General features: G+C 30.6%; 5 protein-coding genes across 7 annotated transcripts; 1 reads left to right on the top strand and 4 right to left on the bottom strand.

The window, feature by feature from the left end:
- Positions 1–8782: 8782 nt before the first annotated feature.
- On the bottom strand, positions 8783–10439 carry LOC130812917 (non-specific lipid-transfer protein 1-like). The gene is made up of 2 exons (XM_057678561.1): positions 9934–10439; positions 8783–9057 (listed from the first exon to the last, which is right to left on the bottom strand). Exons 1-2 carry the CDS (start codon positions 10287–10289, stop codon positions 9048–9050), a joined length of 366 nt encoding a protein of 121 aa, XP_057534544.1. The 5' UTR covers positions 10290–10439; the 3' UTR covers positions 8783–9047.
- A 6987-nt stretch (positions 10440–17426) lies between these two features.
- Positions 17427–25702, bottom strand: LOC130812810 (MACPF domain-containing protein CAD1-like). 2 transcript variants are annotated; one of them, XM_057678418.1, is made up of 8 exons: positions 25392–25627; positions 24777–24840; positions 20921–21159; positions 20397–20592; positions 20227–20304; positions 19823–20006; positions 19568–19731; positions 17427–18309 (listed from the first exon to the last, which is right to left on the bottom strand). In XM_057678418.1, exons 3-8 carry the CDS (start codon positions 21157–21159, stop codon positions 17680–17682), a joined length of 1491 nt encoding a protein of 496 aa, XP_057534401.1. In that variant the 5' UTR covers positions 24777–24840; positions 25392–25627; the 3' UTR covers positions 17427–17679. The 2 variants fall into 2 exon arrangements, with proteins under 2 accessions (XP_057534401.1, XP_057534400.1); XM_057678417.1 differs by having other exon boundaries at positions 24777–25702.
- Positions 25703–32065: 6363 nt separating this feature from the next.
- On the top strand, positions 32066–41555 carry LOC130812755 (phosphoglucomutase, cytoplasmic-like). Of its 2 annotated transcripts, none has more exons than XM_057678337.1 (19): positions 32066–32378; positions 32502–32591; positions 33913–33994; positions 34596–34651; positions 35397–35510; positions 35591–35653; positions 35758–35877; positions 35964–36064; positions 37305–37364; positions 37454–37553; positions 37640–37794; positions 37865–37960; positions 39426–39489; positions 39648–39729; positions 39815–39990; positions 40351–40427; positions 40794–40926; positions 41045–41161; positions 41250–41555. In XM_057678337.1, exons 2-19 carry the CDS (start codon positions 32511–32513, stop codon positions 41319–41321), a joined length of 1749 nt encoding a protein of 582 aa, XP_057534320.1. In that variant the 5' UTR covers positions 32066–32378; positions 32502–32510; the 3' UTR covers positions 41322–41555. The 2 variants fall into 2 exon arrangements, with proteins under 2 accessions (XP_057534320.1, XP_057534321.1); XM_057678338.1 differs by having other exon boundaries at positions 32066–32403.
- Positions 41556–41917: 362 nt separating this feature from the next.
- Positions 41918–45549, bottom strand: LOC130812756 (uncharacterized). The gene is made up of 3 exons (XM_057678339.1): positions 44773–45549; positions 43272–43404; positions 41918–42581 (listed from the first exon to the last, which is right to left on the bottom strand). The coding sequence occupies exons 1-3, from the start codon at positions 44931–44933 to the stop codon at positions 42417–42419; spliced, it is 459 nt and encodes a 152-aa protein (XP_057534322.1). The 5' UTR covers positions 44934–45549; the 3' UTR covers positions 41918–42416.
- Positions 45550–53197: 7648 nt separating this feature from the next.
- On the bottom strand, positions 53198–61999 carry LOC130813174 (protein DETOXIFICATION 53). The gene is made up of 3 exons (XM_057678933.1): positions 61881–61999; positions 61353–61619; positions 53198–54850 (listed from the first exon to the last, which is right to left on the bottom strand). Exons 2-3 carry the CDS (start codon positions 61500–61502, stop codon positions 53465–53467), a joined length of 1536 nt encoding a protein of 511 aa, XP_057534916.1. The 5' UTR covers positions 61503–61619; positions 61881–61999; the 3' UTR covers positions 53198–53464.
- Positions 62000–72089: the final 10090 nt, after the last annotated feature.

The following is a 72089-nucleotide window of genomic DNA, read 5'->3' as shown; positions in this document are numbered from 1 at the left end:
GGGTGATCGTCATCAGCGAAAATACGATTCTCGTAAGAACGAAATAGGATCAGGGACTCGAGACCGATCCGAATAACCATTACCTATTATCAAGCTATAGGATTTCACAGTAATCTGGATATAAATATCCGTTGCCAATTCACAAAAACGGACATTTTTCAATGTCGAATGTTTTATTATAAAACAAAACAAGAATTAACTTGATTTTCTTTGAAATCAACAATCTTTACTTAAAACATAAATTAATTCATCATCAACCATCAACATATAAGAACTTGAGTTACTATTAATGGAGTTTAACTAATTTTACACCAATCGTAATTTCCAATATCCAGCTTATATCCTATCCAAATAATATCAACTAATCAAACACCCAATTGATACTTATGTTTCCAAATTTAATACTTATGTTCTCAAATACCCAATAAATAACCTTAAACAATTGATTAAAAGAACACCCAATTTATTTCATAACTTCTATTTCCACTTTATAAAACCCGTATTAGTACCATTTCAGGACACCTGTTAGTATTTTGGTCATAACTTTCTCATACCAACTCGTATATAGGCGATTCAAGTGGTAAGCGACCATGAATCATAGCTCTACAACTTTTATGCGGACACTAAAACCAAGAAACAATCAGAATGGCCCCGAAAATGGAAAAAGAAAAAGCTTGTTGTCGATTTCCATGACAGCCTGTTAGTATTTTGGACATAACTCCCTCATAAAAACTTGTTTTGGGGTGATTCAAGTGCCCACGTGACCGAGACTCGGAGCTCTACAAATCTTCTGAAGACACTAGAACTCAAAAACAATCACAATTGACCCGAAAATGGCCAAAACAGAATGCTCAGTTTCTGAACATAAATTTCAATATCCAAAATACTACTAGAAATCAAATAACCTAAACAACCAATACTAATCAACACTAAAAATAACCCAATTTCTAATTGAATTCATATATTCATCTTAAATTTAAGTTGGTACTTAAATTTGAATCAAAAACCCAAATTGAGTCCACAAATACTAAACTACTTTAAAACATTCAATTAATACTTAAATAGAATAATTTGTGGGTTACCTCAATCACCATTGAAGAACACACATGTAAGCTTCAAAAGACATGGGTGAACTAGCTAACTTCAACACAATCTTTAATCACCATTGAAGAACCTTCCACCTTTCAATCTTGAACTTTAATTTGAGTCACAAGATCCCCAATTTGATCTTGATAGATGAATCCTAGTTCTCGTTTCTTCAATTAATCGAAATTTTACACTTGAATTGATATAAACCCTAACCTTACTGATGATTGGAACTAGATGATACTTAACCAATTTGCTTCTAATAACTTAGAGCTTTTGATAATCAAAGTAATTGGAGTTGATTTCTGAATTTTGGTGTGTTTTGGAGTAAAAATCGTGATTTCATAAGATGTTGATGATATCTCTATGAAGTAGGAGTAATTTTAGTTCTCTGCAAGAGGAGGTGAAGGATGATGATTCCTGATGAGTATTGAGGTTTATGAAGAGGTGGATTAGTAAATAGATTGACACATCCTCTAAATGACTCATGCATTATTTTCATCTATTTTCAATTACGTTCAATTTTCTTTGTATTACTTACTTCGATCCCAAATTAAATACAACTGATATTCTTAAGTAATAAAATATTATTCTGAGTCCTAATAAAATAACACACTTAAAATTTAATACCCAAATTAACTGAATAATTACTATTAATTAAACGGCTAATTTAAGGGCTATTTCAGTTTTGAAAGGCAGTTAAAGCGTACAATAAGGCTGATTTTGATGATCGATCCATAGTGGTGTAGGGTCCAGAGGGGGAAGATCCGGACAAGTAGGGTGTAGAGGTGGTAGGACATCCACATCCGAAGTAAGCATCTTATTTTACATAATGAACCATCTTATTTGTATATAATGATGACTTAATTGTATTGAATTGTTTAGGTTGCAGGAACAAGCTCAAGCACTCAAGCATCAACTGAACCAACTCAATCCTCAACTCAACCAACTCAAGCATCAATTAGCTAATGTTGTAATGTAATAGGTCTATTTTGAACTACAATGTACTTCCATTAGTAGTTTTGTTGTAATGTAATGGTAATGGGTCTGTTTTGTTTTGTTGTAATGTAAGGCATCAACTGAACAATATTCTGTTTTGTTGTAATCAACTAATTTACTTCCTACTTTCACAATTCTACTGTCATTGACATGAGGACTGTTAATATATAGCCTTTACATGAGGGTTGTTAGATTGGCACAAGGAAATGAAAAGCATAAAACTAATTTTATTATCTTGCTAATTCAAATATTACAACATCATTAGGCTGTTAATATATAGCCTTTACATAAGGGACAAAGCAGCAACTAACAAACTCTTAGTTTGTTATAACAACCCACAAAGTTGTTGTATTTGACAAATAATGTTCATCTAGACAAAAGTATAACTACAAACTTCCTACTTTCACAATTCCCCTATGATATGTACAATACTGAAACGATATGACAAACATTGCCCATGAAAAACCAACAATGCAAAAAAAAAAAAAATTGTTTTTCTCTAACACTAGCTTTTAGTAAACTCATCTTCAAGTCATCATTTTCTTTCTTCAAACCAGCTATTGCACTCTTTATATCATCTTTTTTTTGCATCAAATTTTCTCATCTTTCCATCCAATATACCACATTGTGCCTCTAGATCTGCCAATTTTCCAAACATAACATCTGCATCATCTTAAAATTTGACTTCTTTTTCCCGCTCAAAGAAGGAACAATCACCATTCTACATAACAAAATAACAACAAAATTAACACGTTATACAAGAACAACAACTAAGAATACAAATATAATTAATTAACTTACTGGCCAATTTGGGCAAGCATAGAAGTTCTCTCCTGCGTTTGGTCCCTTACGAACAGTTTTCAATTTAGTTTCCAATTTGTGATAACATTTAACATTACCTGAGTTTGCACTGTGTTCACGAGAAGAAGAACCACATCTACTCAGTTGAGCTTCAAGGAATAGGGAGATTGAAGAGAGAGAGAGAGAGAAGTAAGGAAAGAGATTGAATGAAGATTACAGGGAAGATGGAGAATTTATTAGGTTAAGAAATTCATTTCTTTTTTTTAAAATTACTCGAGTTAACCGGTCACTGTAGGTTTGCTTTACCTGAAATCTCTTTATTTGCAAAAATGAGACAAAAGTTGTAAATTTATTGAATAAATAAAACATTGATCCTTTAATTGCAGATGATCAAAAGATTGACTTTTTAAAAACAATTTTTCCTTCAATAAAAGGATAGATTTATCCATCGTAAAATAAAAGCAGCAAATGCCTTTTATATACAAGTGCATATGTCATGTACTCTAGACGATCTCGAGTCTTTGAGCCAAATTTAAGGTCCCAACTCCCATGCAATGTGTGAAATCCCATGCAAGCACGTAAACTGATATAGTAGGGCAAAGACAACGTTCAATGAACTTTGCATCTTAGAATTTGACACCAGTGTAGCAAAATAGGACTACATTTTTACAGAGTTCTTATTATGTTTTGACACTACCTAAATTAATTATGATTATGTATTATACTAGTATAGAAACTCGAATACATTATATATATAATTATCATGATTAAATTCATCAAATACATTATTTTTTTAAAGCAAAATTAAATACTAATTTTTAAAAAAATTATTTATCGAATACATCGCTTTTTCATTTAATTAAATATATCAAATTCTAAGTTAGGTATATAAAATTTCTATAAATAAATTATATAAATACTTTACCTAATTTAGCTCCAATTAAAAAAATCAAATTCTAAAAAGTAAATATTGTCATGTAATCAACTATCATCCACTAAAATAATTAATTCCATTTCTCAAGGATTCCCTAAGGATGACATTTGTCATTTTTCAACAATTTTATTAATATGTATAAGTTGTCATTTTCCAACAATTTTATTAATATGTATAATTGTCAACAAGGATTCCTAAGGATGACATTCGTCATTTTCCAACAATTTTATTAATATGTATAAAATGCATAATTTTAGATAGATATATAGAATTGTTATAAATAAATTATATAAATATTATCTAATTTAGCTCCAATTAAAATTTATTTATATATTTTTTACAAAAATTAAAGATAAAAAGTAAATTGTTTAAAAACATTATTGAGTCGACTGAACCCGAATCAAACTAGAAATTAATTCAACTCAAAAATAATCCAATTTAAAATTAATCCGACCGAAAATTTACCGACCTGAAATTCATCTACCGCAAAGATAAATTAAATGGAAGTATAAGAATTCAAAAGAACATTGCGAATAATCATGGTGTTTGTATTTAACTAGAACCGGAAAGACATAATGAAAAGTAAACACGTACTACTCCCTTCTGAAAAAAAATTCAATTTTGTGGAATGTTTTACATGTTATTCTCATAAGAAATTTTTTCAGTTATATTACAAATTTTTGACAAAAATAACCTTACTTATATTTTAATATTTTAATAGTGCTTATAGTCCCTACATATTTTTCACTAACTTTATTTTAACATTTTTATATTCCTTAAGGTCCTCACATGTTTCCCACTAACTTTATAAAAATATTTTTTTGTTAGTTGTGGTCTCCATATTTTTTCCAATAACATTTTTTTAATATTCTTTAATATATTTATGGTTTCCACTTTTCCTCCCTCAAATTTATTATTCAATAAAATAATATCTCCATTATCAAAAAAAATTCTATTTTTCTTAATTTCGTCAACATTCTTATGAAAAGAGTATTATTTTTTTTGATATTCAAACTCTTTCTTTGTTATTCATGTTATACAGATTTTTTTGTCTAATCTCAAAATTCTCAACCATCTAATAAATTATCCAGTGCACATTATTATTGTTCCAACAAATTCAAATTAACAAAATTAAAGAAACTTTTTTATTATCTTCAAATCAAATGGAGCATTATTTTATAATTATTTATTCAACAATTTATTATTGTTCGAGTATATATATATTGATAATTTTTTTAATATTTTATGAAAATACAAATTAAGACGTATCACGTGTCAAACAAGATCTCGTTTGACTATGTTTTACATCATGCATGGAAAAATTTATACCAAATAAGATTAATTGATAAACAGTAATTGTTACAGAAATAATAACAACTAATAAAATTCAAAAAAAATAAAAAATAATCATGGTCTTAAGTCCAAATTTATTTTCCCTTTTAAGAAAAAGGCATGTAGTTGAAGACTAGGAAGGCCAATAAATTCCATTAAAAATTGACAAGATATGTGGAGAGCGAACGGCAGTGTCGGAGTCATACCTAATAAATGGTTGAAGAAGAAGGCTCAACTGTATTATTACCCATGCATTAGGCCATTAATAACGTCGCAGATCTAGAACCATCTTGTGGGGACACCCAATCACATCTCACTCATCACTATTATTACTCCTACTAAATTTAAATTTGAGGTTTCCATCAAATTACAACACAATGCGTGTAATTTCTCATTAAGTATCAATGTTTATTTACCAGTATTTTCTGCAAGTTTCGATGCTGACAATACAATGCCCCAAGTTATGGTTGAATCTTTGTTGACAAACTTTGGCAACTTTGGAAATCATCTATGCATTGTCTTGTCCTAGCTAGATAGAGTCTTTGTTTGAGTTTTTAGTTCCTTTGATCAGTTAAAAATATAGATTGATTTGCTATTTGATAAGCTATTTGTTTAAGTCGGAAAACAAATGTCGACTCTTAATGAGATGTTTGGTGATAGAGTAGATGATAAATGTTGGGCCTCAACCATTACATAATTAACCTTTTGGTTGTGATGGTTTATAGACTTAATATCAAAGTCCAAGTCAACTGTTCGAATCTCATTCAACCCTCCTTTTTAGTGAAATTATTAGCGTAAAATATGAAAGAGACTGATTGTTTGACATTTGATGAAATAAGTTGTTTAGTCCACATATTTAGTCTAAAAGACATGTGAAGAACGTGATATAACACATAACATATGTTAAGGCACCAAATATTATCTTAAATGTTTTATTAAGTTGATTCCTTGACATTTGATGAAATAAGTTGTTTAGCTTCGCACATACTTTTTGCTTTTTACAAGTCAATTCCCAACTAACTTACAAGTTATTTATTACCTAATTAACCATTTATCCAATAAAAAAATCAAACTTTAGTAGATATTTTTTAAAAGTGATTTATCAAAAATACACTTTTTTTATATAGCAAATACAAACATAATACTCCCTCCGTTTCCTAATTTTCTTCCCATTTACTTTTTACATAGTTTTCAAAGTAAACTTTGAGTCTTAATATCTCTAAATACGCATCATAAAAAATTATAAAAAATACATAATAAAAAAGTATACTTTAAGACAAATCTAACAAGATCTCACATGGATATATTTTATCATCTATATATGTCTTAAAAATTTTTATGAAATTTTTATTTCTAAAATAAATTATTCTAAATAAAAAAAACATTAAAAAACGGAGGAAGTACTAATAATAAACTAAAAAAATTATATATGCTGACACTAAAAGAAGAAAAGAAAGAAAATTTCGATGGTGACTATACAATGCCCAAGTATGGTCAGATTTTTGTTGAAAAACATTTCTGCATTGTCTTGTTAAGTTGTTGATCTAATTGCATTAAATCAAGTGTTGTGAAATACACAATTTATACGCCTATATTCAAGTAATTCAACAATTATTCGAATTCTTTATTTTTTTTAAATAATTTATGTTGAATATCAATATGTTCATATAAAATAAAGAATAAGCAAATAAATTTTGATTATTTGTGAAGGTAATTATAAGTGAGTAACATAAAGTAGTATTTTAACTTTATTGAACAATAAACAACTATTCAAGAAAATTTGAAATATATAAGACAATTTATCAAAAAAATGAATAAAATAGTATAAGTTTCAACTTTATTCCAAAAGTAAGCGTGAAATTTCTAAACCTGAGGTTTGGGGTTGTTCGCAGTTAGTAACTGCGAACAGGTCAAAAGACAAAAATACCTGTTAGCAGTTAGTTCACAGTTAGTTACTACGAACAGCATGCTCCACAAAAACAGGTCAAATAGTTGTTCACAGTTAGTAACTGGTATCAACTATTTTTGTCTTTTTTGACCTGTTCGCAATTACTAACTGCGAACAACCCCAAACCTCAGGTTTGAAAATTTCTCGCTTACTTTTAGAATAAAGTTCAAACTTATACTATTTTATTCATTTTTTTGATAAATTGTCTTATATATTTCAAATTTTCACTATTAATTGGTATGTTGAATAGGCACATAAGCCAACTATTGTTCCACAGGTTCACATTACCTAACTTTAAAAGTATTGTAAACTATATTTTAAGATAAATCAAAAATATATTGCTTTTATTGGTAATATTATTTGTATGTAAACATCAGTAAAAAGAAAATAAAAAGAATAATAAGTTTAAATTTAGAGCTGTGAATAATAAAAGGTGAAATAATTTCTAATATTAAAAAAATAATTTGGAATTATTAAAAATAACCTATAAGCCAATTTTTTTGAAAAAATAGACAATGTTGCATAAATTAATTTGTTTTTGCTTTTCTGTTTAGATCGGATGTTTTGATTTGAATCATGAAATAATCTTTAGTAAATTAAATAAAGAATATTTTTATGGGATAAAATTGTATGTAAGCGAATATAAAAAGGGGGGGGGGGGGTGTTAAAACGCTACTTCTAATATCAGTTGGGTGATGAGAAAAACATGTAAAGTAACTGAGAAACAAATGAGACCATTTTATTGTAAAACACATCCCTATATACGAGGGGCCTAAATTCAAAAAATAATTGATTTAAAATCCACATAAATATTTTAAGAAATTTAATTAGATTTTTTAATCCAATTTAAGATTGTCATACAGTAAGACTGTCAAAAATAAAATTAACAAAAGAGGATCCCCAATTCTTGTGAGAGACGATTTGTTTGAAAGACGATCCCTAATTTAGTTAGCCTATCATCATCTTTTAGTTTAATCAAATTTTAATGGACCGAGTTTAAAAAACATTAGTCAAAAGACGGTTTCTCTGAAGACTGACTAAAAGAGGATATACTTTTATGTGAATGCAAGCAAGGTATTGAGAAGTATGACAAATAGGAGCCCATCTTTCAAATATTTGGGCCACATTATGGGCTGGGCTAAATTGTAACCTTTTGAAATTGCATTTCCTCCTTTTTGGACTTGATAAGAAACAGTCAACACCATAAAGGTATAAGTATCACAAAGTTTATACCTAACTAATTCCTTCACTTTTCACTTTTTCTTATTCCTCATTTTTTTTTATGTAATTTAATGTGTTATTTTGATCATTTATATATTAATTATACTCATCTAAAATTATAAAAAAAACTTAATTTTATGAAAGTATGCGATTAGACGATACAAACAAGATTCTTTTTCACTATATTTTTTCTTACACACTAACCGCAATTTATAAAATAAGCTTGAACGATAAATAGTGTCAAAAATCCTTATGTAGAGGGTATTTCAAAACGGAGGAAGTATGTACAAGCATCAACTATTTAATTTATTGCCTTAAATTACATATATTGAAAATTTATTTCTAAATTTTGATGTCAATCAATATTATTAATATTTATATTTTCATTTTATCTTTTTATATATAATATATAATCATTTATTCATTCTTAGAGTTAGAATTAATTTTAAAATTCGTATAAATGAGAAAATAAATAAGATAAGTGGTTAAGAATAATAGAAGTTACATTGAAAAAGAGCTTTCGTACATTAATTAAAATAAAAGAGGTTCTTATATAAATATATGTCAGCACATATATTATGTGAACCTTTTTCAAAACAAACTACAACAAAAAATATTAAAAAGCAGTGGGAAATTGGACTTTCGATCAGAAATCCACCCTTATTATCTCTCCACACAAATACGCCGTTTTCCATAGTAACTGGCAACGAGCACAAGAAAACTCTCTTAGTGAACCCTGCATGGCATTTATGTACCCACAAAACTTAATTAATAGAAAATTAATTAAATTAACATTTAGATATTAAATATAAATGACTAACCATGATTATGAAAAAATATACATTTAAAATGCCCTCAAAAAATAAATACTGACAATCATGTAATAATTAATTGAAAATGCTAATACAGTTCTTGAATTATATTTTACATGATGATATTATTGTCGCGGTAATTCCAACAAATAATGCACACAAGTAAAAACATTCTTTGTTATGTTATTATTGTTATTTTGGTCTAGATTTATAGTTAATCACATGTTTAGACTGTAAACTTGAGTTAATGTTAAATTTCATTATAAAAATATTAACTTTATTACTAAATCAATAATTTTATATACTCCCTCTTATTCACCTTAAGAGTCTCATTTGACTTTTCACGGATTTTAAGAAGAGTTAAAAGTGGGACCCTAAGGGTAGGAAAGAGAATGATACTATAGGTTTTTAATGTAAGGGAGAAAAATTATTATAGGTAATGGAGGGTATAATTAAAAATAGGATAAAGTTACTAAGGGCATAAAAGTCAAAAATCCACACCTAAAATGAAAATAGGACAATTAAGGTGACTTGACCATAAAAGAAAATGGGACACATAAGCTGAATAGGAGGGAGTATTATAGAAGTATTACAAAAAATTTGACATATAATGAATAATAATATTTATTTATTATAATCCATGAAGTAATTTTTATTTTGATGAGAAATGCCGGCTGAAAAAAATTAAAGTGAAAAACTCAAAAATAAACAAACAAATAAATCAAGCAAATTAAATGTAAAAGAACAGTGATATAAATTAAAGGAGAATTATTGAAGTTGGGCGAGGGAGAGAAAATTACGAGGAGCAATCAGTAGAAGGGTCAAGTTTGTAAGGAATGTGGACCCCACACTTGGAAGGAACAGTAGAAGCCAATCCTACATTGACACCTGGCATAGCTTTAGCAGCAGTTTTGAGGCATTGACAAACAGTTTGACGATCAGGAGTGCTTTGGGCAGCATTATTAAGAGACTTAATCCCTGTGCAACAACCTAAAGGGACGGTGCCAGTCGCTCCACCCTCTAGGTAATTGAGACACGGAGCTAAGCTAGAGGCCACAGTCCCACAACTCACTGTGGCCCTAGCTTGTGGTGTGATCACCACTAGAGCCATTATTATGATACTAATACAAACAACAACATGGTTATACTTCATCATATTTTTTATGGCTAAGAAACTAATTAAACTTAATTGATTTATTCAATTTTTTTAAATTTTTTGGTCTGGGAGTGTAAAGGATATCACTTTCAATGAAATAATGAGTGATTTTTGGTGATTTGAGATGTGGGGTTTGAAGGGGTCCAAGGGTTTTATAGGCAAATAGTTATGAGGTAAAGAGTTATATGTAGTACTATAGCGGTAGTTGATCACAATGAACGCTAGTGTTTGTTTTAGGCTAAAGTTAATATAGATTTGGAAATTACATTAAAAAAAATGTAGGTGGTAAAGAAAATTAGCTACAATCAAGAAGTGATGACCGACAATGCAGTTGTTTTTGAAGTTTAGCATAATTCCTTCCAACCCTTTTGTTTGGTTTGAAAATCAGAGAAAAATCTATTAAGCTTAGCTTGTATAAAACTTGTTTAATTCGTAATTAATTATTGATATGTTAAAAATAATAGTCTAAAAAATCTAAACCCACATACTAGAATAGTCTAAGATCATGACAAATTTAGATTAGCTAATTTCCTACAACTTTGCCAATGTAACAGATATTCAACTTATATAAATATGAGTTAGATAGCAAGATGAAATAAACAACAAAATACAAATAATGGGTTAAGCCCCATAAAGGCCATCCTACAATATTACAATATAAGTTTTTACTATTAAAGTTTGTAAGTTATGGGAGATAAGTAAGACACAAACTCACATAAAAAAATAAGTGAGGAGTATGTTGGTGCGGAATAAGAGTCCCACCAAAATTATTGGTGTACAAATCATGATGTAATAAAATATTTGTCTTTAATAATTGTAATATAATATTTATTTGGGTTTAACTCTAAATTGTAATAAAAACTTCTATTAAGATAGTATAGATTACGTGGATTATCATAATCTCATCAAAGTCATAATTATAAAAAAAACGGATACAAGTAAAAAATTCCAAAAAGTATAAAAAAGAGCGATTATTGATTCAGTTTGAACAAATCTTAAAGAAAAAGAAAATTTAGAACTTTTATTTAGTCAGTTCAATAATGAATTCAATTTGAAACTGTTATGGTAATATTTATTCTTTTATTAATTTATTTAATAATTAACATCATATTACTAAACTACCCCTTGACCTTTCGGGTTGACTTTGACTTTCGATCAATGGGCTTTTTCTGGGATTACTATTTTCCTTGAATGGCCCATGGTCCGGTTACCTCTAAAAAACCCTAACTCCCCACTTTCCCACAGTGTATGGCTCTCCTTGTTTCAAGATGAATGACTGTCCATCTTTCCCATGACTAGTCCACCTCCCATTACTCCCACTACTCCCATGATAGTTCACTTCTTAGATGCAACTTCCCTTCAGCAATATTATAAATAGTGGCTACCACCAAGGAGGGAGGATCATCTGAAAAAGATATAGCTTTCCTAGTATCCTTGCTTACATCACATCCTTAGCCTACCCAAACACTAACACTAGCAATCTCAATCCCGACATTTCCTCTTGCATTAATTCTGCAATCGTTCATTCATTAATTTCCGATTTACGTTCTAACTTGAGCGTCGGAGGGGTTTTCCGGGAGATCACCCCCCGGACAAGGCTAACGTGTTGTGTTGCAGGAATTCAGGTCGCTTCCTCCTACGAATCGCTGCTCCCGATAACACTTCCACCTGTGGTATCTTAAGTGTCTTCCACTTCCTCGTTTCATTACCGAAACAGAAACAAAAAAATTATGTGGATAAATGGCATCATTATATTAAATGAAATGTTTCTAAAATGGAGTAAAAATTAGACATTTTAATTTATATCACCCATATTTGAACTAATGCTTTCCAGATTAAGTGAAAATAAATAAGAGATTCACAAGCTTAAATTCCCTTATTTTAAATCACATTTCACTCTTATACTATCTAAACTTAATAAACTTATTTATTGTAAATAAATGTATGATTTGATAGTGTACCAATTTTAAGAAGGAAAGGAAAATTACATTAGATTACATGAAACCACGTAAGAGGAATAAGTAAAGAAAAAAATAAGAAAAAAAATAATAATTTAATTGTAATTATGTAAATAGGTTGATCTCAGGAGGGTATACGTAACGGAAGACGATTGCATAACAAGTAAATAAAACATTCAATGTGAAAATAACAAAAGAGAAAATAAGACATTTAATTAAAATAAAAAAATATTTCAAAATCGTAATAACAATAACCTACTTACTATTGCCTACTGGAAAAGTTTTCTAATAGTTAGAAATATATAACCAAATAAATTTGCAATAGCGTAAATCACCTAATTCACACGCATTTCCCCCTTTATGATACATTTACATAGAATTAAATACTTATATATAACTAAAATTTTAATGAATTTTTGATGGCCAAAAGCTTTGAATGTGTAGGAAGTGATTGTTTTGGTCTAAATGATCAGAGAAGTACAACTGCAACTGCCTCTTGCGTGCCTAATAAATTCAATTTTTGACTAAAATGGGTGATCTGAATCAAGTATTAGGTGTATCCTATGTAAAGTAATATATTATTTTGTATCATAATACTTTCTTCGTACCATTATACTTTTACATGAAAGTGATATTTTTCCATCTAATATATCACAACTTACAATCAATTAAAAGTATTTTGGGATGAAAATAATATTATTCCACGTTAATTTGTAAAGTTGCTAGAATTTACAAAGTAAATCTGATCTCTTGTTGATCAAAATTATGAGATGAATGACTTTTGCCTTATATTTGCAAATTGCAACAAAAGAGGGATATATACTTTAGAAAGTAATCAAATTAGTGAATTGATAAAAAATTGGGTAAATTTTATTTAATGAAAAATAGCTAATTTTAAAATGATAATGAACAAAAGGATGACCTATGTTGTCATGACAAAGAGGTTTCTATATTGGGAAAAATATTAATTTTAATAATAAAAAGATAATGATAACTTTAATGATAAACATAACTAGATTTGAGCATTACCTATTTTTCACTTCAAAAAAATTACCTATTTTTCATCAAATAATTATTTTGATAGAAAAAGATCATTTTAAAATCTATTTATGTTTATTTCATATATGGAGTTAAGTCTACAACATACATATTATTACACATAAGTTTTTTTTTTATATATATATGTACTCATTAGTAACGATTTTAGTTCATGATGTATTTTTGGTGGTGCCTCTTTGGCCCATTTGGATCGTGAGTAATATTTAAGAAGTAAGTAAAAGTTAAAATAGAAAAAATAAAGTTTAGATAGATTTTTAAAGAAATTTGATTATTAGAGAGGTGCAAGAATTGATTAAAAGTAATAAAAAAAATAAAATAACAATTTAACTCCCTCATTTTGATACAAACTCACCCTAGGGTAGGATGAGGGAATTCTTTTCCTCTAAATGAGCAAAATCATCCTCCTTTTTTATTTATTTTTAGTTTATTCCCAATCTACCTCTTTTACAATTATTTCAATTATTCCATTTGTATATGATTTCTATTTACTTTATTCCATTAATTTAATTTTTTACCCTTAACTCAATCCTTACATTAATATATATTCAATACAATTTGTTCTACAACTTACACTATATTATGAATGTCACAACTTAATGTCATAGCTCTATTCGCATTTTGTAGTTGGATACAAAGACTTGTATAATAAGTATTTTGTTTTGAAGGAAGTTTTTTTATTCGAAAATAAGACTAAAGATTTTATAAAAAAAGAGGGAGAGCAAAATAATTAATTACAAGATTAACTGTACTCATGATTCTTTGTTAAGATACATCTTAATTTGCTTTACTTATCATTTATTATCTTAAAAAAAAATTGATAGTAATATTATATTATTGACCCAACTAAAATAGTCATTATAAAAAATTAGTCTGTTACTACGGAAATAAAATTAAGGGTTACCTAGTTGGAAATACGTGTGTGTAGGCATGTAGCTGAGTATGATTAATATTTTAATCAAGAAAATTAACATAAAAGACCAAGATCAGGCAACGTATTGGAGCACTAATTAAAAAGAAGAAACTAATTATACAATTCATTAAAAAGATGATAATGAAGGCAAGCAAATATGCAGTGATTTCCTTGTTGATCCTTGCCATCATTATGATGAATATGATTTATATCTTGGGTCCAATTGATACTGTTTCATCGGAGTGCTCCGGACCCGGAGGATCTTGCGGATTATTTGATAAGTCGTGTTGTGGCGACTTCTCGTGTATTAACTTCATTTCTATCTTGCGAATTATTTGATAAGTCGTGTTGTGGCGACTTCTCGTGTATTAACTTCATTTCTATCTTGCGAATTATTTAATAAGTCGTGTTGTGGTGATTTCTCGTGTATTAACTTCATTTCTGGTACATGTCAGTAGACGCGTTAATTTATTTTAATTCATGTAATATGTTTTATGCTTTATATGGTTTGTATTAAGGTTCTTTATTATTGTGTTGACATATTGTATTTGAGTGCACTATGGTAGTAATATTAGGTCTTGTATAATGCCTTGTGTTGTTTGGTTTGATCAATACAAGTAATTTGCATATTAATTTCCTTTGTTTTCTTGTCTTAAGAGTTATGAATTGACTTGAAGACATTTTCTTGAGATTTCTTTAATTTGTTGCTTAGTTTTGTATGATATAATTAAGATATTTATGTTTAATAGTTAATAAGGTGTAATATTGCTTTATTACATGATCACTTATAAGGTGCATAAATAAATCACAAACTAGAGTATAATTAAGATCATATATAGTTTACTTTCTAAAACAAAAGATCATAGAAGTATATAGTTTGACGAGATCTTAGTAAATAGCGGTGATTTATGAAATTAATAAATCATTTTTATGTGATAAGAATTGATAGGATGAGAGTTTTATGATTTTAATTTACTTTTTTTTAGTTTTGTTTATTTTATTGTTATTATTTTTGACTAAATCACGGTTATTGATTATGAATTATTGTATATAGTTTAGGTATTTAAATCACTTAAGTTACATAATTAAGGTATTTCATTTGTTAATCACAAAAACTTGGACGAGAAGGTCTCATTATGAGACCATCAATTTGGGTTCAATTTGCGCGTGTAACTACATTTTAATTTTTTGGGCATTTATCAATTTTGACCTTAAAGGTATCATTTTGAAAATTGATACCTTTAAGGTCAAATTGATACCTTTAAGATCAAAATTGAAAAATGCTTAGAAAATGAAACCAAATTATTACACGCGTGAATTGGGCCGGCTCAAATTGACGGTCTCATTATGAGGCTGTTCATCCAAGACCAGTTGTTTGTTAATTACTTTAATTTTCATTCATGACTAAGCTTTAATTAGGTCATTTTGGTTCATATATAAAAGATAGCCTATTTGATTATTTAAGGTACATAAATCACAAATTAGTGTAATTCAACTCTTATTAATTAAGTTGTAGCTTGGGGTCAGCCAAGAAATTTCAGTATAAGTTGTAATCCAATTTACCGAAATACAATTATTTCTTGAGTACACCCTTTAGTCATTATCGTATAGAAGTATATCATTTTCCTTGACATTTTAGTACACAATCAATTAAATAAAATATTCGACTTGCAAGAAAATAGATTGTTAATGTACTATAATTATAGATGACAATGGGTATAAGACCCGACCCGGATTCGCGGATCCGCATCCGTTTTCACGGATCTGAATTAAAAATGGACCTGCCGGATTCGGATCCGTTTAAATTTCATGTGTGCGGATCCGAATCTGAGAAAAATACCCAGATCAACCCCCGAATCTGGAGGACTCGTTTTATATTTTTATATATATAATGTTGCTAAGTTGTTATTCCCATTTCCTTAACACAGTGAGTTATTGACTTACTGTACTACTGCTGTTCTTAAAAACGAATCTAAATTCAGATCCATCTAAACTCAAAACCCATTGCCATCCCAAAATACATCTCTATTGTCTACATATCAATTCATTGTTAAGGTCGGTCACTTAATATACTCAATACACTACTTATCCATTCTCATCATTTATTGTAAAGTTGACCCAACTTTATATAGTTGACCCAATTAACAACTGCATCACAAGCCTCAATTTATAATTTTATAGTTTTTTTAGATTATAATAGAACACCGTAGAATGATAATTCAAATTTGGTATATGCATTTCTATTTTATATAAAATTTTACAGATGGTTTTTTAAATCTAAGATTAATTGGAAACAATCTCTTATTTTAAATTATAAAATTGAATGATTTTCACAATTTTTAAATTCGCCTAAGTGACATAAGTGAAAGTCACTTAATAATATTGAGGTGAATCGATGTCAACATTCAAACAGATTTACATTGTAACCGATAATCAATTCAAATTGAACATGACCAACCAATCAAGTCAACATATCCCCCAAACCTAACCGAATAATAATCAAACCGAGTAACACCCGAGCAAAAACGAAATCAATATCTAATTAAACACCTCTAGAAGTAATGAAAAGTTGTAAACTGGTAAATTATATAGTTAACCCAACAATAAATTCATTAATTTAAAGTAATTATTCAAATTCTTACAGAAATAAAAAATTAGGAAGAGTTTTCAAGTAATATCCCAAATTAGTAATAAATACATAGATGTAGCTGATTTTGATTAACATTATAATTTTTAATCAGAGAAGTCAATTTAAAAGACCAGGAGCCAACAAATTGGAGCACCAAAGAAGATAAAATTTGTCGTTATCATAATTATCGACACGAGTAATAATACATGTTCATTTCCATATAAATTTTACAGGTTCGCATTAGAGATAGTTTATTCGATCTTTAAACGCATACAAGCATGAATAATAAGACTAGTGAGCTTAGGTTCTTTTCAGTACAGAGAAATAAGAAGTAATTAATGGTTATACACTACCCAGCTTTGAAGTCAGCTTCGAGCCTACATGGATCGTCTGGTGGGACATTTTGGTCAAACTATGGCAAGGTCAACAGAAAAACATTCAATTACTAAGTCAATCCATGATTCTAATGATGTGATATTTGTAAATCTGTTACTGATAGAAACTATCAGTTGTAGTAATGCATTCTAAGAGGGTTTTATCTTGCAAAAGAAAGAAAAACATTCGACCATTAAGTCAACTCATGATTCATAATTGGCTTGGTGTAGTCCTTTGGGAGATTTGGAACATTTATCAAAGTCAATAGTTATACAAGCAAAAATCAGCATTATCTACAAATTTTACAATGATAATTATGAAGACTAGCACCAAAATTGAAAAAAAAAAATATAAAATGCACATCCATCCCCAGAGAGAAAATTATACTACTACTTAAACCAATTCACTGAGTTAAAACATCAAACTAGATGCACAAAACCATGAAACTTACACCTTCCATTAATAATTTAACAATGAATACTTCACTCTCAAAATAATCTTCCCTTTCTCTATCCCCAATTTTCCGCCTGTTACCAACCAATGACCCGGAAGATCTTCAGGCCCTTTCTTCATTTCCGACATGTCAACAAATTTCACCAATTTGTTACCACTGACGGTTCCTGACGAGCCAGAACTTGAGTCACCAGAACTGCATTCAGCACCGCCAGATTTGTTGGGTTTTTCTACTGGTGTATGATCCCACAATGACCTCCTTATAGTGCATCCTGGAAGCCTCGAATAAAGGAGCTTCATGTATAAAACGTTTCTTGACCCGAAATCCCACACTCCAAGCTGAGCTCCCGTGACAATGTGGACCCCAGAAACCTCCCCGGCAAAGGTTTCGTGGCTCTCAATCGGGGCGGTGCTCACATGTGAGAAGTTCTTCCATTTCACAGGTTCGAACCAACGGCTATCTTGCTCCTCAGGTCCTAACCATTTGGGTGCACCAATTGCCACATGAGTGTCCCAATATGGAATCAGGATTTTTGGGAGGGATACTAAGTGCTGAAGATGTATACTTAATCGATTCTGCTTCACTCCTTCTAAAAATAATCTTAGTCCAGTTACAGGTTTACGTCCAACAGAAACCTGTATATATGTGAGAGACAAACATCATAAGCTTATACAAATATAGAGAGATTATCCTTGTTTTCGAATACACTTCTAAGTCCCATCCCCTTGACGCGTTTCTATTTGTGTTAATTGATACTGTATAAAGTATATGATATGCCCATCACCTATGTTATTTCCATTGAAGAACTCACATTTCAGGCAGGTCCGTGTACGAGTGACTAAGCGTATTATAAATCATTTCCATGTTTTTGGTCAAAAATGCAGTGCCAAAGGTCATACCCTTGTCGAAGTGCCACAGATCTGACAGGGTACTTGAAGTAGAAAGAAAAAAGAGTCAAGTAACATAATCTAACACCCATAGTTGGAAAGAAACCACTATGTTTATGAGGGAAAAATATTTCCAACTTACAAAAGGAATGCAACATATTTTCCCTGTCTTTACCTTCCTCTCTAAAATCTTCGCAAGAAAACCAAAGGAAAACAAAGTTTGAAACTTCATTTCCTTGAAAAAAATTAAATTCAACATGTTCCTTTGAACCAAATCCAGCCCGTGGAAAAAACATTTCCCTAATAAATGCAAACACCATTCATTTAGTGAAATTCATCTTCCCTCACTCTAAATATCAGCTTTGTTCAATATTTATGCGGCATTACTCCCTTACACACTTTTGCAACAATTAAATTCCCAAATGCATAAGCAAATGCATGTAAATATATTTACCTAACCCATCACAAATTACTGAAATATTTCCACCCTGAAAGATGTGTAGAAAAATCAACTCAAAACTATGGCTAAGTCCTAAATCCAGGAATGGAGATGTGGGCACAAGGTTTTAACATGATGAGCGACTACCAAGCCTTAAGAGCGCTCACATTGATCCCTAACAATTTGGGCACTTAATTTCTCTTTCCTACTTTCCCTTCCACCTCATATTTCTCTAACTCATTATAACCCATGTTCTTACCTTTTATATTTTTACCACAATAATGATCATAAGGCATTGTATTCTCTTCTACTTTTTATATTTTTACCTATACCCAAAGACATGTGGCAGTTCATTGCTCTCCTTCCATTGTGCCCCATTTCCCTTAAGGCACCAGTATGCCCTCTACATTTGAAAGTCAAATATGCTTTTAACAAATGTCATAATTGTTAACAAAAACGACAAGGTCATTGATAATGACCCAATAAAAAAAGGCATTGGTGTGCTAAATTCCATCAGGTGGCTTGGCATATGATGATCATTAAACATGCAGGTGATAGGAGAGTTACCTGTTCTTGGCTGATGTAAAGCTTCTGCCCCATTAAACTGAACTGCAAAGATGGACAGACAGGTTCTTTTCGTTGATGGCCAGGATGCCTATTGTGAACAGGAGCCCATACACGGGGAATTTGGAACTCAAGAAAATATCTTAGCTCCTCGATCGGAGGCTTGTCTGCAAATATAGATAGCTTATAAAAAAAACTTTCCCACTGTTACAGCAGTTCATGCTGCAAACAATTCTGATAAATACAATGACAGCTTACATTCCAGATAGAGAGTAATTGCTCGTCTTAAATATTCTTTTCTAGCTGAATCTTTGATTAGATCAGTTATAGGGGCAAAGGTCATATCAATAATGTCTGGAGAAGACTTCACAGTCTTAGCCCATTGTTTGTGACTTTGCTCTAGATCATCCCCTCCCCTCCGCCTAAAAATGACAGTGATGTCCTGCATGGATGAACATTTTTAAAATTTCAATGACTTCTCAAACAAAACCCAGACTATGTTCTTAGCTTATGAGAAAGCGCTACATAATCAAAAAGCATCGATGTTCACAAAGTCAACAAGGAAAGATTAAGTCAAGACATTGCTACTTTCCGACTTAGCTTGCCTGTTTTACACGAACTTGTATAAATTTCATTAAGCAGTGGTCATTTAAAACCCTTACTTCTTTTCCATTGACGGACGGAACACTTGTTGGTTGAGGGTATATTCCTTGGCTGTTAAACAAGCTAGAATCACCAACCTGTTATTAGAATTTGAGTAAATGAGAATTAAGAATACGTCAAATCTAAAACTAATGAAGAGTACCAAGAGACGAGTCATTTGGAAACTAGCCTTGTCCTTTACTCTAATTGGACCTGAACTTGGTTGACTGTCTAGATGCAGAAACCTCTGCTTTCCAATCTCTTGGACATAAATTTTCATCTCTATGGCTGATAAAGGTGATGATTGATGTTGTTTAACATAAAATACATCTTTACCGCCAATAGTGACAGACGTAATAACATGTGTACCATAATTTTCAATAAAACTGCAAAAGGAAACAATAATACAAAGTATTAAATGCGCTCTTCTGCCGCAGATTTTGCTTCATTAGGTGCTCGTCGCTTAAAAAAATGTGAGTAAATGGTGGAGAATGACAAAAAAAATACAAGTGGTTGGAAAGAGTGCATAGTTAAGATGAAGAAAGAGTGACTTTGTGGTGAGAAGTAGTAAATATCGTGGGACCATCTCCCTAAAAATTTGTAGCGTATTGGTTGAAACAACTATTCTTAGAAAATGTAGTAAATTGAGAGCAACATAAGGGTATTCAACAGTCTTCACTTCAAATTCAAAGTTAGTTTTCAGTGAACTCATACCTGGCCAACGAAGGAGGGTCCCAAACAGTTGGGATAGCCTTTATGACATTTTCTTGTAGAACCCATGCAGACTTAGATAGCTGAATTTTGGCGAGTGGGAAGACAAACCCATCCACTGATAAAGATTTGGTGGATGCAGCATCAATGTGCTTTGAGCCAGTAAAATTAAATGCGGCATTGAAGCTACCAAGAGGAATGTTGGCCGATAAATCAGCCTTTTTATTGAAGTGGTTCACCATCTGACATCATATATCAGATTAGATGTGTTAGAATGACACCCCCAAAGAATTAAAACAAAACTATGGCAGCATCCTGTGTAAAATGAAAACTCTGCAGTACGAAAGCAAGACAAACTTTTCAGCATATTGTTAAAGCATTAGTTATTTACGAATAAAGAGAATCATTGACTTCCTTGTCCCATTCATAATGCAAGTTACTGAGAAGGGATAAGGAAAAACAAGTAACTTGAATGCAAGTAAACCAAGATAAACAGAGCGCAGACAATGTAGCATCTTATAATTAAGATTTAAGACCCAAACTTTCCGCTCATATGGTGTTGGATTTCAAGTAGCATTACTCTTGTTTGCATCATCATCATCATCATCATACCTATATCTCATTCATAGAAGCTATGATCAAGAAATGAGATGAGGAGCTGGCAGCCAAAGGTTTAAAGTTATTTGGTTTTGAATTATTATGGACTAAAGTAAAACAGTTCATTGAATCAAATTGCAAATGATGTTTGCTACCAAGGATCAATCGGAAACGACCTCTTTGTTAAGGGTAAGGTTGCGTACATCCGACCCACCTAAACCCCACCCTAGGTGGGAGCCACTCTATGGCATTAGGGTATGGAATGTTGTTCGCTTGTTGCTCTTGTTTGAATGAAATAAACTCTCCCCCCCCCTCTAAAATTGCTTCCAACCATGCAAAATAATTGTGCATACCCTATTGGCAGCTAGTTCTCATATAACAAGCCAAAATCCCAAGCAGTATTGATCTTCAATTGCTTGCACGTTCACGGTTTGTCATTGAGATTCAAGATTTTATCACCAGCAGTCAAACCTTCACTAGAACTAAATAAATTCACCCATTACTACAAATAAACACACAAAACCAACGAGAAGTGATTGGAGAAAACTCAGGCTCCACTCTCCGCTGCAATGCAGATTTCAGAACTCACCGTTTCCAAAATATAAAGCAGGCATGTTGCTCACAACGAAGAGTCATTAAACAATCTCAAAACCAGTAATTCCAAAAAGATCCACATTTGGCTTAGAGTAATAAGATTTATCATCAAAATTACTATGATAAGTAGTAAATTTGTCATTCTCGAACATTATCTTACACTTATCCCGTGACAAAAAAATCAAACTATTCAGAATCAAGAGATCCTTATAGTGACACCCATTTAGACCATCATGATGTCCATATGCTCCACCAAGCAATCTGATCAACAAAAAAACTTCATTTTCTCCACAAAGAATCTAAGATGCATTGATACTTTCTTCTTAAGCTTTAATCAAGGAGTGAAAGTACCCTTATATGATGTAAAACATTCAAGTATTTAAAAGTTGATGAAGTCTGCCCATGTGCCTTGACATCACATTCTTGTTCTTGCCTACAACAATAAAGCATTGATCCCAAAAGATTGGGTCAATCATTTCTAACGTTCATCCACATGAATTCTTCTTCTTTACGCATTTTGATTTTATACCATCTCAATGTGGGTGTTTGGAAAATGAATGTACATGTTGGCTTTTAGTCGGCTTGTTTGACGAACCAAAAGTGTTAACATATTTTTGTTGTCTTTTGATTGGCTTTTAAGTCAAGTTTTTAGGGAGATGTTTGGTATAATATTGGATTGTTTCCTATTTAATATAACAAAAGTGGACCAACAAGTAAAAAAAGGCAACCAAGTTAGCTTTTTAGTTTTGTCTTAAAAGGCAACTTTGAAAAGACATTTATCAAATACTTTTCTTGACTTTATGAACAACCAACTCGCCAAAAGTCAAAAGTCCACCAAAAAGCCAAGTAAAAAGTCATTTGTCAAACACTCCCAAAGTGTATGTTTAAAACCTTCATATCTTTTCCACTCTTGATCGTTTTAGATCTACCTCACCCTTATGTTAGGTATCCAGAGTTCCAATTCTCTATCTTCCTACCCAATTCAGTATTAACTCATCTTTGCACATACACAAACCATTTTGAATGATTTTCTTTCATCTTCTCCTTAATATTTGCGACTCTTAAACCCTTACTTATATTTCATTTCATATTCTAGCCCTCAAGAAATGTCCACTCATCCACTAAAAAATTCTTGGTTTTACCTTTTTTATGAAATTCTAACGTTCATCAGCAACTAAAAAAAATAAACAGTCTCTTCTAAAGTTTCTTAATTGTTAAAATGCTTAGGCATCCCAACAAGCCTAATATTAACCAGTAAATGTTAATATGCAATACTAGTCAACTCACCACACATGGCTTGATGAACTGAGACTACATGAAGATCAAATTTCCTAAAATCCAAAATTTTCACCCTCCAAAAGCTAAGCCTATCTCATTTCTAAATTTCAGCATTTGTTTATTAAAATTTCCATTTTGGAAATGAACCCCAAAGTATGTAGACGTACATTACGAATCAAGTAAAGGAACCATTTAAATTTTAAGGGCTCCGAATGAACCACAAACTCAACATGACGAATGAAAATTAGTAGTAATAATGAGTCTTCTAATTCAATCCTTTATCCATCAAATAGGGGTCTAAAACAATAACAAAGAAAACTAATAGAAAGTCTCCGTGGATGGCATAGCCGCATAGGTTTGAACTTGTGACCTCCTAATTATAAAAATATTAAGGTTACCACTAATCCAACCATTATTTTTACAATATTTATTGGCGTCATTATGGATAGTTACTATATTCTAGAAAAATATCAGGGCCCTTCTATGTTTTGCCATTACTCCTACGGCCATGGTCCGGTTTCGGCCGGTCCCGGTTCCAATTCCAAAAAACTGAAACCTGATTTGCACCATAGGGTTACGGTTTTGGTTTCGATTCCGATTCCAGACGGTTCCTCGGTGGTTTTTAGCGGTTCAACTCTCGGGTTGGACGGGTCGAACCATCGATTCAATTCTTTTTTTCTTTAAATATAAATATAAAAAATCATATAAAGTACTATAATAATATGGACGTACCTTTGTTGATTATTATCGAAATCCATTGTTTGTCAATCATTATTAAAATATTTACTATTATTGTTTAGGTCTAAATTTCATCAAAGGTACATCTGGATGATCTGGTTTGCGGTTTCACAGGCCGGTTCCTACCAACGGTTCCAAGAGTCTATCAGATTTTTTTCAGAACCTTAACGGTTCGGGCCGATTCAGAATGACAGTTCCAGTTTTGAGACGGTTCTTCGGCGGTTCGGGACTGGTTTGGTTCCGGGTAACCCGCCCTGTGGCAATCACTCCTACACATCTAGCCAATAGCCATATGTAGTATGTACCAACAATTTCATTCAAGCTTCTCTAGATCATCACTATAGCTATGTTCAATTCATCAATTCTAATGATCTTGAACAATTACTAAAACCCTAAAACCACAGGTGTAAAAGGCAGCAAAAACTTACCAAGACTCTCTAAAGAAATGAAACAGAACCTCATAATAACTGTTAAACAACATATCATATGAAAGTACACAGCCAAAACCCATAAATCAAACACTAGCTTTACAAGTAAAAGTTAACATCAAAAAGAACCGTCCAAGACATAAAATGTATAACAAATATAAAAAGAACTAGTGAAAAGAGATAGTATATAAAATTGAATGAAGACAAGAGATTTAGAGCATTACCTCATCATATGAGCAAGCCCCAAAACTTTCTCTACCAGACCTGCAAGATTCATAATTGATACTCCTAGGAACATTAGGAACAATCAAATTATCAGACAACCTTAAATCCCAAGTGGGTTCTTCATCAATATGGAATATCCTAGACCCAGCAATCCCTTTGCAGTACAACAACCTAGTATCAAAGTTTACATCAAAACCCCTTCCTAAAGCTTGAATTGCATTAACAGCAGTATACAAAGCTGCTTCATTTCCATCCATTTAAAACTAACCCAAATAGCCAAAGACCAAAATATTGGCAAAATAAATTAAAACTAAATCAAAAATAGCAGAAACCTTCAAAAGTTGAATGATTCTAAGATAACCCACTAAAATCAAAGGGTCAAATTAAATGCCCAAAACCCTAATTCTTGAAAAAATTCGGGTACAACCAAGAATCTCAGTTCAGATCTCTAGATAAAAGTAAAACCCCATAAAAGAAACGAGAAAATTGATTCCAATCACAAAACTTTAGGGGTGTATTTACTGCAGAAATGCATGAAGAAATTCAAACTTAACACCCCAATTTTTTCCCCAAATTGAAATTTTGGTTCCCAAGTAAAAAGCTATATTATTTACCCTCAAAAGTCATTTCCCAAAGGAGATACGGAGCAATTACGATGACAACTTCCTTAATCTCTAGATCTTGAATCCATTGAAGCTTTTTCTCTGTTTCTCTCTCTGAACTTTGAAGTCTGCGGTAGTCTATCTATCTCCAATTCTCTACGATTGCCTGATTGAAAAGTTGTCCATATAAACTTTGACTTGTCGAGTCTACTACAATGACTGACTCAGTAGTACTAGTACTACTCTACATTCATAATCACTTCCCACATTATTTTGGCACTACCTTTGTGAGCAAGTTCATAATTGGATACTTAGTTTTTAAGAACATAGCGGCCCATTAAGTTCGATTACTTTCAAATGTACCTTATTCTTATAAACTATTAAAGTTTTCTGAATGATAGAAAACGATAGACTATATTTTTATTAAAAGAGATAAGAAAGTTGTAGTCAGTTAGACCCTCAACTCGAACAAATTTACAAACGAAAACAAATGACTATAAGCACGTCATAGACATGAAAAAAAGGATAATTTGAATAATCAGATACTTGGGTTAGAAAAACTTTTTTATTATGTGCTCTAGGATAAGTAAAACATTGAGACTTGTACATATTAAAAAGAATTTTTAAAACGTAAGCTAGGGTATAGAGTTGCCTATAAACCAACATCAAAAATCATTCATACATTCAGCTTGAGTTGAGTACAGAATTTATAATGCTCTTGTATATAGGTTCTATTCTCCTTCTTAAAAAATCAATAGCTTTTTCTCATGAACTCTTTTGACCCAAGACTGAGTGGGAAATGCACTTGGGTGTGTCGTGTAAGTAAAGCTTATGGCCTAAGATTTGGTACATCGTGTCCTACGCTTGGACAACATAACCAAACCTAACCTACGCCAACCAAAGTAAATTAAGGGGAGTAGCACAGGGGTGTTCTACGTTCAACACTTTAGGTATCTAGCACTTGGATTAGAAAAATATGTGTTCGATGAAGGTGAAGTGTTGAAAACGACGATGTATTAGAGTTCGAACAATGGGTTTCAAACTCCAATATTGCCAAGATCGAGTGTATGAGGTTTTGTGACAAATAAATTACGCTATCAACGATATCGATGTTTGTAGGAGAAAATAATGCAATAAAACGACACAAAGATTTAACGAGGTTCACCCAACTTAGGCTACGTCCTTCGGTGTGTAGTATCTCTTATATTATCAAAAGGAGTTCAAAGAACTCAAATATGGAGAATTACAATAGAGAAGAGATATAGACTAGTGTTTGGCTTGGGGTGTATTTTGTGGATGTTTTCACCAATTACAATGTGAATAAGAGCTCTCTATTTATAGGAGAGATCACACTAAGTAACATTAAGTATATTAAAGCTATGAATAAATGATAATGAAATATCTCCAAGAACTTGAAGAGTCAAAAAACAGCATCTTAGGAGTATCAGAAACATCGCTCGACCAAAGTAGAGGCTCGCTCGGTCGAGCGGACTACTGGAAGTTTCTGGTTGCATTCTGTCTGCTCGCTCGACCCATCCTGAAGCTCGCTCGGTCGAGCGGCACTTCAGAGGGCTTCTGACAGTATAGCTCGACTTGCATAGTTGAGCATCTTGAATTAAACCTTTTAACTTCTTCATTTAGTCCCATAACTCCCTTGATTAATTCATTAATTCATACCTTAATCATCATCATAAACCACAAATATTAAGACTCATCTTAATACACCCATTCATGACAAATTTATGGGATTCCATCCCAAGAGTCACCACATAAATGCACACACCAAATGTGCACTCAAATTACACCAATGATAACAAGTGTTAAATGTAAGAAAAGCATAAGTAGAGCATAAGGTTTTCGTACATGTGGGTGTGAATATACTTATGGAGTGAGTTACACATAGATAATGTCCTCGTATATATCCAAAAAGTAAATGATATACTTACAAAAATAACACAGGCAGGTCTTTTATGTTTTCAATTTGAGAAATGTGCCAATAAATTACTTTATGTAGTATTTGGGAATAAGTATTTCATTTCAAATTAAGAATTTCAATTATGAAATCATAAATGAAGAATTTGAGAATGACAAGGTTTGAGTAGTCATTTTCAAATTCTCAACTTTAACTACTTTAAAAACAATGGTAGAATTTGATCCAGATTCAAGTTTGAAAATTTTTAATTTGCCAAACAATAAATTTGAGCAAATTCCAAATTTCTAAATAAAATCATGGTTCCCAGACATGATATTAAAGAATTTTCAATTAAGACTCTAAAAAATTGCACAACAACTACATTATCTTCTACATGCGTTACTAAGAGATTTGGAGTTATATAAGAAATTATTTTTACTGTCATAGCATGTTCAATAACTAAGAAATTTTTTTATACATGAGAAGTACCTTTAAGGCTTAAACTATTTCCAAATAAAATTATTCTCATTGTTAATTAAAAGACAAATCGTGAATGCTTTGGTATGATTAACCTCAGCAAAAACAGTATTGGAATAGTATGTTTATAGTATTACAATGGTAAATCTTGCATTATAAATACACTCTCCATGGCAATGTAACGTATCCTTAAGCACACTGATTATCAGTAATACAATACAATATTCACTTCCTACTAGGCTACTACTCTTTCTCCTTGTATTTCCCTTATATAAGAATTGGCTTGTCGGGGTTAAAACAAATACCTCTTTCTTCAAGTAGGATTTATATTGAATTTTTTAACTCTCTTATTTTCTCAGCCTATTATGTATTCAACAAAAATTAGAATCCTTAATTATTTCGTTTAATTTTTGTTATCAAACTTATTTTTCTTATAGGACTTAATTTCATAAAACTAAATTGTATCGAAGAGGCCATATGTTAATATATTTTTAAAAAGGTGATTCATAGTCAATTATTATAACTAGTTTTTTTATGAGAAAATGTCTTTTTATTTATTATATATTTTCTCTTATTTATCTAATGTGTCTCATTTGACTTTTCACCATTTTTTAGGAGGTCAAATGGGACCACATGTAAAAGAAAAAAGTGTAGTGTTTTTTTAATTTTAATAGGGGTAAAATGAGGTTAGTAGGTGTAAAGGTGTGAAAAAGTTAAGTTTCGTAAGGATAAATTGGTAAAGTTAGCATATTCAAAATAAAAATGAGACATTTAAGATGACTTGACCAAATAAGAAAATGAGACATTTAAGATGAATAAGAGAGAGTATTATTTATTATTTTACTATTTCATCGGCTCTATGTTTTGATTGCAAAATTTCATTAGTTAACAAAAATAATAGTTTATTTAAGTAATGGTTGCATCTTGATATTGTTTATACTACGATTCATTACAAAGAATAGTAGTAATATTAATTTTAATTTTAATGGGTCTTAGACTCTTGACAATGAAATTTTATAATTCGACAAACAATTGAATTGACTAATTTATATAGTAAGTTTTAAGCACTCAAATAAAATATTGAACAAATTGTCTAAAAAAAAATTAAGTATAGTATTTTATATAATTTTTCTATTTTCAATCGGAATATTAAATTGATGATGATATATTATTTTTATATAATTAAATTATATAGAAATAGTCTCCAACTCTCCATCAAATATATATAAAAGTATGGTACAATATTACATATGTAGCCATGTTTTCTTCTATGTTGTATGATCTATCTACACAAATACAAGTATGGCATATTTGCATTTTGTTTCGTCTCTGGTATCAATACGTGAACTCTAATTCAAACTACGATGTTCAATATCGCATGGCGGAATGGCACACCCAAATACTTTCTTTTTTTTTTTTTTTTTTTTAATCTATTTGGGTTTACATATAGAAAAAGGTTATCGTAAAATTACTAATTAATTTCTGTCAACAAACATCAACATAATTATTTACAACTTTTGGTTTATAATACTTCAATTCTAATTGAACTCTCAATGGGAAAACTTTCATATTTACTTCATCTTTAAATATGGAGCAAGGATAGTCCCCTACAATCAAAAAGAAAAAAATAATAACAGAATTCATGATATTTTTATTTGTTGTGAAAATCGAACTTCTAATACATAATTTTCATTCTTAATGAAAACTCATCTTACTCTATACTTAATTAAAACTTCATAAAAGCCATCTCTCCCCTAATTATTTTTAATTCTAGAGTTTATGTTAGTATGAATACTTCTCTTTAATTATGAAATTCAGTGTTATTTGTATGTAATTATCTACTTAAGTTTTTATTTTTAGAATTTACGTTGATTATTTTGTGTTTTATATCTCGGTAGATAATGTTCGTACTTGCACGAAATGTATTTGATGAAATACTTTGACCCAAATTTAAGTGTGCTTTTTTTCCTTTTTTTTTTTTTTTTTTTTTGTATAACTCCCATTCCATGTGATGTACAATTAGTTGCTTTGTTTCAAACAATAACATACTAGGTCAAAGGGAACCAATTATATGAACTTTCAAGATATGGCATCCATGTATCATTGACTCATATCACGATTTTTTTAATCAAATAAACATTAAAAGAAATCCCAAAGTGAGCTTCTTCATAAAAATAAATCAAAATAGTGTATACTGGTACGAGTCTAAGGTTAGATTTATTCACTATTACAAACAATGAATAAAGAAATAGGTTGGTCAAAAAAATTCAATAAATTTTGTTCGTTGTTAGTAAAAACAAACAAATAAAAGCTGGTCAAATAAAGTTAGGCCCCTTTACTCGTTGTTAGTAACAATAAATTAAGGTATGGTTGACATTGTTTGACTATGTCAATCATATTCGCTGTGAACAAACACTTGTTGATAACCATCTCTCCTAAGTATTTAAACTAGTCGTTATAACTATTCAAACTAACCGTTAATTGATTGTTTTTACTAACAGCGAACAAATAAGATTCCCTAAATACATTCCATCCGAATTCCAATTTTTCTCTTAAAATCAATTAATCTCAAATATTCTAATACAACTTACGTCTCTCAAGTTTAGCTAAGGTATATATCTCTGATTCCCTTTTTATGATTTAATTATTTTAATAGATATATAATTATGTGTTATTATATGTTTTACAGTTGATTTAGTAAATTAATTAGTGTTAATGATCTTCGTGTTTAGCAGTCCGATGAAAAATTACTATTGTGATTAATAAGTTGAATATGATCGAGATTGAAGCAACTTTGATCTAGGTCTTAGCTTTGTTGCATGCTCATTTTTCCTCGGTGAAGCATTAGGTTGTAATTACAATAGGTGGGTTGATTCCTGTTAGAGTATATAACACATTCAGGGGCCTCTACCATCAGCTTAAGCTTTTTGGTTGAGTTGGTTCCTTAACATGGTAGAGACCCCAAAATATGTTATATACTCAATAAAAATGATAGATATAGATCATAATTAAACTCAATAAAAAGAAAGAAAAGCTTCAAAACAAGTTGGCTGGCTTGAAGTTTTGAATGAAGCTTTTACATCTAACGGGAGGGACGAAACGGAGAGGATCATGAGGATGTTTGAAAAGTGATATTAGATACTAAATTTAGGTTGTGCATAGGTTGTGCATAAGTATCAAGTCAAACAAAGATAACTAAACCTGGTTAATAATTACTAACAACGAATAAAGGGACTGATTTTGTCTGATTAGCTCCCAGCCTTTGGAATAAGTTTGCATGCAAGCTTACTTTGGTTCCTCGTATCAGAATGTCGAGCACAATGAACAAATTTGAAAATATTCAGATCCACGTAGGAAAATGGTTCCTCGTGTCGGGCCGTCCATCATACTTATGTAGGATGGTCATGACTTTACAAGTCTAAGTACATGTTGGACTCATCCCAAATCTGACCTTAATTTTAGAGTTTGAGTGTTTTTAGAACTTATTAGATTTAAGTCTAAAAAATAAAGGAATCTTAATCAATATCTAAGGATTTAGAACTTATTATTGATTTGTAACTATTTTTCACCTGAATTGACAAATAGACTCCTTACAAACCTAATCAGAATTTTAAAATACAAAAGTTATGAAGTAAAAACAATTCAAGGCCGTCTTAAACCTTTTAAAGGCCTTGGTCTAATTTTAAAATTGGACCCCAACAAAATAACGAAATTAAAAAAATTTATTATAAAACTCTTTACATTATTTAAAATAAAATATTAAAATTGAAAAATAAATAAAAGATTACTCAAAAATAATGGTGAAAATGTGATCTTCTACCCGTAGCCCTTAGCAAATTTTGAGAAGTCTTGAATTGGAAAACATTGATCTTCTAAAAACTTTTTTCTTAATTATCTTTTAATTTTTTACTGGATGTAATAATGCATTAGTAAGGAAAATTATTTTGATATTATGATTACTCTCTAGTCTCTATCTTGTCTTTCTCATTCAGAAATAATAGAAAATAATTATTTGCTATTTTAGACTATATATTTATATTTTTTGGGCTCTTAATGTTTTCATAATTTTTGAGCCTTGTGCAAATGACCAGCTTACCCCTATACTTAACCGGCCCGAAAACAATTAAATCAAGACTCATTTATAAATTTAAACCCATCAAACCCAATCAATAGATTTGCATTTGAGTCCACAAAATATCAATTATGGGTTGATTATGAGTCTAGTCTAGTAAACTTAACTAACATCCATCACTTATGTGGTGTTGTGTCGTGCTCCTAAACAGAAAATGAACCGCAAATTCTCGTACATTGTGTGCTTGTGCTTAGCACATATTCATGTCAGGTCAATTTCATGGCATGCTTAGTTTTGGCCGGCCAACGAGCTGACCCGGCCCACAGCCAGCTCTAGGCACATTTACCATTGGTTCCACTTTCCTAGATTTGGTGTAAACGAATATACCGTTAAATGTTGATGCCTCCTTGGACACATTGATTTAAGTATAGCATTATGCCGAATAATTTATGCGGTACTAGAAAGTTGACACCGACCCACCATTTTCAAGCCAAACAATATTCCACAAGAAGCAAATCAGAAATCCTGCATCTCCAAGGTCCAGATCTTCCACAATTTCTCTGGTCTCAATAATTTCTTTCAGATTTTTTTATTTAGGTTTTGTCTTACTTCTTAATTTGATGATTTTATTGTACTCCTATTTGATTTATTTTTCTTACAGTGAACAACAATGTCGACCTTCAAAGTTTCTCGCATTGAAACCAGGCCTTTTGATGGACAGAAACCAGGCACTTCTGGTCTCCGTAAGAAGGTATCGTCATTAATCACATTATCGCCTTTTCGCAATTTCAGTTTTTTTCTTAATCAATGTTTGTTTGCTTGCATTCGCCAGCTTTGATAAATCTAACGCATTTGTTGTCTTTTTTTGTGATGGATCTTGTTAGTATAGGTTTTTGATCTGAATTATATTTGTCCACATTTGAATATTCCATGATTTTAGTTGTTGCTACATTTTCGCATTGATTTCCATGTGAAAGGTGTGTTGGACCTGGATTTTTTTATAGATTAAATTTATATTAATTCAGTGATATAAAAATCACAATTGTGATCACATTATATATCCTCTTCTTTTGATTCAAAACTTATTTCGATTGCCTCTGATGGTGACATTTGAAATTTGTGATGTGATTGCATAAATATGAAGTTTTTGATTTTTCAAATGTGGATCCGTCCATTACCAAGATTTACAAATTATAAACGTTGACGAACTTAATGAAGTTATTGACTTCATGCTATAAATTGTGATTGAGTAAATTTATGCTTTGTTGACGTTGTAAAATAATGGTTCGATTTGCAGCTGATGTGAACTTGTGATAGTTAATGGCTACTGTCACTTTTTCTCTTCTTTTAGTTTGCATAATTTCTTTTACAATCTCTTACAGGTTTGTGGGAAATGTGCAATTAAATTTGAGTGAAGGAAGTGCATAGATTTAACGGAAAATTTTGGAACTTAATTTAATGCAAAGAAATTACCATGCTTCTTTTATTGTACTATCAATTGATTGTTAATTATAGTTTGTGTTTTCCAACTCTTGAAGTTGCTCTACATTTGATGCTAATTCAGATTGTTAGCTCAATCAAGTCAAAGCAAAAGAAAGTAATCGGAAAAAATAAGAATTTGAAACTTGTTTGTGAAACTGATTTTTATTTTTTGTTAATAGTTTCTTGATGCTAGGACCTTTCTTTCCCTTTATGTCATAACTAATGTGAATGCATAATTCAAAGAGCTGTGTAATTGTAGTGTGATATCGAATATTGTAATTGGCCTGTCTACGCCGCGTAGAATAAGAGCTTTTTCAGACGCTTTGATTTCATGTTAATGTTCATGTTTGAAGGACTAGTTAGAGCTGCTAACCCCCTTTTTATGTTTTAAATCTAATCGTAGTGTACAGTAATTGAGCTTGTACTGATTAATATGTTACTTGTAATATTCTCATTGGTTTTATAAATAAATGTATAGTACTTTGGGTTCAAGATTTACTTGATAAATAGTTGGAGTATTTATTTGCAGCTAGTCAGCTACTCATCAGCAATATTAAATGATTAATACTTCATTGTTTTCATTTGTCCAGGTCAAAGTATTTGCACAAACTCATTACTTACAAAATTTTGTTCAAGCCACTTTCAATGCCCTCACATGTGATAAGATAAAAGGTTGGTTAAATGTTTTCTTTATCCTGTATGCAAATTGGCTTGATTTTGTATTGTTTGGGAATTCCCAGTAATACTATTAACATTCAATACAACACTCTAGGTAGATTTTTTTGTTTAAGGAATTGAGGTGTTGTTATGTTTGACCGGAAAGTTCTATGGATGACTACGTCCTTCTTTCCAAAGGTAGCTGGATTAAAGATCAAGTTCTAAGCCTTATTTGTTTCAATTGACTTATTTTAACTTAGTTTCTATCCTTTTTTAGTTTCTCTTTCCCTACAAGTTTCAGCCGAAACTTGAAGCTCTATTGATGACTAAATTAGTAAGTTCCTTTTAATCATGATTTCTATCTCTCCCTCCTCTCTTTGTCAAAAATATTTGAAGTGAAGATATCTTTGGGGATCGAACATTGAAGAGTAATATATAATTTTGGACTTACTACGTAACAGTCTTCTCACAAGGTCTACATAGAGAATCGTCTTTTAATATCTTGAATTTTCTGTTTGTCAAAATCATGAGGTTAGGTTACAGGTTATGACTGCCAAATGCTTGCAGTTAATTTTTAATGGGTAGTTGATTGATTTGGAAGTGTGTGTGAATGTAGGAAACACACTAGTTGTTTCTGGCGATGGGCGTTATTACTCCAAAGATGCTATCCAGGTTTGCTTGTCAACCATACTATGCTGATTTTTCATCGTACAATAATTTTTTTACTCTCACCTGTCTAGATATGTGGAGAATTTGATATAGATATATGATTAGTTGCAAGCCAGATCCTATTTTCCTACCTGCTTTTTCTCTGGTGCATGTGTCTCAGGTTTTTGTGTTCATAGCAATTTGTTATGACAAAATGAGTATGAATCTATGCCAGATTCCATACTCCTTTTCATCTACGTCATCTTTTCTCCATCTGTGTTGTATGATGATTGATTTTGTTTGATATACTCTATTATACTTCTATTTAAATCAGTGGTTAAAAGACAGCCTCAGCTGAAGCCTAAGGCACAGCTTCCTTGGCACTTGAATGGCTTGAGAGAGACACAATTAAGGTGTAAAGAGGTGCACTGAGGCACACTGATTGCATTTTCATGTCTGCAACCTGTTTTTGCAGAGTACTTATTGTTGAGGATTGCACCTCGCTTCAAAGTGGTGAATATCTCACGCCTAGAGCTTTGCGCCTAGGTTATAGGACTCCTATTGCCTTAGTGCATCTTGTGCCTTTTTTAACTTTGTGCAAGATATGTCAACATGTGAGTGATGTTGGGGTGGGCTTGTTTTGGAGCCTAGGTGATGCTATAATATAGCTTCTCTTTGATTCTCTGTGCAAACCCTTCTATGCCTTTTTTCCTGGAAAGCTTGGGTTCTTGTAACTTTTAACTCACATCTGTTTGATAAACAATAACAGATAATTATTAAGATGTCAGCTGCAAATGGAGTGAGACGTGTTTGGGTTGGTCAAAATGGATTGCTTTCGACACCTGCTGTATCAGCTGTCATACGTGAAAGAGTTGGGACTGATGTAAGTTTCTGTATATGCTGGTTATCTCCCTTCTTTAAAACGGTTCACATTACTATAATCCTTTGGACTTCTGATGATAGGGATCCAAGGCTTCTGGAGCATTCATATTAACTGCAAGTCATAATCCTGGAGGCCCTACTGAGGTTTTTGTCATGTTCTACAGTTGTAGCACATTTCCTTGGTATTAAATTATATTGCATGAATTATGCTATAAATATTCTTACTTTATCTTTTTATTATACTGTAGGACTTTGGAATCAAGTATAACATGGAAAATGGAGGACCTGCTCCTGAGGGAGTCACAGACAAGATTTATGAGAACACAACTACCATAAAGGAGTACCTGATTGCTGAAAATTTACCTGATGTATTGTTTTCATTATTGTACATGATGGCTATTAGTTTAATTGCTAGGTATTTTGGCTTATATTAGATTATTGCTATTCTTTCCAGGTTGACATATCTAAAATAGGCTCAACCAACTTTTCTGGGCCTGAAGGAGAGTTTGAGGTTGAAGTTTTCGATTCAACTGATACCTATGTGAATTTGATGAAGTAAGTTTTAATGAGGGCCTACACCATCCACCTGTACATTTTTGTTTTTGCTTAATTTCATGTATGGTCTTAAAAAATTTGATAGTCACTACTGGCTATGTATTGCATTAAGGAGTACTTATTTGTTGAAGATTTTCCATGTATTGTTTTCATTTTTGAGCATGATAGATTGGTAGCCTAGTGCTAGGACTGATTGGAGACACCAATTTTTGTTGGGATTTTAATTTAAGATTGATTTTGAAAGAGGTTGATTTTGTAACTTTTATCTCCATTATTTTTATTTCTAGAGGAGCTGAAGAGTCTTTGGTTTTTATATTGGAATTAAGTGAAATGACTTCTTGAACCTTTTGCATTTCATATATATGCAAAGCATCAAATGATGTTTGCAAATCAAGGGTCAATCAGAATAACATCTTTGTTTTTGGAGGTAAATGGTTGTGTATGCCTTGTGTGGGGCAATGTATTGTTGTTGCTTCTCAAAAATAGTCCCTGGTCTTAGATGCTTAAGAATGAGGCCGGTATATGTTTAAGAATGAGGTTTGGTATGTGCTAAGATAGCGGAATATGCAGCCCATTTACTAAAAATCCAGAATTAAGGGAAATATTAAGAAAGCGTTGTATTGATTTCATCTTGGACCAAGGGAAATACAACAACTAAGCTATTTTTAAGAAGTGATTTCTCTCCCAAAAAAGCTAGCTTGTAATTTCAAATGCTCTCGCCTCACTCAATTGGTCTCTATTTATTGCATGATATCTCTTCTAGCTCTCATATCTACAACAATCTAACTCAATTATTTGTTCTTTTCCTTAAATACCCATTCTAGCACAAATGCACAATCCTTGGCCAACTCTAGGTGCATTTTTCTTAATATCCCCTTTACCTCTAAGGGATATACTCTGAGCTCTTTGCTTTCAGTTTCGCAACAATTTTGGATGAACTAACATGATTGGTTCAAGATCAAATATTGTGGTGTATGCATTTTGGGGCAGATATTGTTTGGTTGATGAAACTATAGTAGGGTCATATCTATTAACAAGGTGACGAAGATATGGAGACTTAAATAGCCAAACTAGAACCCTGTGGGTTTTGAATCCTGCAAATTTAATTCTTGAAAGGTGGAAAATGTAGGTACTATGACATCTGAAGATAGTGTTATTTTGCTGGTTTTTAGATTTGTTATTTTGCTGTGTTATCGCAAGCTATTGATAATAGTGTGTAACTGTTTTGTCGCATAAGCAGGTCAATTTTTGATTTTGAGGCAATTAAAAAGCTGCTTGCTTGTCCGAAATTCACATTCTGGTAATAGTACTCACATTTTGGAAGACTGAGGCGGTAAACTTATGTAATACCTTTGCTAAATCTTTTGCTACCCCCTCTTGAATTTTTAGTTATGATTCTCTTCATGGAGTTGCTGGTGTGTATGCTAAGCGTATATTTATAGAAGAGCTTGGTGCCAACGAGAGCTCACTTTTGAATTGTACTCCAAAGGTCGGTTGGTGGTTATGATTTTTTCATCCCAAGTTATTGTCTAGATTAAAGTAGAATCTTTAGCTTACACGTTTAGACTTTTGTAGGAAGATTTTGGTGGAGGCCATCCTGATCCCAATTTGACTTATGCTAAGGAGTTGGTTCAGCGCATGGGATTGGGTAAAAACTCCGAAGTTGAACCACCTGAATTTGGTGGTGCTGCTGATGGTGATGCTGATCGTAACATGATCCTGGGTAAAAGGTAGATGCTATATTTTCAGGCGGAGGGCATATTTTGCAAAAAGCTTTTGTACTAACGTATCCTCTGATAGGTTTTTTGTGACCCCATCTGATTCTGTTGCTATTATTGCTGCCAATGCGGTAGAAGCAATTCCATACTTTTCTGATGGTCTGAAGGGAGTTGCAAGGTATGGTTAAGGTGACTTTGGTATGGTTAAGGTGACTTTGCTCCTCGTTTCTAGCATTATATGCTGTGCATTCATCTGCTTCTATTAATGTTGATGTAGTTTCCATTTGGATTATTAAATTCTTTACAATAATATTTGGAGAGAATGTAGAATAAACACTTAATAAGTGGAAAGAAAGAGTAGAAGAAACATTTTACTAAAAGAGGAATATTTTAAAATGTAAATGACTAAGGAATGGACTAAAGTGAAAAGTGTAAAGAATAATAAAACACAGATGGATTAGAGTTGCGCCAATTTTATAACTTTGAACATAATTGAAGTTGTACCAAAATTAGTTTTTATCAATAATTTTAATTAGCTAATCTCCCTCTATTTTTGTGCAAAAGAAAAAATTGGAGTCATTGTAATTTTCTTGAAACAATACCTATACTATGCGATAGAGTGGTCCCAATGTCTACTTTAAAGGTAAATATTTGGTAGGAAGGGGTATTTAAACAAAAAAGGTATCAGCATAGTGCATCACCATATTGCGGCTATATTGTATTGTAAAGTCTTAATTCTGAATTCCAATATATGGAATCGTCTATTGAACCGAAAGAAATCAACTAAGAGTTTGTATGTATGCGCCTTTCCATTCATTTCTATTGACACTATATCACACACTCCATCCAAGTCATTTTTTTCTTCTCTGTTTACCTCTTGTCTAGTCATCTTTTTGTTCAACTTCTAGAATTGATTATCATTTATCTTATTAAACACACATAAAATATTGTCATATTTCTTTATGATACCCAATGGGCTCAGGGCTCAGGGCCCAGTTGGGAATGTGCACTGCAACCTTTCTTAATAGCGACAGCCGACGAGGGTGGGAGCCAAGTGGAGTCAAAAAGGGAAAATAGGGGATATGCGTGTGGGGTGCTGGAATTAGAGAAAGATTTTCCTTAATTGACCAATACTTCACAAAGATGTTTTATCGGTATACAACATATTCTTCCAATGAAATGATAGAAGCATAATAATGAGAAAAGAAAGATAAGAGTAAAACTAAAACATAGACATGAAAGACCATTCAAGCAGGATTGACTATAAAGTTGGAATCCAACACCATGACCCCAGCACAGTGTGTGTGCTAGATCATGCCTGCCCTAAGCTCATGCTGGGTTGTACTTTTTTCATGCTATGATGTGAATGCTTTTTGGATGGCTGGAGAAAATCCTACTTATGGCTATTAAATTTAGTAATATAAAAAAGGCAATTTAATCGGCAAATAGTAAGTATAGTTTTGAGTCAAGTAAAAATAAGGTGAAAGAGAATTGGGTTTGATACCTTCTCTCTCTCTTCTCCCTCTTCCTTGAGTAATGACATCCTAATTCAGTGATGGTATGTAGTACATGGTGAGTCAGTGATGTATGTCATTTTAGTTGTAGAATAACATATCTTCTTCTGCTGTGTATTACCTTTGCAGGAGCATGCCTACTTCTGCTGCTCTGGATGTTGTTGCAGAAGCTCTAAACTTGAAGTTCTTTGAGGTAAATGCTGCTCTTTGTATAGTTTCTTTAGAAGATTGCTTGAGCTTTTATTATTCCTTTTCCCTCTTCTCTCTGGACTCTGTCTCTCTCTTCCCCCCAAAAATTGAGATCATTAATACCTTCATAAGGACATGTAAAAATATTCTACTTAATATCAGGTGCCCACCGGCTGGAAATTTTTCGGTAATCTGATGGATGCTGGGCTATGTTCAGTATGTGGCGAAGAGAGTTTTGGAACTGGTACACCTTTATCTTTTGTGTTCTTTGCTCATTAGTGATGTCGAATAGATTTTTCAAGTATTAGCTGACTGAGCTTCTTGAACAGGCTCTGATCATGTACGTGAGAAGGATGGAATTTGGGCTGTATTGGCTTGGCTATCTATTCTTGCTCAAAAGAACAAGGAGAAACTCAATGGAGAAAAGCTTGTGACTGTTGAAGACATTGTCCGTCAACATTGGTCCACCTATGGTCGACATTATTATACTAGATATGATTATGAGGTACTACACTACTACTGCAATCCTAAATGACTTTTAACACTGAACTAAATTTGTCAATTTGTATCATCTCTCACGTGAGCTTTTATTTTCTACAAGGGCCCAGAAATATCTCTATTGAATCACAAACTATCACTCGAAATTTAGTTAAAAATAAACAAAAGAGTAAGAGGCAATCTGAGTGTGCAACTAAAAAAAGAAGTCATTTAAACTTAACATATCATGGAAGATTTTTGTTCGTTGCCAATGCAATAATACTACTAAATTTGAACCAGTGCAAATATGCAATAACAAACATAATTTTGAAACTTGAGCATTATCTTATATCAAATTTATCAATTCTCACGAAATCTTTTACTCTAGAATGTTGATGCAGGTGGTGCGAAAGAACTTATGGCACATTTGGTCAATCTGCAATCTGACCTTCCACAAGTTAACAAGTAAGCTGGTGTTTGCTATATTTGAATTCATGCTATTGTTAAGTGAGTGAATCTAAATCAAGTGACCTTAATCCCTATTGGGTTGAGAGTTAATTGAGTGAAACCTTAAGTCGTACGGCAGTTTATAGAAGTTTGGTCAACTTGTCAATGGGGAAATTGGAGGAGGCTCTTAATTTGATCTGTGCTGAAGGCAGCTTGACTTTGGTGAGGATCAAGAGGTGGATAATATTATGAAATGTTGTCTGCTCCCCATGCCCAAATCCAACAATTAACTCATACTAAGTCAGTTTAAATATTTGTTAGTTTCTTATTCCAAAATAATAGTATATGATTTCTGAAAAGATTTTTAAATTGATGCTGTAACAGAATCGTGAAGGAAGCAAATTCAGCAGTTTCTAATGTGATCAAAGGTGACGAATTTGAATACAAGGATTCTGTTGATGGTTCAGTTTCTAAGCATCAGGGTATTCGCTATTTCTTTGAAGATGGCTCGCGATTGGTAAGGAACTTCTATTACATTGAAATTCGCGTCTGACACATAAGTTGATTGGTTTCTTCTTTCTGTGTGCACTCCCTATATAAGGTTCAATGTGTTGACCATTTCTTAATTAATGTAGGTGTTTCGTCTTTCGGGAACTGGCTCTGAAGGAGCAACAATTCGGGTGTACATTGAACAATATGAAAAAGACTCCTCAAAAACTGGCAGAGATTCTCAGGAAGCACTTAAACCTCTCGTATGACTCCTCCACACTTGATGTGATTCTAGTCTCTGTTACCTTTCCTTTGCCTGGTACTTAACCTTTAAAATGAAACCTATTGCAGGTGGAAGCTGCTCTGAGGCTTTCTAAGATGCAAGAATTCACTGGGAGGTCCGAGCCAACAGTTATCACATAATTCAAGTTTTTCAGAAGGTCCAATTTGAGTCCAAAATTCTACAAATTGTGTGCCGTCTTTCTTTAGAGGCAATACTAATTTTGGGCTATATATTTCGATGTTGTAAGAAAAGAGGGAGCTCATTGTTGAACACCTTTGAGTTCCAGAGTTGGCAATAGGCAACTCCAGTACAGATTATCAGTCCTTTTGCTTGAGTTCTTGAGTTGAGCACTCGATGAAGGATTTAAAATTAAATTTACTTGTACTTCTATATGAAAACTACTTTTACATTTATTTTTTCAATCAAGAGAGTAAAAGCTATTGGTTTATATAAGGAATCATCTTTCAAAACTTCCGCTATAAATTAGGATAATATGCGTGCACAATCCACTTGCCTCGGCCTGGTGTAAACTAAAATGATGTTCTAGTCAAACCTCCATAAATTGGTTGTTAGAGTATAAGGTTATAAATAGGATAATAAGGAACTTTACAAAACGTTTTTAAAAGTATTGCAATTACATGTTTTGGCACGTATCACATGTGATTATAGGGAGTATCTACTAACGCTATATATATTTCGAGCTACTTTTGTAAGAGACTCTATCTAGGTGACACGATTTCAAACAAGGAGTCCATATTCTCATAATATATATGAGATGGGCTATTTAACCCATGTATGAGACACGACTCTCAGTAAGATCGTCTCATACAACAATTTGCAATATCTCAATTGGTCACTGCAATCACGAAATGATTAAGCCATTTACATTTCCTTGTAAAGGAAATGAGCATTGTAGTACTATTGACAACTTGTGCATTTTCTTTTCATTTCAGAGCATGAATACATACATTTTCCCCTAATAACCTGCTATCTCTTTCGACTTTTCTCCTGAACTAATCATCGTATTATCCAACCAAAACGAGAGATATTACACACAAAAAAGAGGAACAAAATCCATCTACTCAAACAAAACATACCCCGTTCTTCATTGCCAGTTCCTCGTCCTTTTGGTAGCAGCAAAAAGTTGTCGAATGAAGGAAAATTTGCCTCTTGCACGCACAGAGAACTCTGTAATAGCGCCATTACTTGTTGAAGCAACCTGATTGACATCGCATTCAGGCATACACAGCAGCGGAGGAGGTGAAAGCATATAGACATTTGTTCAGCAAGTGTATAATTTGACTGAAGCTTGGGTGTAAGTTAGGATCTTCAACCCAACGAGACTGTATAATGAAAGCAAGATCCGGGGCTATATCATCTGGAATCGTTGGCCTCTCTTGCTGTAGACAAATTAAGCCAAGAATATAGATGAGAATTTAACCTTCATTCAAAGATCATTACAAGTTTCATAGAATAAAACAAAAACAAAAATGTGATTGGCTTTATCGTTAAACAATCCGAGGAAAATCAATACCGAACAAAATCCCCTTCATGTATTGATTTGCTCAACATCCAAAACATTAATTGCTACAATAATGCAACAACAATGTTAGAGCCTTAATCCCAAAATATTGAATTGGCTACATGAACCAATAATAGATCAATTTTAGCGGTTATCCACATGAATTCTTTTTTACTCATTTCGTTTCAACCATCTCGACCTGAAAGTCTAAATTCTTTGTATCCTTCTTTACTCTTGCCCTTCAAGCCTCTCTTTTAGTCCCCCGAATTTCAACTTTTTAATTTTTTTAACTGGTTTGCTAATATCCTGTCTTTGCACATGCCACATGTTCTAACTATCTTAAACGACTATCTTTCAACTTATTCATAATGTTAGTAACAATTCTTTAACTATAACAATCAATGGGTCTTTGCATGCTCCAATAAACTGCAAAGAAAAGGAATGTATTTTTTGCTAAATATATGACATGCTTATGTATTGGCATGACCTTTCCGTGGTAGGTATACAGGGACGTTCGAACATTAGAAAGGCGCAAACAACTCAAAACGTTTAATATTAACCGACCTACCTTGACAAGGTTCTCGTGTTTAACTCTAGACATCATGTTAACCTCCCGAATGAAACGTTCTTCAAGCACAGCCCTTCCATCCCAAGTACTCCCCCGGTTTAGCACTTTGATAGCCACAATTCTGTCACCGTATCTGCATTTAAACACACAGGTACAATAGCTTATATAACACATACTCATAAAATAAAATATGCTATAAGGTGTTACACAAATGCCCTAACTTACAATCTTCGCTGGAATTTTTTTTTTCCAAAAACACAATATAGCATTCATTGAGTTCACAATGGACCACAAAGGATTCAATCAGTGCATCACAATGGTTCTAGCTTCTTAAGCGCCAATAAATTAGCCCAATATCCACCTTAGATAGATTAATGCAGTACATACTATTTTTGTTAAGCAGCCAAAATCTCGTTACAATTAGTCAAATATCCAAATATACAACCAAGGTAGTTTTACTCTCCGGTTAGCTATAACGATTTAGTCTTTTCTTAACCTACTCCATCCCAGAGCATCCAAACCACTTCCCCTCAAACCGAAAAAAAAAAATAAAAAAATGCCTACAATTGTACAATTATGCTTTTTTTCATACCGTTAGTCTATATCATAAGCATCCTGAGTCAAATTGTACTAGTAACAAAGCTGCACATAACCTTTCCCAATTTTCATCACCAAGCAGCTAGCTAACTATCTTGCTCAATGTTACACGAAGCAAAATTAAATTCGATACGAGAAACAAGAAACATTAATTTAAGGTGTTTGGCAAACAACTGATAGCTGATTACAGTGATTGACTGATTTTACCCACTACTATGAGCATCTTTGTTCAAAAACAGTTTATTCATATCAATAAGCTGTTTCAACTACTGTTTCAATTAGTTAGTTTACCAAACATTAGAATTGGCCGGTTTAACCGCTCAAACTTCTATTTGCATCAAAATAAGCTAAAATTGCTCAATAAACCATTTTTTCAAACACCTTTAGTGTTTTGAAAAGTTAAGAAACGAAATTTGATCCAATAGAAGCCAAGATGGAGCCATTGTATTGTCCAAATCCATTGATCATAACCGAAAAATATAACCATAATACTAATGATATATCAAAAGTTTTGAATCACTAAAGTGTAACATAATATAAATGTAACACCAGGAAAAAAAGGAAGAAAAAACAAAATTTTCCATATTGATGTAAACACAAATGAGAAACAGTAATTTAGTGCTTCTTGTTTGACAAAGCTCTCCAGTCTACTGTTATATTGGCCAAAGAACAAGTAAATAAAATTGAAATGTTTTAACCTAACTAAAAGAAATTTACTCTCCTAACTAAATGCAAAAAGAAACCAAATTCAATAAACATGTATTGAAATAACAGTATCCTAATCTTGAACATAAAACAATAACATTCTAAATCAAATCAATAAAACATAATCAAAAAAACTGATTACATAAAAGGAAATATAATCCACATAATTAAATTAATAACAAAATTCATTTTTGATTACCTGCCTTCATAAACCTTGCCATGAGCTCCTTCCCCAACCTTGGACCCAACAAACAAAAACTTTGGATCAACAAGAAGACTATGATCAAGTGGCCCATTGATCGACCCGTTTCCTAAATCCGGGTTTGACTCACCATCATATTCTCCACTACCAAAACTCATACTCCTATTTTCTCAAATAATTCCTGAATGTCTGATTTCAATTTTTCTCAAATACCCACAAAAAAAAAGTAAAAACAAAATAAACCCACAAATTTCTATACTAATTGCTTTGGGGTTTATAACCCAAATAAAGAGCCAAATTTTTCACAATAAAAACAAAGAACAAATCAAAGTAAACTTAATCTAACTTATTTTAAAATTTTCTAGAAAATAACATTGAAAAAAAAAACAAAAACAAGCAACAATTTTGTTATAATTCTAGATTTAACCTTCTTCAATTTGAATTTCAAGCTTCTTATAAAACCTTTAATGGATAAAAAGGTAGCCAAAAAGAAACATGAAAGACTTAAACTTGAAGCAAAAAGTATAAAAGATTAAAACTTTGATATAAAGAATGGATTTTTTTGTTGAAACAGTAATTTGAGAAGACAATGGAGGTAAATGGAGCCTGATTTTGCATGTAAAAATAAATGATTTGGGATTTTTGAAAGTTTAAATTCTGTCCTTAGGGACTATTTTATTGTTACTCAATCTAACAAGAAAATGGAGGATCCGGAGAAGGAGATATTCGGAATCGGAGGTATCTATTCCGTTGAGTGTGTATTTTCTGTTTGAGAAAGGTGAGTGGAAAAATATTTAATTTTATTTCTAATAATAATACTCCGTCTCAATCTTGTAATTTTTTTTTCACGCAGTCTAATACACTAATTCAATCATTAATATCTCTAATTATATATAATAAAAAATTATAAAAATTTAATATTAATAATCTTTGCAATGAGACGAATTAAACAAAATCTCATTTGACTATATTTTAAATTAAAAACTAATCACAAATTAAGAATAATAAATAAAATATTACTATTTTTGTCGGTCATGCAACTAACATGGTATTGACTATTGAGGAAGTAATCGAAAGAAAAAAGGTAATATGAAAATACATGTGGCGAATGAGACGAGCACACGTGGAGAGCATTTGGAGCTTTCTTGAAAGGAAAATCTAAATTCTCAATGATGTTTTTGGAACTTCAAATAGGGTCAACTTTTTGGAGTAAATTTTAGATTTTATGATTTTGAATAATTAGGATGAATAATAAATTGAATGGAATTAATTATAATTTATTTAAAATTTTATTTAGTTCATGTTAAAAGTATGTAATAAGTATAAATAAGTTACTATTAATAAAATTAATTTTATTTTTATGTTTTAATTATTGTTATAGTCATCGTGTGTTTGTAAGTTGTAGGCTTTCGGATAGCCGTAGATTTGCACTCTCTTTGAAGATCTATTTTGAGGCGAGAGATTTTTTAACCGCACTCTTTTTAATGGTATCTTCCCTCTCCAAATCCTATTCATAATTTTTTATAAGCGTAATACACTAAATATTATAATGATGATACAAAAGATCAAATATATTATAGGTTTGTGTTGGTCTTATTTTTAAACTATAAATTAATATTACTATTAAAAAAGAATTGCAATTTCATAGTGTCAAAAATATACATATGATTTGAATTTTCATCTTTTTATTTTGCTGCCATTTGATATATTAATTTTCGCAAATTATTTTCATTTTAATTTGAAATTTTGTATAGTGGTTCACTATATAAAGACCATCTAGCCATCATTAAAAGTTACATAAAATAGTAATTTTAATCATATAAAAACTGATTATTTGATATATATGAAAAGAATTATTTTCGCATAATTAGCTCCATAGTTCACTTATTTTCACTATAAACCCTTATCTATCATACTTCTAAGCTCTAGCCACCCTTCTAAACTGGCCTTCCATTCCACCTGCCCCTTCTCTCTTCCAATTGGTTAGGCACGTTGTTCCTCGTCATTCGACCAACAAGTAGTAGAAGTGTTTATTTGGGTCATTTAGTTGATTTCAAATTAGGTGTTTAAGGACGATGTTTGTGTTTATATTAATTTTTACATAATTATAAATCTATTTTTAAATTTAGTCAAATCTTATTCGATTACAAAGTCGAATAAATATTATAGTTGTTTTAAATAACTTTACCATCTGGCTATAAGCTAGTTGAGTAACTATCAAGTGAACAAGCTGGCACGTAGTAGGAAATTTGACATAATTATGAACCAAATCTCTTGTATAATCCATGTAATATTAAACTATGAAGATAATAATAGATTTTTTTTGATCAAATATTAATTAGTGCATTATGTTAATAATCCATAAATACACAAGAGGAAATTAAGTTAATAATATAATCTATAATATAATTACTTTTTCCTAGCAAATTATGGGAGTAGATAAACATGTCGGCAATCGTATATGTCGTTTACTCCATGACCAAGTCTACTAACCCCTTTTGATGTGATATTTTTTAGTCGTTGTTATTTCGCTATAAAAATTGTTAATTCACAATGAAAAAGTATTTATGTATTGTTTAGTTATTTGTATTAAGTTTCTATCACTCATGGGCTCATGGCATTACGCTCTTATTTTTAAATATTTTTTTTTAGATTTTTGTTATCATCCAATATCACCCTTTCTAACGAAAATAGTTGGAAATCAAATTTTCAAGTATGAAATATAAACTCTTTCAAGTAATTTCAAATTATATTACATTTTCATTATCATTTTGTCATTTTATTCTGTTTCCATTTATACTATATAATGTTTACAACTTAAGCTTTGGATCTGTCGTTTTAACGGTTGGAGTATTAGTTAGTTAAAAATTAAACTTAAGCCTTGGAAGAATAAAGTTAAGGCTTTGTAGTAGAGATTTTAAGTCTTAAAATGGACATTTTGAGTCTCAAAATGAATATTTTAAGCATTAAAGTTAGTAATCAAAAAAATTTCTTTATAAGTTAGACTGAAAGTTGCATGGGCGTAGTAGTTTCATTATAGAATTTGTGCGATAACATTTCTCATTAACCCTTGCAAGCCCAATTCTTTAGGCCGAGAGGATTATATACTTACAAGTTGCGAAAATTTTAAAAAAATAAGATCATTTAACAACTTAATTCCAAAAATAAGCTTCGTGAAAACTTAATTCTCAAAATAAGCGTCCGTACATCCAAACATAGGCTCGGGTTAAATCGCTGTTACTAACATCAAAAGAACAAAAAAAAAATAAATAAAAGGCATAAGTCGCTGTTACTAATAGCGACTTAAGGAGTTGACCAGTCAACTCCATAAGTCGTTGTTACTAACAGCGACTTATGCCTTTTATTTTATTTTATTGTTTTGACGAAAATATCACTAAACTGGATATGACTTTAATATTACCATGTAAAGTTTAAATGATTAAAATAAAATCATGTTGATCATGCTTTTATATTATCGAGTAACCATAAATAAATATCACATGACGAGAGAGTTAAAAAAATGTGTACCATTTTCCTCCGAAGGTGGTGCTAAACCAAGTAAGAGAATAATAATAAGAAAATAAGAACTTAAAAGAAATAAGCTCCAAAAGAGAAAGTCTTCAAGGCTCCAAGCTTCAAAGAAGTAGATCTTCAATTACCCAAAAGAAAATGATATCCAACCTCCAAAAGATAATACTTGACTTTTCAAAAGTTGATAATTATTGGCTTAAGAAGTGATAAGATCAAGCTCCATCTTCATGTGATTCTTCAACTAATAAAAATGGTATAAAGTTAGTAAGATATTAATGAAGTGAAGATATAAGAAAGAATGGTAGAAAGATTTCATGATGGGGGTGCAAGTGATCTCATAACTAATGAGATGTATTTATAATGGGTTTTGTGCAACTTATTAGTTCATAATATTGTATGAAAAAGGATGTTAACTTGTGTAAGTGATTTAGAGTGTGTAAGTGAATGTGTAAGAATTGGAGTGTGTAAATGGATGTGTAAGAGTTTGGAGTGTAGAAGAAGGTTAACTTGTGTAAGGAAATGGTGATAGCTTGTGTAAGTGATGTACATTATGGATTGATGTAGAAAGGATTTTGGTTCATCAAATTTTTGTTCTAGTTTATACTAGAAAAATGTTTTAGATTAATGAGAAAGTATGATTATGTTTGATTATGAAAATATGATAGTTTACATAGAAAATTTTGGTTAAAACTATACTTAAAGTTAATAAGAAAATATAGTTAATTTTTAGGTATAAAATAATTAAATCAAAGTTGTAAGGTTAAAATGATAAGTAGTAAAGTTAGTTTAAGGAAACGAAATTGAAACGTAACGTTTTAATAACACTGTAAATATAATATTAAAATTTTACTTTTCGTAGTATAAAATAATAAAATAATATTTTAGTGCTTATAAAGAAATTTAAGAATATATATATATATATATATATATATATATATATATATATATATATATATATATATATATATGTATATATATATATGTATATATATATATATATATATATATATGTATATATATATATATATATATATGTATATATATATATATATATATGTATATATATATATGTGTATATATATATATGTGTATATATATATATGTGTATATATATATATATATATATGTATATATATATATGTATATATATATATATATATATATATGTATATATATATATATGTATATATATATATGTATATATATATATATATATATATATATATATATATATATATGTATATATATATATATATATGTATATATATATATATGTATATACATATATATATATATATATATATATATATATATATATATATATATATATATATATATATATGTATATTAAGTTTAATATTTAGAAGAAATTACAAAATCGGAATAAGGTTTAGGAATTAAAGGTGATTTGAATTAGATAACAAAAGAGTTTGGATTTCGAAAAAAAAATTTCGGAATAATTAATCGAAAGATTAAGATTAAGAAATTTAAGCCTGTTATAAAACGTGAAATTCGATTAATAAATTACGCAATGTGATAGTTACAAAACAAGTTGTAGTGAAGTTGTTACCTGGTCAGCTCGTAGTAGATCGAGTTGATCGCGGTAGAACCCGACGCCCGATCCTGTGTGGGTCTTTATTCGTGTTTCAAAGGACCACCGCGATCCATATGGCACATGTGGGGGTGGAAGAATTGGTGGCGCAAATGCACCACGTCCCACACTTCTCATCAGTTAACCAATGAGAACATGCTCCCACGCCCTTAGCCTCCAACCACACCCTTTCTAACACTTCAAGGTGAGCACGGTTTGATTTGAGGTCTCAGTTCGGTACTCAACGTTCCTACGAATATGATACAATCTAACAACGTCCAATAAGGCATCCTTGTTATCAAACATCATACCCTTTTGAAACTCTCCTTCATCGATGTAAGTTGTATCACAATCCCAAGACCTCCAAGGGTTGTCCTCAATGTGTTCATCTAAAGGGGGAACCATTGCATAGGGTGTAGGAGCAATGATTGTTGGAATGTTGCCTAAGCTCATGTCATTAGCTAGAGCCTCCTCGTCAACACCTACATCGTCCTCAGAAGGAGCTTCTACGAATTCATTACTCTCACTATTAACATCACTCCACGGCTCATTTGTATCTTCTAAGTTAAAAGTATCATCATTTGTGACTTGAAATTGAAGTTGATTGGGTTCATTAGAAGGATAAGAGGAAGATGGCATACAGGGATTTCGGATTTCTTGGGTAGGGAAGGGCGTATGAGAAGGAGCAGAAAAAGTTATATTCATGAATGCATTTATTTCTACAACATTGATATCTTCATTCTCTAGGGATACCTCTTCTACATATAACTCTAAAGAAGGAGTAGGGGTAGACCTTGAATACTCCCACATTGAATCTATAGCCTCCTCATCCTCAACCGAAAAAGCTAACAAATCTCCACTTAGATTGTACTTAAAACTTAAATTAATAGTACTTCTTGTAGTGTCAATGCCAATCTTAGAGCATATAAAATGTTTAAATTCATTCAAATCCATGTATGAGTTGCATGCAAACAGTTTACGTCTTCCCCCAACATACTTAACATTGTTACTAGTTGGTCGAATTGAACCATTCCAAAAGCATACAACAGTCACACGAAATGAATCCATTTCTACAACAATACATACAAAATCAACATCACCATCAAGTTCATAAATATATGACCACTATACATTTTAAATTCAACAACAAATTTACGAACAAACAACCTCATTGTGAAGATCAAGGTAAATAACAACTTCATTCGACATATTCGTAGAGTTCAAGTGTAAATGACCACCATACATGACATACATTTTAAAATCAACACCAAATAAAAAATATTATAATAAAAACGTACCTCAATAAGTTGTAGATCAACAAGAATTAGAAAATTGCAAGTTTATGAATCTACATTAATGTGAAAGTTGATTAAATTTCAGTAAACCCTAATTTTTCAAAAATGGAAAAAAACACAAAAAAATAGTACCTTAAATCGATGTTGGAAGATGACAGAACTAATTAGTGGTACAAACTTAGAATTTAATGAGTTTAGTTGAAGGATTGAAGTTGATTTTAATGGTGGAAAGAAGAGGGAGATTTCTTAGGTTGATAGAGGAAAAAAAATCACGTGAAATAAAGTGAGGGAGAAGAAAACTGGAAAATTATGAAAGACATCACTCGCTGTTACTAACAGCGACTTAAGGAGTTGACTAGTCAACTCCTCAACTCCTTAAGCCGCTGTTAGTAACAGCGACTTATGCCTTTTTTTTTGTTCTTTCGCTGTTAGTAATAGCTATCTAACCCGAGCCTAGGTTTGGATGTATGGACGCTTATTTTGGGAATTAAGTTTTCAGAAAGCTTATTTTTGGAATTAAGTTGTTAAATGATCTTATTTTTTTCAAATTTTCACAAGTTGCAACCCATAAGTTCTCCGATGAGACCGCTATATGTGTGATCATATGATCCAACCCATTACAAAGATTTTGTATTACATACCAGCTTTGAGTATTAAAACACCTATTTCAAAAATTAAAATGTTCATTATAAAACTTAAAACCCCTACTAAGCCTTAACCTTCATACTCCAAAGACTTAACTTTATTTTTTAACTAACTATTACAATCGGTTAAATGTTCATTCCAAGGCTTAAAATTCCTACTCTAAATCTTAATGTCCATGCTCCAAGACTTTTAAAATGTTAATTTCAAAGATTTAATTTGATCAATTCAAGTTTTAAAATGCCTGTTTCAAGATTTACAATACACATTTTAAGTTTTGAATGGAAGCCACAGAAATATTTTTAAAACAAGTTTAAACTTTATTCATTAATTTTTAAATTTGAAATTTAGATAATTAGGCTGTGCTGAAGGAGGTCGCACAAACTGGGTGTACATATGTATAGTTAGAGAACTTTGGACCTTGAACAAGATGTTGGATTACTTTTAGTTGGGCCTTGACTTGATCTATTAACAAGAAATAAATAAATGGGTATAAATTGAAGTTTTTTATCCAATTAAGTAAATAGGTCGATTTGACATGAAATTTTTATTAAAAGAATTATTCTAAAGTCAAAATTTCAAATCTGTAGCAAATAGTCCATTTATTTGAACGATTAAATTTTGAGTTTGGTCATTCAATGTAACCCGAATTTAATTGATCTAATAGTTTCCTACTTTTTGTTGTAAATACAAAATTAAAAACTTATAAAATAAAAATTCAAAATTAATACAAGAAAAATAAAAAGTAGTCAATGTTGAAATCCTAAAATGAAAACTAAAAATTATAAATAGATAAAGTGAGCTAAAATCATAATAATCAGATATGTTAGTTATTGCTTCAATAACACAATTAATAAAAAATGGGATGAAGATAAAAGGGAGAAGCAGAGAAACGGAGAAGACGAAGAAGGAGGAAAAAAAAAAGAAAAAAAAAAAAAAAAAAAAAAATCAGTGAAGAATGGTTACCAACGGGATTGAAGATGAATTGAAGGTGTCTGATACCATGTTGAAGATTGAATTGCAGTCCATTTGGAATATGAACAAAGATGAAGAAAGAAGAAAAACAGTATTATTGAAATTGAAGAAATTGAAAAGTCCACTCTTACAGAAGAATGAAATGATATATATATGTATATCAATGAAAACTAATGAATAGAAATAATAACTTTACAAAAAACTAGAAACATGTATTTATATTTTTGTTATGAAAGCTAATAGGGGTATATGTATTAACATGATCCATTTTTATATATCACAGGTGTTGAGTAGTAGTCCACTTAATAAATAAATGGAACATTATTTTCTTTTAAAAATAGGCAATTCATACAAAAAAAAAAAAAAAAAGGCTTCGAAATGCAAATCTATACTCAATCATAAATGGCAGAGATGGTATAGACTCCCTTCTCTGTTGGAGGAGCAAAATATGATGAATAACGCTGTATTTACATGTACAAAATGTTAGTATTAAATTTGTATAATCAAATCTATAACAGCCATTGTTATTCTTTTTAATTTTTCTGCTTACCGTTCTTTGGTTGATTTCCTCCAAATTAAATAATGTAAAAAAATTCCACCCAAAATTAAGAGAAATTGTCATATATTTACTTCCCATGACTAATAATCAAAACTCTCAAGATAACAAGGCAGTTTCCAAATCCTCAGTTTGGTCAGCATTTTGGGTTAACTCCTCAGACCTTTTAGCCTGATGTTTCCAATCAGTAGTTATCAAGGTGTAAATCATCATACACATACACGCGGCTTGAGCTGCTGCGAGTCCAAACCACAACCCAATAAAGCCCGTCTTAACCCAAAAGGCGAAAGCCACAGCTATAGGCAAACCAACCAAATAGAACGCGATAAAATTAATCTTTGCTCCGAGTTTAGTCCTTGCAGACCCTGTTAATACCCCACAAGCTGCTGTTTGGGGACAATTCCCTATTTCACAGAATCCCAAAACAGGAAGTGCACATGTAATTAAGGACAGTATATCATGATCTGAAGTGTAAATTTTCCCCCAAACTGATTTCACCCCTAGAGTTAACCCAAATGCAGTAACCCCTAAAGTTAAGGCCAATACTAACCCAAGTACAGCCAATCTTTGTGCCTTAATGGGTTGACTTGCCCCGAGTTCATGCCCTATTCGGGTTGATAAGCCCATGCTAAGAGCATGTGGGAACACATACAAAAGCCCGGTTGTTTGTATAAGTATCCCCATTGCTGCTACGCTCGCCTTAGGGTTTTCCAACAACCCACATAAGAATAACATAATTTCGTACCACCACCATTCTAAGCACACTGCTAAAACACTTGGAATCGCTAAGTTTAGAACTGTTTTCCACCCTTGAAACGGGGAGGAAATCGTTAGCCCACTCCATGGTTTTGGCTCCATATTCGAGCATAAAAGGTAGACCAAAATACTCATGTCTAAGTTTATAGTATTGCACGCTGATGCAATTGCTACCCCTTTAACTCCCAATTTGAGATAATTTACGAGTAAGTAATTGATCGGAAGGTGTAGAAATAAGCATAGCATTGTTGCAATTGTCAAAGGTTTTGTTATGCATTGTGATCTAAGGAATGACCTTAAAGGGTGAAGATGAACTTGAGCTATAAGTTCAGGAATCGAAAATTTCAAGTAAAGTTTGGCAACATCTATGATGGCTTTGTCTTGCCCGAGAAATAATAGGATCGGTTCCATGTTTAACCAAAGAATGGAGATTAAAATCGCGGTAAAGAGCAGAATGCAGAGTGTTTTTTGGAAAGTTTGGCTTATAACCGAGAGTTTTTTAGCCCCAAATGCTTGGCAGCAAATGGGTTCCATACCCATACTCATACCTTTTATGACTGAAAAACCAGTAATGTTAGCAAAACTGATTGCCAATGCTCCTCCGGCTAATTGAGCATCGCCTAAATGGCCAAGAAACAACATGGAGATCACTGATTTTGAGTGGAGTAACAGAGTCATTGTTGTTATAGGACAGACTATCTTCCCTAGTGATCTCATATCCTCTGATAACTGCGCACATATGTACATAATTCATGTTATTGTTCACTTTTTAGTGTAAATGCAATCAAATTGTTGTAACTAGAAAGCAAATGTACACAAGAGGTTAATTATAATGTTGTAAACAATAAAGATTAAATTATGTAACATATAACACATAAAAATAATAACTAAATAAGTTTAGTGCATATATATATATATATATATATATATATATATATATATATATATATATATATATATATATATATATATATATATATATATATATATATATATATATATATATATATATATATATTATATAAACATATATATATATATATATATATATGGAAAAATTACCTAGAACAATCTAATATTTTCATGATTTTCTTACAATAATCCCAACTTATGGGGTATTTGCCTAGAGTAAACTTTAGTATCCAGATGACCTGCTATAGTAGGTAATTTATAAAAAGAAGTAAACTGAAAATTAATATAAAACTACAAAAAATATTTGAAAATTTACATAAAAGTTTTTTAGAAAGTTTTAACATTTTTTTTAACATTTTATTCGCATTTATTTCAATGTAAAACTTGCTATAGTAGGTCATTCGATTACCCAAGTTTGCTCTAGGCATATATCCTATAAAGTTAGAATTATTCAAGATTAATCAATAGGTGGGATTATTGTAAGAAAATCATGAAAATTTGCATTATTTTAGGTAATTTTTCCTATATATTATTGTTCAGCCTACCCTATACTAATATTCGGAATTTTTCTGCATGCAAGAGTGTAGAAGAACTCATCCTTTATTTTTATGAGGAAAAATATCATCTATGGTTTTGCATTATGATGGATTGTTTTAAAATGACTCATAAACTATATACATCATATATTTATATAAAGTTGCAGATGATATTTAATACTACGAGTCAATTGAAAACATTCTTTTAATTATCACTTATCACCAAAAAGTTACAAGGGTAAGATTAAGTTCCTTCGACCCCAAATCCCTTATAGAAGAAGTTATTTGATGACATTAAGACACTAAATCGTTGTTATGTTATTTATTGTGGTTGTAATTTAATTCTAATTTTTGAAATCATTTTCATAAGCTTACTAGTTAAAATAAATGACATTCATATTCTCTAGGTTTTAGTTTTAATATTAATTAACTAGTAATAGATCAAATATAAGCTATGCTTGTGATTTTAATGATAATAAAAGATTATACATAGTATTTTATTTAGTAAGTTATTCCTTTGTATTTTTAAATTTGCTATTGTATGAAAGTAACATTTATACTTATAATATGTCATTTTCAATAGTAAATTTAAAGACATATCGGAGTAATATCCATTTAAAAACAAATTTTGACTTTGAAAATGGTTTTCTGCCTTGTTTTGTGGTAAATTATAATATAATGTTTTGGAATGTGTTTCCTTTGAATTTTTAGATGTTGGTGTGAGGTTGGATTAGCTAAGAGTTAACCTTGGAACAGTAATGAGAATTTTAGGTGTTCTAAAGAGTATGCAAGGTATATTAATTTATTAAGTGTATAAAATAATAACAACAAATTTAAAATAAATGCACATTTAATGCAGTTGACTTTGATGTTATTTTTTCTATTCATCACTTAATTGGGTCATAAAGAAAATATTTAAAAAAACATGATGTGATCCTATTTTCTTTTGAGTTGTTTGACAAAATTCATTTTGTATTCTTGATTATTAGATTTTTTATCTTGTTAGAAACAACCAATTAAAATAAATGACAATAATAGCGTATATTACTACAAATACACATGATAACATAGAAATAATATAATTATACAAAATGATCAAACGAGTCAACAATTTGTGTTTCGATAGATAAAATAACATAATTTTAATTCTGATTTTGATTACTAGGCACTTAGTTATCATGGACATTTTTTCAATACTTTTATGTTCCATTGACATCAGTTTGAATAAATTTTTAATTTGAAAAATTTTTTAATTAATTTGATAGGAATTTCAATAAGACATAGGAGTATTAATCCTAATTCAGAGTGACTATATATTAAAAGTACTTGAATTAAAGTAAAAATGCAGTTTGATATGACAATAATACACTATAAAGCAATGGTGAATTGAGGGTCGGTGTATGAACACTCATTTTCAAATGTGTGTTGAACAAACTCAATATACATTCTTTTATATTATATGTTACATAATTCAATATTTACATGTATTTTAGTTATCGATCCAAACTGCTATAATCGTAGCAGATTCAGACCTATATTCTCACCTTTTAAACTTCATGAAAATGGGTGTATGCATGCATGATCAAATGCTAATCAATCATCTCATTGTCATTGACATAAATAAAAATTTAAACAACTTGTAGGATTGATGTGTTCACATGCATGAAATCCTATTTGCCCCACTTTACATTGTTCTTGGCTTAGACGATGTGATGCTTACGTGGATATTAATGGACTTATAATTAACAACATTATTTAGTTATTCATTGAAATAAACAATAAATACTTTACACTAATCCACCTTTTTTCCCCAAAAGTCAAGTGTACAAAAACACTAAGAAGTAAGTTTGTCGATTCTTGCACGTGATTAAGGCTAATTGACATCCCCTTAAAATCATTATCACTATCACTAATTCTTTCATTTTTTGAATTATTATAGTATAAAATATAATAATATATCTTATATATTAAATATTTGAACTCTTGACCACTAACCTAGTTGTCACATCATTTGAACTAATTTTTTTAAATATGTTAGCTTTTAGCAAGATTCTTAACATTACATTTGTCCTAAATATGCTTTCCAATAATATTTTGTATTAATCTAGTACAAGTTTTTAACCAATTATTAATATTATCATTACAGAAAAATTATACGTAGGAAAAATTTTAAGTGCGAAATATGTTGTGTGGAAGTGGCGGCTCTTTTAATTGGCTTTCTAATGCTTGAATTATTGCTATCAATTTTAATTTAATATATAAAATATATAAATAAATGTTTAGTTTTGGAAAATGAAATTTCTTTTATCTTAAAATCAAGTCAAACTAACTAGTCATCTTCAAGTACATGCATTTCATGAGATTCATGCTATGTACTCAATGTGCTTCTCTCGTAATTATACCAAAACCTTAATTAGTTTATTATGAAGTATAATACAATATGGGGTAACTTAATGTTTTTTCATTTTTTTAATTGAAATTAATGTTCCTATTAGGTACTTTAGCTATATTTTTGCATTTATGATCTTTGTAATTATCTTATTTAGATGGGACTTTAAGTCATAATATTGAAATTTAATAAGTCTTGGCTACAAAAATCATATAGGAGTACTATATGGTTAAATGTAGTAATTGTGTGTAATTCAAATGAGTACAAAAGAAGCTGTTTGAAAATCTTAATGGATATTTGACAGACCTATAATAAAAATGTAAATTATATAGAATTCTAAATATTTAATATTTTGATGTATTCAGCAGTTGTATTTAAATAATGGTATTGCACAAAATTCAATTAAAAATTATTACATTTATAATTTTTTATATTTTGTTGAATAACTATTTGTCACATGTAAAGCTTATAGTTTCACATTAATTTTAGTCACTTATTATGTCAGATCCAACGATATAGCAATTGAATATAGTCATCTTATTTATCGATTTCTAAAGTTTAATTTTCATCATAGCCCATAAGTCTTTGAAAGATTGAGTTTGAAGAAGATAGTAATCCCTCAAACAACCATCTAAAATAGACGATTCTTAAAAAAAATCAAACATATACTTAAAAAGATACAATTAATCTCCTTATCAATGATATATGAGTTTCAATGTTTCTAGGTGTACTTATAAAACAATTTTTGGGACAAATTTCTAACCTAATAGGAGTATCAAATACTTGAAATAATTCCATGTGATCTATAGACTACCTTGTAATAGTTTACCCCCACTTATGCTTCAAATGGCCAATACATAAATATCCTCCAAACTCAAATCTTTAACATTATTCTTACTTATTATTAGGAATATGACATGATATTTCTTCATCATATACTTACCCATAGATATATAGATTTTCACTTGAACTTTCGTATTAAAAAATTAATACTTACATCAAGTGAGAAAAATAAAAATAAGATTTAAATCTAAAACTCTAAATTCGAGAATAGAAATCCTTAACCAGTACATTACATCTTACTCTTACATGCAAAACGTGAACGAAAATTAATTTTTTCTTAAGATTCTTATTACGAAAAATACATTTAACAACTAAGTCAACTAATAATGTGATCATAGTAATAAGTTCTAATATGCCCCTGAATAATATGACAAATCTAATTTTAGTTACTAATAAAGCAAAAAGGCCCACTTTGCCACCTCTTTAGAATAAGAACACTAAAAGAGGGGAAATCTGGTCATTTTAGAGAGTAAAGGAAACAGTAATAATAATGTAAACAAATTAAGAGAATCAGTTCCTCAATTTGGACACTTTTGTTTTAAAAAAATTAATGCAAGCTATCAATTGGACTACTATTTTTGCTATTAGGTTGCCTCTTTTTCTGGGTTCAAATCAAATAATTAAAATTGTTTAGTGCAATATTTGTTGGAATATTGTGAAGACTACTCCACTATTAACAATGGCCCATCATTTCACTGTCTACTAAATTTGGTACCCAAATATCAGTTTTTATTATTAGGAAAATAATGTAGCTGTCTCCTACTGTGCAGGATTGATTAGGCCAAATTTTCTAACTTCTACATCAACAAACTTAGCAAAATTACCTTATATTAGCAAAATGCTATGGCCTATGAGGGTTTGTTTCGAAGAGTGGTTACAAGTGTGACTCAAGTTGTTCATTTAGGTCATGTATTTTGGGTCGGTTTAAAATCGGGTCTTGTGACCATGTTGGTTTTACATAATTGTAATTTCATTTAGAAAGTCTGGTCAAATCGACTTCGATTTTACAGATTCAGGTAAATATTAGATCATTAAGTCTGCATTAAACATCTCTAAATATGATGAATAAGGACGTGTGCTGAAAAGAAGCCTAAATACAAGAAAATCTTTTTTTGTTATTCTGAGTAATGATAATCCTCCACAAGCCGGAGAAGAGGGAAAATTGCCCTTTCTGCATGTAGCGAGACTAAATCCATAACAAGGCTGGAAGATAATGTTTTTACTATTATACCAACCTATAATTCTTTGCGTGTTATCGAATTAAATGCATGATCAAACATGGCAAAACCGCTCAATATTAGCATAATGTTATGAGGGTTTGTTCCGAGGAGTGGTTACAAGACGAATATAAGGACTTGTGGAGAAAATAGGTCAGTAACTCAGTAGGTCTAGATACAAGAAAATTACTTTATTGTTGTTTTTTATCCGGGATAGGTTGAAGAATCCGATCCTTACATACTTGAGAAAGGTAATTACAGTAAGTGATAAGAATCAAACTCCTATTGCAACAGATTAAGTCATTAACCACTAAGTAAATCTATAATTTTCACTTTATTGTTGGTATAAAGGACTCTTTATATGATTAAATGCAAATTGTGACTTACCACTTCATCAAAATAGTGTGCAAAAGTTAGTGTATTAAGAGCTTTTTTATACATTAAAATTAAAAAAAAAAAAAAAAAGAGATTTCTATTTATTTTACGATTTTACCTAAGACCTCAAAAAATAAACATCAATATTAAATATTATTTATACTTATTATTTTTGAGGATCGATAATATCCATTACGTATCCACATTTTTCCATATCTTTCTTATGTTTTATTTATGATCTTGCTACAATTTGATCGGTCCTCTAGCATTTCCTACTCTTTAATTAATTATATTCGGCACAATAAAATAAATGCTGCGATCTATGTGAAAAAATTTTAAACATAAAACACTCATACATTAAGATAAATTTAAAAACACACTTGATCAATAATGAATTTTCAAATCTATCAATGGAGGGGATTCATTGGCCTTTTGTTATAAATTATAATTATAATAATGATTAAGCAATTTTTATAATTATTGATATGAAATTATTTTTTTACCGTGTAACAAATACAGTGATTTTTTAAATAAAGAAATAGGTCTAGATAGATCAAATAAAAAGAAAAAAATCATTCACTTACATGTCCAAATAAGGTTTAATAAAACTATTTTTTTTTTAAATTACTATTTTAAGTCTATAAAGAAATACATAATTTATTTTCTATAATGTAAACAGTTTACATGTGAATAACAATGAATATTTTAACAAAATTCAAGACAATAGTTATAGAGTAAGTGATAAAATCAAAAAAATTCCATGTATGAATTATCAATAATTTCTTTATTAATTATTTTATAAATTTATTTATATACTTCAAAAGTCATTGCATATATATGTAAAAGAAGCAAACAATTTAAAAATGTATAAAGACTAAAAGAAACCAAGTTCAAAGTAAAGAAGATGAGATAGAGAAATTAATTTAAAAAGGTAGATTAATTAAGGGTTAATCAATTACCTCTGTTAATGGAAGACGATGCAAAATACCATGAAGAATTCTTTGATTATCGCGGTTAATCATATCACATTCTACACCTTTTTCTTCAACATCAGTTTGAATTAACGGGTCACTAACAATTGTCGCTCCGGATTCATTTGCCGGGCACATAACTTTTTCGGTTTTCGATTGTTGTCGTTATCGTTATCGTTGTTGTGGCTGTGATTGTGGCCGTAGCCGCAGCCGCAATCACTAGTAGGAGTATTTTTCAAATTTTCTTACCAAACCCTGAAATTAATATTAATAATATGAAAAACAGGAGAGGAAAAAACAGAGAATAAGAAATTAAGCAAAATAAGGTGAGAAAAAGAAAGGAGTTAAATTATTTTTTGTGCGTTGGATAAGCTATATTAATATATTTATGTAATTAATTATTGTCTGAAATTTGGTAGTCAAAGTAATGAAATAAATGAGAGATTTGTTTTTAAGATAACAATAATACTTGTATATACGTATGGTATTTATTATAAGTATGAAATAAATACAAACCTTAGTATTATACTGTGTACCTTGGCCCTGGTTTAATGATATGGACAAAATAAGAGGTAATAAAAATGGTATGAAATATTGTGTTTTCTTTATGGGTTTTTCCCACCCATTTAAGTGATAAAATGGGGGAAGAAGAAGGAAGTGGGTACTTAAAGATGAGGGGAAACCTTTTTAAACTTGCATCATGAGATGGATAGTCTCAAGTGTACAAATATTTGGGTGGGCGTGGGACGAACATTTGACAAAACTACTTGTATGTGTTGTGGCCTTGTGGGCGTGTGGCAAACAAAATATAAATTTAATATTTGAAGAATAAGTAGATCTGTCGAGTTAATGAATAAGGTCGATTTAATTTAGGAGGGTTGAACTTAGAGTTGTTTATGGGCAAGCTTAGATGGGTAGGAACCGAATAATCCCTTAAAAATCTATCCGTGAACTTAAATATTTAAAAGCTCGCATGTAGTTCGAATTTAGATAGTGAAAACATTTTGTTCTGTGCATGGAATTAATATATAAAATTGTCGATTTATTTATTGAAAAAATGCATTGTTTAGAATTTAGATAGTGAAAACAATTCAAATATATTTTTCCCTCTAGTCATAAAAAAATGTAAGTTAAGCACATTAATATCGAATTGTGTAACATATATATTCAATAGACTTGAAAAGAAAGATGCGTCCATTGGTAAATTTATCAATGGTTTTACTCGTGTCGTATCATTCGTGATATCGTCATCATGATTAAGATTTTATCCTTTTAATAAAAAAATTGATATAATTAACCTTATTGATACTCATTTTAATATTTTATCAATATTTTTATCTCCATTTTTTCACTAACTTTATTTCAATTTTTAATATTTTGTATTGGTTCTGGTCTCCACATATTTCCGACTAAGTTTACTTAAAAAAAATTTGAAAAAATTACCTAGAATAATCTAACTGTTTCATGATTTTCCTACAATAATCTTATTAACCATGAATAATCCCAACTTTAAGGGTATTTTCCTAGAGTTCCCTTGAGTAACCCAATGACCTGCTATAGTAGGTAATTCACCAAAAAAGTAAACTGAAATTTAATTTAAAATTAGAGAAAATTTGAAAATTTACATAAAAAATTTTAAATATTAAAATTTTTTTTAATTTATCTTTTTTTTAAAAAAAAGCAAAACTTGCTTTAGCAAGTCATCCAGTTACCGGGTTTACTCTAGGAAAATACCCCTCAAACTTGAGATTATTCATGGTTAATTAATAGGTAGGATTATTCTAGAAAAATCATGACGAGGTTGGATTCTTGGTAATTTTTCCAAACAGTTTTAATAGTTGTTGTTTCAATATTTTTTCAATAATTTTATTTTAATATATTTTTTAATGCATATGGTTTCCACTTTTTCTCTATTAAATTTATTATTTGATAAAATTATATATGTATTATCTAAAAGATTTTATTTTTTTTAAATCTCGTAAACATTCCTTGTGAGAATAACTTTATAGAACAGAAGTTCTAGTAAATTAGATGTATTTTAAACTTTGGATTACATAAGTATCAAATGTACTACCTATAAAGCATAAAGTTTAAAATTTATCACTAAATCATGCGTAAAAATATATTATATTATTCTTATATTTTATTTTGTTTTCTAAATTATTTTTTCATGTGTATTATTATTCATGTTAACAAACACCCCGATAGTGTTCGTAAGCTTTTGCCATATATCGAAAGCAATATGTGAAAATATATCTAAATCACGAAAACTTTGGTGAAGTAAAGGGCACAATCCAAAATGCATTCTAATTCTTAGCTTATATTCCCTTTGCTCAAATATTAGCTTACCGTGAAGGGATCGATTCAATTGAAAGTTTAAATTGGTAATCAAGGCCTAAAATATGTTATACTCATATTTTAATACGCCCCTCACATGAGAATCTTTTGTGCTTGAAATGTGGACGCAGAATAAACCCTAATAACATGATAAAGAACCAACTTAATAAAAAGTTTAAGTCGATGGCTGAGAACGAATGTAGAACATGTTATATATTCTAATAATTAACCTTATTCTTCTTTTTAATCCATCTCATTAAATATGTCTTATTACTATTTTTGACGTGACACACTCTTTTTGGCGTGACACACCTTTTTTATTTCATACGCATATTTCTCATATTTTCCAATACATTTTCCCCACTTTTATATTACTATTTTTATTTTCATATATCCCATTTATACCCAACTCCTAACGCTATTTCTTTGTAATAGAGGGAATAATGTGAAGTTGTGGGTTTTGTCTCCCATTTAACAATTCAAGTCGGGTCATGGGTGATGGAACGCACATGGGTAAAGCATAAATAAAGCCAACTATGAGTGGATGGGGGATCGAACAATTTTTTGTGGTTAAGTGTCTCATCAGTTATGCTAGGATCAATTTTTGCAGAAAATTGGGTAAATTTGTGTAAGAATGAAAGTTATCAAGATATTCCGTTGTAAATCTATCTATTTATAATCTATAACTATCACTAAAACAAAATACAGATGACATCATCACTTTTTAAAATTGCTTACGTGTCACAACTTCAACAAAAAGTTTTCCCCCCCAAAACTCAATGATGATATCATTGTTATTATGACTAATATATATATATATATATATATATATCTTTGACTTACTACTTTATAATTATGACTTTAATATTATCCATATTGATTAATTTTTTACTTTTTAGGTCATATATTTATATTATTTAATGTATTAGAAAATCATGTATTTTTTTCAATTATTTATAAACTCATTTCAATTTTATTTATTAAATGATTATAAAATCTTAGTTCATACAAATATGTTAGAAATTTTAATAAAACCGTGCATCGTATGAGCACCATCTAATAATAACAACAAAGCAAAAATCTCAATTTTAAAAGGATCAACTGTATAAATCAATAAATTAGTTATACGGATTTTTCTCCTGAATTTTTTTTTGACATTCATTTTAATTATTTTAAGTCTAATTCTTACATGCATATACTTTATTATATTTGTTCTCCCAATCATCTTTGGACTTCCTTACCTAGCTAGCTTCTTTTAATTCCCTTGAACTCTACATGTCTATCAATGAAAATGATATATTTTCAAAGTTAATCTGATAAGAGATTGTTTTTCGGTGAAACGACCTTAAATAAATAAAGAGCTCATACTCTCATAGTAAAGTAAATAGGTCATTTAATTCTTGTATAAGGCACGTCTCTCGTTAAAACCATCACATTAGACCTGATCAAACACCAGGCCGGGTGGAAAAAAAACAGCCCGTTGATGCGGGCTGGGCCGAAGTGCAAGCCTAAAAGTTCTTGCCCAAACCCGTAATATGCGGGCTTGCGGGCCTATGTTATATATTATTTATACATAATTAAAAACAAAAATTACAAATAATTGAAATAAACAAATACAATTGTTACATATTATACATAATGTAAAACAAATTCAAAATGCAAATCATGAACAAGCTCTTTTCGAGGCGGGCCGGGCCGCGGGCCAAACACCAATCCCAAACCCGTCCCAAAAAAATTGAAGCCACTTATTTTCTGCCCAAACCCGCACATCGGGCCATATTTTGGTACCCAAACCCTCACTTTTTCGGGTCGGGCCGCCCATGATCAGGTCTACATCACATACATCAATTTGTTTTTCTTTTATGAGTGGTATTGGAAAAAGAGAGTCGTTTTCCAAAAAAAACTATTTGTGGTTATTGAACCCAAGACATGAGTTTTCAGAGCAAAATTTTTACCAACTACTCTATCTTATAATGTTAAAGGAACCAATTCTATCAAATGTTTAAGCTTATAGTTGAAACTTCAAAATATGCTATATACTATAACACCCCTTGCATGAGTGCCTTTTGGCTTAAAAATGTGGATAAACGGTAGAAAATCTCATACTTAACTTCAAATATTCCAACTGAAATGAAAATGTGAGGGAATTTAAACTCATGAGCTTTTATCATTTCAAATCATTTCAAAGAACCAACTCATTTAAAAACGTAAAATTTTGATTGAAAGACTAAAATATATCATACACTCTACATATGATTCTACTAATTAAATTATTAAATTCAAAATATATAAGGCCTTTTTATTTTTAGGACAATATGCAATTGGACACCTTACACCCCACTAACACCGCCCCTGATTCATACTAGCTACACATAGGTCAGTGCCATTTCTAACTATTTTTGGGCCTTAGGCAAAACATAAAAAAAGGGCTATTTTATAAGTAAAGTTTCCATTCTTTTTTTCTCCAACTATGCATCATATAATTTCTTTTAATAATAAGAATTAACTCAATTTAAACCCTTATTTAAGCTGGACTTTATATAATTATACTCAAAAGTCAAAATTACTCATAGAAATGACACTCATATAGATTTAGTGGTTTAGGTAAAGTTTGAATGTTAAAAGTGATCGTACGTACGTAATGTTTTTCCCATTGACTCAATTTGTTGCATATTATACGGAATTGATTAGCCATCGGTGGATCTAGCCTCGAGAATTTGAACACAACACGAATGATACGCGCCATTTTGAAACTTCTCATGTACCACTACTTCAAATTAATTATAATAATAACTAAATAAAAAGATAGTAGAGGAATCATGACATATTTTACGTAGGAAAAAAATTAGATTGTTTATAATAATAATAATTATACTTAGATAAAAAAAATTGGAAGGGCCTTGATATATTTTACCTAAAATATTTAACGGTTTTTACAATTATTTTAAGAAAAATCAGTTTAGTTTATAATTTATGGTGGTATTTGAGCACTTTCCTACCTCTTGATGGATTCGCCAATAGCATTTGATCTGATGAAAATATTGGACACTAATAATCTCCTTTATTTAATGTATACCTTCGTCAAAAATTATAGTCAAATGAACAATAATTTACAACTCACAAGATATAATAATATTGAAAAATCGTGCATAAAAAAGGAATTTAGGTCGTTTGGGCTTGCTAGGCTATAGTTCGAGTCATTTGATTGAAATCCTATTAGCTTTGTGTTGCGTTTAGATGAGTTCAAAATAGACCTGATGACCTAATATTTATTTACGAAAGCCCTGTAACTGAAGTTGACTTGAAAATTTATTTGTCTAATTGCCTCCTTGAGTGAGACAATGGAAAATCATAGCATGCCATTAAAGTTGAAAAAAATTGTAGGTAATCCAAGACTTTGGGATGTTGGTACAATATGAAGCACAATGCAGTTTAAGAGGCACTGACATAGAGCAGTGTAAGTTGGCTTAATTTTTCCAAGTTAATTCCAGCCTCAGAAAACTCAACTCTTTGTGGCTACTGAGTACTGACTAGTGAACCACTCAATTCTAGGCATTATTAGATGCGATTTAAAGTCAATCCTTTAAAACCCTTAGCAAAATCAATGTCAAAAAAACAATATAAATAATAAAAGTCAACCCCATTTCATAGGTGAAAACTGTAGGAATTAATTTATACGTACAATTATGATAATTGACTAACATATAACTTTAATAGACTGCTCATCTAGCTATAACCAACTAAGGCCATATTCTCTTCAAGTTTAATAAAATAGTTACTATGTAATTAGTAAAATTAGTCGCTATAAAAAAATTTCATTAGTTTATTATATGCTATTAATTATGAGATACAACTATTTATGTCGCTTTTAGAACAATGTACAAGTATTGAAAATGTTATTCAAAATAATATTTTATTTGAAATTTACAGTAAAATTACACATTAATTGATGTATTTTATAGGAGTATTTTTTATTAGGATTATAGTGTAGACGGAGGGAAGAATTAAAGGAAATGATTATGTGATAATCTACTCTAAAACCATACCTTGATCGAAAAGGTGGTACTTACTCCAACTGAGACGATATTTAATTTTCAATTATACGTATTTTATACTTGACATTTTCTATTTACTCTTTCAATATGATCTAAGAATTATAAAATATAATTTTTCATATATATATATATATATATATATATATATATATATATATATATATATATATATATATATGGAACACATATGTTATGAAGATAAGTTTTACACCATAAATATATGGAGGTTGAGGAGGCTTTAATTTTATTTTTGACTTGGTGCAGAATACTTGTTATAGTTGCCCATTATAAAGTTTGTCCAGTAAAAATCTAGTAGGATTTCACTAGCATATTACCTTTATGTTTTTTTAATGCTATTCGATTCTCTATAACTAAATATCCTTTTTTTTTATTATTTATTTATTAATAGAGGGTCCATGCATGTTCATGCATTATCTTGGCCACTTTTTGTGGATTAGAAAATAAATAAGGAAAAGCATATAATAAATAGAACAAGATGAGAATATACGATGACTAAAAATACTAAAAGTTATAATGTAATGAGAGAATTAAGGCGCAATCTCATATATTGTTTGGAGGAATCCATAATGAATTATGAAGTATAGTGAATGGTCAATGCACGCATTATACTTGTATAATTAATGTAAGGTTTAATTTCTTCATAATTATGTCTTTGTTTTAGGATTCCTCGTATTCTTTCTTTATAGTTACGTATCATCATTTTCGTCTGCCCTCGGTTTTACTTGCATTTCACACTTCTAGATATTATCTTTTCATTCTAATCCACCATTAACTACTCCTTTCATTCATATTCACACAAATTAAAAAAAATTAAATTTCTTAAACAATAGATATATTATTTTATTAAATAATAAATTTGGTAGAGATAAAGTGGAAAGCATAAACATTTAAAAAATATTAAAAGAAAGTTAGTGAAAAAATTATAAGGTCCACAACTAATAACTTTTTTTTTTTTATAAAGTTAGTGAGAAACATGTGAGTACCATAATCGATATTAAAATGTTAAAATGAAGTTAGGTGAAAGAATGCGAGGATTATAAGCATTATTAAAATATCAAAATGAAAATTAACAAGATTAATTTTGTAGAAAATTTGTGACTTATATAGAAAGATTTATTATTAAAGCAACAAATAAAACACACAAAAATGAAAAATTGAAACTTTTTAAAGAAACGAAGAAAATAGTAATTAAGAAGAGGTAAATCTAGGCTGGAACTAGCTACTCATTAGGTTAAAATATCATTTGAGTTTGGTAAAAGTGTCGCAAAAAATACTTCTACATTCAGGTCCGCTTAATTTGATAAAGGGTTAAATTTAGGGCAGTCCAACTAGTTAATAAACCCTTGGGCGCATTTTTTAAAAAATTTCTAAAACCACAAATATATTAGTTTTGCAAAAGTGAACAAAATTTATTTTCTAAAACTATTTTTCCCAACCATTTTTGGTTTATTTTTGTATTCAAAAACAAAAAAGCAGGAAGCCAAAAAAGTCATAATGACCAAAAGCACTTCTGACTTAATGGATAGAGCATTTGCATGTGGTGCAAAAGGTTTGGAGTTTGACCCTTACTATGCACAAGTATCAGTTGAGGGGTTTCTTAACTCCGCGCATCTCTCTTTACTTCATCCTTGGGGGAACAGGTATAATTTGTCCACATTTTTCAAGAAAAAGAAAATCCTCACCCGAACCCTACCTTGTTCGGGATACTAGGAGTGTCATTTACCTTTACCAAAAAATGTCAAAATGACACCTTAAATTTTTGGTTGATTTGATTACTTGACGTTAAATTGGAAGCAAATTGACATAAGAGTCACGAGTTCAAATCTCATTCACCCTTCATTTCAAGTGAATTATTTATTACTTCGTTTATGGATAACATGTGTTGCATCTACAATTTTAACCCAAAAGTTAGTTATGGTGTAAAGGAATGTTATCTTTTAATTTTAAATTACTACTCCTTATTTTAAATTTAGCACCAAACTAGCTAGTTCACGGAAAATCATTTTCATTGATAAAACAAACACACTAGGGTCTAAAGTTTCAATCTTTATCCCTAGAATACACCCAAGACCAATGGCAAAGGTGTTCAATGCAAGTAAACAACACTTCAATAATAAGCAATGAGAAACAATAAGAAAGAAAGCAAAATCAAAGACACAAAATTTACGAGGTTCACCCCAATGTGGGCTACGTCCTCGGTGATGATTAGCTTGCTTGATTATATGAAGAAACAATGGAGTTTTCAAGAACTCTTACAAAGAAGTATTACACTTGGAGAAGATAAAGAAAATGGGTTTGTGTTTTGCTAGGGTTTGAATCAACCTTGAAGTGAGTGTACGAGACTCCTATTTATAGTAATAGTCATATACCAATGATTGGGCAAAGGCCCACATTAAAACATTCCCGTAAAACTTATCGCGCAAGAAAACAGGGTGTTCCTCGCTCGACCGATCGAGCGAAATGGTTTTGGTCGAGCGGTTTGTATTCCAGTCGAGCAGCAGATCAGAATGCTCACTGATCTGGTCGAGCCAACTGGCTCGGTCGAGCATGCCACAGCGTGGGTTGAGCGGCTCATCAGAAGTATATAATGACTCCCACATCATCATATACACACATACAAACATTCACTAACCACCAACCTCATCATACACCATTAGTGCACTCAAAGTCACACCAAATCTCCAACATCCATCTTACCTACTTCCTTGTTGTTCGTTAAAGATTAGACAATAATATATAAAATCAGGGATTAGTAATTGTATTTGGGTGTTCTGATCTTCATTTAAGTAGTGTGTTTGTTTTTAAAGAAATGAGAAGATTGAATGTGCTCAAAGCAAACGACAGTTCTGTCCCACTAAATGCAGCCAACCCTTTCTAAAATTACCGATTCTTTTAGGTAAATTAAATTATTATATACTCTTTATTACCTAAAAAATACATTATCTCTTACCATTTAGAAAAATATCAGTGTAAAAAGTTGAAGCACCTAAACAATTCTTTAAATTTGTACTATATTAAACATTTATTATAAACTAACTTTATTGAAATATATTTAATTTACTCGGTTTTTCTAATATATGTCATAAGGGCACAGGTTAAGAAATACAAAACAACTCATACCCATAAAGGAGAGCGCGGCCAAAGATTCTCTCAACTCGAGAAAGAATAAGAGCAGCATCTGTAACAGCTGGGGTCGAGTGAGGCTAAAGCTGACTCCGCAAGTTTGCATCGTATTGCCCAAGCGTGACCCTTAAACATAAAAAAAATAAATACAATGAAAATATAAATAAAATAAAGTAAAAATAACAGTTAAAAGGAAAACAATAAGAATAATAATAATAATAATAATAATAATAATAATAATAATAATAATAATAATAATAGAACGAGTAAAAGTCAGAAAACAAGAATACTGACTATTAAGAGAAGAGTAAATCAGTAGTCTAAAGCATGGACTAAAAATAATTAATAGATGATATTATTCACAACTGATGAGTGAAATGTTAGATTATTTTGACAATTTTTCCTAAGAAATATTGAATAACTCATGCTTAACAAACTTATTTAAAATGGTTATCATAAATATTTTCTTTTCTTATTTGAAATAATTAATATAAATAAGAAATTATTATGTCCAAGAGAATATTTAAGAGAATTCTTTTAAATGAAATTGATTAATTAATGTGATTAATATTTTTATAACCTTGGTCTTTATTTGAGGTTTTATAAGGGATTCTATTAGATGGTATATGGACAAAAAACGTCTTGTTAATTGATAATGGAATTTCGAATAGGACGAATTTATTTAAGCTATTGGATCCTCATTGACACATAATCATACCAAAAAGAGTACTATCGAAATAAATACTTCCTATTAATTTCCATCTTTTTTAATACTACGATCAAATATTGTTTATTCTTTTTTTTTAGTCGTTGGACTCTCTAGCTACAGTCTCTTTTGATATGGGTATTATTTAAGGTCTCCTGTCATACTACTATTTTCAAATCTTGATCATAGCTTCTAAGAGCGGCGTAATATTGAGTATGATTATGAATCAAATATTTTCAGATAAATATATTTAACAGAATTATTTTTGAGAAAAATTATTCAAAATAATACAATGTTTGAGTTATATTCTTGCAATCATAAGATTATAAATCTAATTAAAAATCAATAAAATTTATATTTCTCATTACTTATACTAGTATAGAAACTCGTGCAAGGCATAAATTTATTAATATGAAATATATAAAAATAAAACTTCAATTATGTTCAAAGAATAATGCAAGTATATATTATCGTGATTAAGTT

The sequence above is a fragment of the Amaranthus tricolor genome, chromosome 5 (assembly GCF_026212465.1).
Source record: "Amaranthus tricolor cultivar Red isolate AtriRed21 chromosome 5, ASM2621246v1, whole genome shotgun sequence".
NCBI lineage: Eukaryota > Viridiplantae > Streptophyta > Magnoliopsida > Caryophyllales > Amaranthaceae > Amaranthus > Amaranthus tricolor.
The sequence above is the reverse complement of the archived record's forward strand: the minus strand, read 5'-3'. Positions and strand labels throughout refer to the sequence as shown.

What these genes read in the sequence shown, in the direction of transcription:
- LOC130812917 (XM_057678561.1), bottom strand. Translation starts at nt 10,289, where the DNA reads ATGATGAAGTATAACCATGTTGTTGTTTGTATTAGTATCATAATAATG.
- LOC130812810 (XM_057678417.1), bottom strand. Translation starts at nt 25,034, where the DNA reads ATGGATGGAAATGAAGCAGCTTTGTATACTGCTGTTAATGCAATTCAA. An exon ending in AATTACTCTCTATCTGGAAT is followed by an intron (nt 19,732 to 19,822) that starts GTAAGCTGTCAT and finishes CTATATTTGCAG; the next exon opens with ACAAGCCTCCGATCGAGGAG. An exon ending in TTTACATCAGCCAAGAACAG is followed by an intron (nt 18,310 to 19,567) that starts GTAACTCTCCTA and finishes ACATATATACAG; the next exon opens with GTTTCTGTTGGACGTAAACC.
- LOC130812755 (XM_057678337.1), top strand. Translation starts at nt 32,511, where the DNA reads ATGTCGACCTTCAAAGTTTCTCGCATTGAAACCAGGCCTTTTGATGGA. An exon ending in TTGCTGAAAATTTACCTGAT is followed by an intron (nt 35,878 to 35,963) that starts GTATTGTTTTCA and finishes TATTCTTTCCAG; the next exon opens with GTTGACATATCTAAAATAGG. An exon ending in TGTCCGAAATTCACATTCTG is followed by an intron (nt 37,365 to 37,453) that starts GTAATAGTACTC and finishes TTGAATTTTTAG; the next exon opens with TTATGATTCTCTTCATGGAG.
- LOC130812756 (XM_057678339.1), bottom strand. Translation starts at nt 44,933, where the DNA reads ATGAGTTTTGGTAGTGGAGAATATGATGGTGAGTCAAACCCGGATTTA. An exon ending in GGCAAGGTTTATGAAGGCAG is followed by an intron (nt 43,405 to 44,772) that starts GTAATCAAAAAT and finishes GTTTAAATGCAG; the next exon opens with ATACGGTGACAGAATTGTGG. An exon ending in AACACGAGAACCTTGTCAAG is followed by an intron (nt 42,582 to 43,271) that starts GTAGGTCGGTTA and finishes ATTTGTCTACAG; the next exon opens with CAAGAGAGGCCAACGATTCC.
- LOC130813174 (XM_057678933.1), bottom strand. Translation starts at nt 61,502, where the DNA reads ATGTGCCCGGCAAATGAATCCGGAGCGACAATTGTTAGTGACCCGTTA. An exon ending in ATCGTCTTCCATTAACAGAG is followed by an intron (nt 54,851 to 61,352) that starts GTAATTGATTAA and finishes ATATGTGCGCAG; the next exon opens with TTATCAGAGGATATGAGATC.